This window comes from Akebia trifoliata, chromosome 11 (genome assembly GCF_017979445.1).
Source record: "Akebia trifoliata isolate Shusen 1 chromosome 11, ASM1797944v1, whole genome shotgun sequence".
NCBI lineage: Eukaryota > Viridiplantae > Streptophyta > Magnoliopsida > Ranunculales > Lardizabalaceae > Akebia > Akebia trifoliata.
In genome coordinates this window covers 45,997,701-46,069,087 of record NC_141385.1, presented here as the reverse complement: position 1 = coordinate 46,069,087, position 71,387 = coordinate 45,997,701, and the positions used below count along the sequence as shown (strand labels likewise).

Here is a 71,387-nt window from a genome sequence, read left to right as displayed (position 1 = left end):
TTTTATAAATAGAGACCTCTAGAATTATAAAACTTATGAGAAAATAGCTATTGTTCTATTATATGGACGTAGGCACACTGTCAAATCACATATATCCTTGTGTTTTGTGCTATTGTGTTATCTTTGTTACTTTGTTTTTTCACAATCTCGCCCCAAGTCGGGCTTATGGTCTATGGGCCTAAACATCCCATCATAAAAAACAATTTGAAATCTCATCGGTCTAATCCCTACCTTTATGTTATTATAATAATTTAATGTAAGTATCAAATCTTTTTCGCTCCATTTATATAATATTTCTATCTTTACAAATTTATTAATCTGTAGGGGTGTGTTTCTAGAGATTCATCACCTCTATTCCCATGATTCACAGGATGTCTTATTTATTTTGCTTTGTTACTTTATTGTAGCATTTCGGTTATCCCAACTCCTCCTTGTAAAACCTAAAAAATTTGACAAGCCAAAAGCCCAAAACTTTTAGAAACCGAATTTCGACAGTCCATCGCTGTTGAAATTTTTTATGTTCCTCAATTTGACTTCTTAAAGTCATCAAACTTCTCCCATCCTCTATTAATTTGATAGTTTCTAGAAAAAAATTGACAATGAAAAATTCGACACCTTGATCTATCAAATTTTATAAAATCCTATGGCCTTGTACCGTTAAATATAGGTTTTTTCACGTTGTGCTTTCTTGGTGCTGGAGATGAAATTAAATTCTCTTCAAGACTCCATTTGGTTGACAAATTGGGCTTCTATTATATGTTTATTCTGTATGAATAACAGTAATCTACACTGGTCATCATTGGTCGACTCAAGTCCGATATCTAAAACTTGTTCCAACCATCCAAATTAAGACGGGTTGAGATGGAAATAAAGATTTCCTAGGGATCAGTTTCCAAAGGAAATCCCTAATACTTGGAACTTTTCAAGAAAAGATGGCTTAAAAAAGTTGTGTGTCATGTGATCTTCCCAAAATTACCAAAACATGTGTAAAATACACGATTGAACATGTGATTGATCTAATACAATACTGAGTACAACAATATACTGTATCATCCTATCATCGTCGAAAGATCAATCAAATGATGAAACCATCAATTTTCTCATTGGAGTATGTATGTTTGACCGTATCTACAATGGAGTATGTACTTTTAAGAAGTATAAAGACAAGTGTATACAATACTACAAGAGTGAATAATATGCTATAGAGCTATACAGGACCTTCATTTTCTTTAGCTGAACATAGCGTGGGGACAAAACTGTCCAAAATAGAAAAAGGGTCCCACCCAAGTCCCTTTTTGTTTGGTAGATTGGGCTAAAGCTTAGGCATATATAATAGCGTATCTCAGTTCAGATCCAAATCATGTCTCCTCCTCCTCCTGACACCTTCCACTTCTGTCCTCGCCCTCTAAAAGTTCTGCCCTTCTCTTTCCTTCTTTGGTTCTCTTCTTTCTTTGAAACTCTCTCCTCTCTGTGGTCCCGTTTTGGCTTTTTTTATCTGAACAACTTTGACGAAATAAGCATTGAAAATGAAGTTAAGATCTTTTACCAATTTGCCCAAAAGTGGTTATGCTTTTACACAACTTGCATGAATTCAGGCCTAACTGTTACTCTTACTCTAGGTTTGTTGTGGAAAGCCCGGGGAACACTCTCACAGGAAGTAGTAATAAATTGACGAAAAACTCCTTATTTATTAACTATACTTTATTTCAAACTTGAGGGGCATTTATGACAATGTAAATAGAGTTATCACCATTTTAATTGGAGTTAGATCTTGTGTCTATATGACAAAGTTTCAATTTTCACCCTAATGGTTAGTGTGTGTAAAATTCAAGAAACAGAGAACCATGATTTTATGTTTCTTTCTTTCTGGATTTTTTTTCGGTTGTGTTATTATATATACCTTCCCAATTCGTTCAGGATGTCTGTGGAAACAAAAGTATCCCTCAATATGCTGTAGCACCTAATCCAGTTCTACTGTACCTAACAAAATTAGATTCAAGGGTGTTTCCGTAATTTGAATTAGGAACAAGGACTTTTTGGACAGTTTAGTCTCCTTTAAAAAAAAATAAAAAAAAAAACAGCACAGCTGGCCTGCCTAATGTGGGGACCACAACAGAGAGTTCCCCATCCTCGCATCCCAATCATTCATGCAGAGGCGCGATCGGATTCACAGAAATCGAAAATCCACCATGTCTGCCTATAACCAGCAAGAGGACTGCACGACACGTGTCAGATATAGCATATCAGAATCGTGTTGGACTGCTCGAAGATGCCTCCACGTCGTTTTTCTTAGCCGCCACACTTCGTATACCCGAAATCATCGGTCCTTGAACCACCCTATCTGAGTTTATAACTTCCTCGTACGGCCCAGATTCCCTCTCTCTCTCTCTTTCTCTCTTTCTCTTGTGGTCCCACCTCCACGTCAGATTTGAATTCCCACGCGTTCTTCTTATGTGATGCCACGTTTGGGGACCACAACTTTCCACTTACGGATCCGTCCAAACAATTATTTATATTTTTGGATCCGGATTCACCTATAGAAAACGACGGTTTTGCAGGGAAACAAAACTAACTTGTTTTTTTTTTTTTCCCATCTCAACCAAAAATCTAGAGCAGATTAAGAGGGAAAACGCATATCCAGATTGTCCACGTGTCTCATTATGATTGGTTTTAACTACTGAGCGTAGTATTTTATTTTCTTTGTCCAATCTTACCGACCCGGATCCACGCGAGTTGGGTTGGTCACGCCAATATAAAATCTGTACATATTTGTATTTTAGAATTTAAAATTTCTAAAGGGATGTTTGGTGGTAGGAATATATAAAGGGTTGTCATGGATGTTGCATGGGAGGAAAAAAAAAAATTAGGATGTTCTTGGATAAATCTTTTCATATCATAAGTACTAGTTGTTGTTGTTTCAAAACTCGTTTGAGAACAAGATATCGTCTAAGTCATCTCAATATCAAATATGGACAAGATAAATGGACAAGTCAATTTCTTGAACGAGATTTAAAATCTCACGTTCATTTTTCTCATTTTTTAATAAAATATCTCAAACATATTTGAAAACTCGTTATCTAGCATAGACGAGACATGAAATTGAGTTTAAAAACTGTGATAGTTCTCAGACTTTAAGTTGATCAGATCTAAACCCATAAGATATCAAATCAGTTCAAAATCTACCATGTTTTTTTTTTTTTTAATTTGCATTTAATAACTAATCTAATTATGCAATTCGATAAGATCTTGAAAATGGTCATTATTTTTTTGATTGGGTGTGGTTTGAGTAAATTTTCTATAAAATAGATTCATGGTTGATCTCAATTCCCAATTTGATCCAAACATGACCCATCAATGACAGTACTATGTTTTACAATGAAAATCCCCCTCTTAGTCGAAAAATTCTCTAAAATGACTATCAATCGTTTATCTTCTTTGTGGACTCCTTGCAATCATCAATTTAATAGAATTTGGATCATTTTTATTAAAAAATGCATTCATTATTCTTCATTTTTTAAAATTATTTATAGGCATTTATTCTTTTGGTCGAATTAGACTATTGCCTAACCATATTATTCTTCTTGGTTGGTTATGTTTGCCTAGTGTCATTTTAACTAGACACGTAAGTATTGATCGTAGAGTTTGCTGATCATGGGGGTGTGTGCAACCTTGTGTAGCTCAACAAAGTAAACATGTCAAGAGCAATTTTGATCCACGGTCAATGATTCACCTGCATCCAAACAAGCAAATCTCACTTATTTTCTTCTTCAGCTCTCTTAAGGGCAACCTTATGATTATTAAATATATTTTCCCCAATTTTTAAAATAGAGTAATTAAAGGACTTCTATTTTAACAAGCTACCACATTGATTCAGCTTTTTCTAATTGCCATAAAAAAGGTCTCGATAATTACTCTATATTGTAGGTGTGATTCACTTCTTCATACTAAATCGTAAGATCACAAGGATGCTTTACCAACTACACTTGAACTATAGTTCCAAACCAAACGAGACAATCACAACCGTCCGATTTATTTATATCCTGTAGATGATTTTTCTACTATAAATCAGGGGAAATGGACTCTGTAGACCAATGCGCCTATCTGCTTATAATAGCACTTTTAAGACAAATGGGGCCATTTCAGTCCCAACCTCGCCTACCAATATTAGTCCGTACGTTCAGGTTGGGATTATTGGAGATGGACACGTGGTTCCGTTGGGGACCACATGTAGTTCATCGTACACATACGGTTACATTGAGGCATATCTTCTGCGAATATATTAACTTTGAAATATTATCATGGAAATTGTAGTTATAAACCTGGGCGGACTCATCCCTAGGGTTTGTTTGACTGCAAGGAAATCGTTTTCTCACATAGTTGAATTCTTGAAAAATGATCATGGAAGTAATAGGACTACCACGAGGATTCCTTTCATCCATTTGAGGAAAATACAAAAAAAGTGATTTGATTTTCAAGTCAACTTCGAACTTTGTCAAGTTGACTTGATTGGATTTCAAGATGATTCAATCATAAAATTCTAAGAAATCTGGAATCAACTTGTGAATTATGTGTCAATTTGATCAAGTTAACTTGAAAATACATCTAGTTATGGAATTATTCAATTATACATAATATCTTTGCAGAGAACAAAAAAAAAATTATTATATTTAAAAAATAATTTTTTTTATTTAATATTAAAAAATATTTTCAAATGTTTATAAATTTAATCATTTTTATTTGACTCATTGAAGTCAACTCATGAGTTGTTAACTTCACTCAATGCAACCGACTTGCAAGGGAGGATTTATAGTGGCGGTAAGTCCACAACAATTGTCAAAGTCTATAGATTATTGAATTATTGCAATAGATATTAGCGATGGATAAAGAAATTCACCATTTTTTATCACAAAAAAAAAAAAAAAAAAAAATCACTCTTAATTACCCCCACAAACATATTTTTTTTCACCTGAGATACCCCTACAAAATCTTTTCTACTCTTAGTTGTCCCAAATGGTCAAAATCCTAGCTTCGTCCCTACGGGCTTGGGTGGAGGTTTTGAGTTAGAAGGAGTAATCATGTGGCGATATGATCCTATGTAGTAGATTTTCCTTGTAGTGATTTTTCTATCATCTTGATTTGGTCACTTTGAAAATCAATCACAGCCAAATCCTTTAATTGTTATAGTTTGGATTAGATTTTATTTTTAACTTAAAAAAAAAAAAAAATTTAGAAAAAAATTCTTTTAAAATCATTATCAAAGGTTTTGAAAACGAACGATCATTGAACTCTTAACTTAAATGGTATGGATTGAGTGCTTTTCTAATGTGACGATATCTTAGTCATCCAAAATCAGTTCATCAAGGAACTGTAGGAAAAATCTTCTATAGAGGATCCACTCCAAATCATATGTGTGGGTGGAAACATCATTTTTCGAGGGGTTGGAAAGAGAATCCATTTTTCTTTGAGGGTGAAAATTTTCATCAGGTGAGAATCTAAATTATAAGGGAAATACTCGAAGACAAATGTAAAAGGAAATTGTATTTTTTAAGGAAAATTCTTTTTCCACACAATGTCCATGCACAATGTCATAAAATCTTGAGAATAATCAGTTATGGATGAATCTACGGATGACGGTCCACCTAGACTGAGGAGTTACACTTTATAGCTCTATATAACAAACCTTGTGAAAACATGTCCTTCCAGCATTTAGCAGGGACGATTCCTGTTGTAGAGCTTCTCAGGCGCATTGCGCACCCTCTAACTTCTCTCTAAAACGGCAAACCTCTTCCCCATCTCTCTCTCTCTCTCTCTCTCTCTGTAACGAAGAAAGCTTTTCTGCTTTTTTAATGGTGGCTTCTCTTTTGCTCTGGAATTCATCCATGGAGAACAAAGTGGAAGAATCAAAGCGGATAACAGAGAACAAAGGTTTGGAAGAGAGGATTACGAAAGTAGAGACTACGAAGTCGAGAGGGAGAAAGGGCAGTAAAAATTCACAGAAGAAACTTCCCCAGAGAGGATTAGGTGTTGCTCAGCTGGAGCGATTAAGGTTACAAGAAAGGTTGAAGAAGATGCCAGAGGTCGATCAAGTTCAAGGTCAAGTTCAAACAGCTCAGAATCTCTATCCTCGGTTCCAGTTCTTCCCATTTTTAGATCCGAAGAACGAAGTTTTAGATTCGTTCGCAAGGTTCGCTCCTGTGAACTATGGTCAGCCAAGCTCGCATTCGCAGTCTTTTGGATTTCAGCCGTATAATGGATTTGCAGGTGGGGTTACCGGTTGCTCCGGTGGAAATTCGTTGTTTCCAGGTCAGTTTCAGGTGGATCGATTACGGATCACGTCTCAAGAGCTCTCTTCAACCCAAAATATCCATTGTTTGTCCGATCGTTGCGATATCTGTCTTAAGGTGAGAATTAGGGTTTCGGAACAAATCATTTTCTTTCTTTCTTTCAATCTTTCTGTTATTAATTTTTTTTTTTTGGTGATGTTTTCATGTATAGAAGAAGCATATCAATGGCGAGAATTCAGGTTTTAATGGAGGGAGAACCCAATATACGGAGAAGATGATGCCGATTGACTGTGATTTTCTCGGATTGAATCTTGGACGAAACAGCAACGTTGATGGATTTAAAGGTGTTAGGCGTGCTTGTCATTCTGGATCGACTGTTGATGAGGTAAAATTTCAATCTCTCTCTCTCTCTAAATTTCTGAGATTGCTAATGGAAATTAATGGCAGGAAGTGGAGGTAGTAGCGGTTCATAGAAAGGGAAAGTCTGTGGGTGGCAGTAGTGTTTTAATGGAGTACGAATTCTTCCCTCACAAAGGTGGCAGTAGCAGCTCTATTAACAATGAATCCTCCATTACAGAAGCAGGAGGAGCAGCAATCATGGGTGAAGCTTCTTCATCATCTAATACTAATTTGATTGATTTGTCTCTCAAGCTTTCTTGTTAGAAACTCAAGAGAGGTAGAAATTAAAGAAACTTACCTATATGCTTTCAGTTTTTTTTTTTTTTTGTTCTTGCTTGAGTTAATCCAACTGAACCAAATCCAAAACACACTTTTGTGTTTTTGCTTTTGTTGTGAAAGTTTAAGAGTGAAACAATTTTTGATTCTTTGGCATCATTTAGTAAATGTTATTAATTAATGGGCCTTATCTAGGATATATCTCATTGATTAAAATCAAGCTGATTGGATGACTTTGATCATCTGATTCATCATTCATGAGATCTATTTGGTTGGACCCACTTTCATAGGTGGGACCAAACGGATCAGCTTCTGCCACGCTTACTTCATACAATATATGTATTTTAGATTTAAAATTGTCCAAATTCTTCAACCATTATGTGGTCTGAAAAGTAATTATATTAAACATCTAGGATTGTCAATGATTTTTAGATTCACACCAACAAGGTTTTAATAGATGGGATTTAATCCTACCTATTAGGAGATAATAAACCAAGAACAAGTCGATTCAGATGATTGCATCCATTTGCAATGGAAGTCGACTAGCTTTCCATGGATGGGATTTAATCCGAATAGGAGATAAGAAATTAAACTAAGAAACTGAAAAGAGAGGGAAGCAAAAAAAAAAAAAAAAAAAAAAAAAATCCATCCCCGGAAGCAGCTCCAAACAATGCCTAGCCTTCATGTAATGAAGTTGTTGTTTTGCATCTTATACTAATTAATTCCATTAGAGTAACTTGTTTGATTTGTCTCTCAAGGTTAAGAGAGAAAATTAGGAAAAAATAATAAAAGATTAAAAATCTATCCTTCAAATTCATTCTTAAAATCTCCTACAGACACAGCATTTCCTATTTCTTTTGTCTTTCAATAAATGTGTTAGAAACACAAGGGGTTAGTATCTCTGCATTCTCCTTCGTGGGATACTTTTAAAATGATAAAAAAGAGAAAGAGGGGACCTTGATGAGGTGTTATTATGTTGGGCTTCTGAGTGGTACTCTCTCTTTCTAGTCTCTAACTCTCTGTGATCTCTAAGTGTAAAAAATTGAAGACTGTGAAGTCCCAGTCTTGATCAAATGCAGCTTTTTTTTTTAATTTTTAATTTTTACATTTTTCTTTATATATATTAGAACAGGAAGATCTGAGATGTCTTTCTTTCGCTTAAGAAATGGGTCTGTCTGAAAGAAAGAGGGCATTAACCTTACCCCAATAATATATACACGTGGCCCACCAACTCATTAAACCTGAGATGCGGTTATCCTTTAATTCAAAAAAAAAAAAAAGAAAAAGAAAAAAAAAAGAAGACTTATAGGTGATTCATAGCCGTTGGTTTTATGTATTTTTTTTTTCTTTTTCTATCTTAGGCATATAGTATAAAATATTGGAATTTATGGTGGAATAATCGGTATCATGGCTTCAAAATTTGGTTTGATGCCGCAATGAGGAGACCCTTTTAACTTGTTTTACAATTACTTACTCGTGTATATTTATAAGAAAATAATCATTATATTTTTATAGGATAATATTGATTAGAATATATTTAATCATAGATCATATTTTATTTAAATAATATATATTTAAATGTAAAAAATTAATTATTTTAATTAAAATATACAAAATCTCGATTGACTTGACTGAACCATCTTGCAATACTTTACACAATTGAGACTTCTTGTCTATTCGTCTCATTCATGGGGGTGACATCAAGATGTAGTCTTGGCGAGATTGAAAACTATGATTGTTATAGAGAGCAGTATGATACATTGAATGTTTTGGAAATATACCATATAAACGTGCATTAATTTTTTCATTAACTGAAATTTGAATTAAAACTTGTAGGGATGTGCCTTGAGACCATGAAAAGTGTAAATGATAATAAAGAAAATATTTTATTCAAAAAATCAATAATTTTGAAAATGATAAAGAAAAATGAATTTCTTTAGAAAAAGTTTACCTGACGTTTGATTGCAGCTAGGACAATGTCAAAAAGAAGTTGCTAAAACAAATTTTGGGATTTTTTTTTTTTTTTTTCGGGAAAATCAATTTTATTTTCTAAGGAGTTGGTAAAACAAAGAAGGAGATTTTTTTCATATAACATACACAACAAATTGTATCATTCCAAAAGAATATTTTCCCCAAATGTGTCAAACAAACCCTAAATATCCTCACAGTATCTTCACTTTCCGTTGAGGTGATAAGTCTAAAAAGAATAAACAAAATACTATTTTATTAAAAAATAGGTCCAATACTGTTTCTGTAAATTTACTGAAAAATGCTTTAAAATTTGAAAAACGTGGACGGCAGGATTCGAACCTGCGCGGGCAGAGCCCACATGATTTCTAGTCATGCCCGATAACCACTCCGGCACGTCCACAATATATTAGTGATTATCGTTTAAAAAGTATATACCTCTTATCTATTCTCATTAATCCACATAAAACCCAGCACTCCTGTTTCATGAAGTGTTGCATGAAACATAAATTTTTTTGAAGGCTGATATATGATCCAGAGTACAATGAAAAAGGTGATGGAATTTTTATGAGAGTTACTATTGCCACGCCAGCTTTTATTAATGCCACACTATTTCCTATATAAATCACCAAAAAATTGCACATAGTGGTGTGACGTAAGTAAAATTGGTGCGGTAATAACAACTCTCATTTTTATACCTAAAGTAAAAAAACTGCCAATCTATGGGGGCCATATCATCGTCCCGGGCCATGATATCACCATTCAGGTTTTTTATTCAAAGATGGATAGAAAATTTGAAATCTACCAATGAGAAATCAACAATTGGCCGGGTTATTTTTTGATCTAAAGAGTTGACTGAAACTCATGGATAAAAGTCCAAAATAGTGTCACATGGCATTCTACATGGAGACTGGTCACTAAATCATTTTCTAAGATGGAATAAAATGAAAACAAGCCCACTATATTTTGAGGATATGTTGAGGATGATCTCTATAATATATCGAAATAAACTGATTTTTGTAAAGAACCACTCTTTGACTCTAGTCCATGATTAGCTCACTGAGTGTCAATTTATTTTCTAGAAAGGTGTCTCATTCCATATGGTTATATATGAATTTAGATCCCAGTGACTAATGAAAATTCAAAATCCCAACCATTAAAACACACAATCCAATGATCAGAATAAAATATGTATCCTGTGAATATATCAAGTATCCTTAGGATAAATCTTGACCATTCGATTTCATATTTTAATGATTGGAATTTCAATTGAGATAAAATAAGTATCATATGGTTATGTTAAGTATCCTTTATCTTATAAAAAAAATTTCTTTAATTTTATCCAATTACATAATAAACTCTCCTCTATTTTATCCTCTAAACATTTATTTTATAGGTGACATCTTAGCTGATATTTCCATCTTTATTATGTAAAATTGAACCTAAATAATGAAAATAATTATTTATGATGATAATTTTTTTTTTTTTCCATCAATTTTAACCATTCCTTCATTTTTGAAAGTATTAAAACTAAAGTTGCTAATAGAAAAAAATATTTTTGAAATGAAATTATGATGGATCGGAACGTTTGAATAAAAATTTGATCGATACTTTAAAAGTATCGATATGTGACTTTCTTCGACCTGAGTAATATTTGTCTTCTGTATATATTAGGCAAAGGCATGGCTAGCACACCATGCCCATGCTATATCTGTGAATGTGCTTACATTTGCAGTGAAGCACTTGGAACCAATCCAAAAGAAGGCATATAAACTTCCATGTCCTGTAAAGAAATTTTCATGGAGACTCTTCAAATTGGGTACTTGTGACTATTGTGTGCAACCATGCATAAGAAAAACTAGAAAGGAAGTAATGATGAGCCAAGTAAACATGAAAGAAAAAGGCCATTGATGGTTTTCAGGTCTTCATTGATCTCACTTAGCCACAATCTCGAACCCACTCCCCCAAATTCTTAAAATCAGTTGCCTCCAGATGATTTCCACGGCTAGCAAAACTGATGCCTCACTTTTCTAAGCACACCAATTTCCTCTCTTTACATCCCTTGTTACAAACCAACCAAACCTTATCCATCGTTATAAGCCAAATAGACCATTGTGTGTCTTTTGTAGAGGTAGAAATTCTCTTTACCATAAGGTTTCAACGCTTTGCTAGGATCCCATTTCTTAGTTGTGCTTACACCACCACCTCTCTGAAATTGATATATTTTTAGGCAAAATACTTTTACCCTTAGTGGCGGATTTAGAGTGGGGGGCAAAGGAGGTAAGTATTTTCAAACCTACTAGGAAGTAATGGGCTATTGTGATAGATAATAGCGGTAGATAAAGAAATTTGCCGTTATTGTCTTCACAAAAAAAAATTTACACTCTTAGTTGCTCTCACAAAATTTTTTTCACTCTTACATTATTCCCACAAAATTCTTTTACACTCTTAGTGCCCCCTCCACAGAAAAATGTCCACTCTTATGTTGCCCCCACAGGGGTAAAATCCTGGCTCAGCCCCTTTTACCCTCATCCACAACCTTAAGATTTTGATCTCCTTCTACCTGTAAACTTGGATAATAAGATAGGATTTAAAAAAAAAAATAGAAAAATGAAAATTTGGATAGAAAAATCAAGAATTTTCTACACGACATCCATAGCTAACATTGAAGACAAGGTTGAATAGGTTAATAATAATTCACATAAGTCGTTTACAACCTGAAGATGACACATTTTTGGGTTGAAAATATTGGGTATCTGTTAGATATTGAAGACAAGAATGTTTATGTCATTTAAGTTAGTCTGTCAAAGAAAACCTAAGTCAAGGGGTATGTCATCAATTTGAAAACACAGGAGGGTCTATCTCTAACATGGGTAGGGATACAGAGGAGTTCTTACAGCGAAAAAAGTGGGTCTTTTCCCATTTGGACACCCCAAAGTCACAAAACCCCTTGCCCTAATTTTCGAAGTACCCTCTTCTCATCACTTCCCTCAATAGTCTCTCACCCTCTCTGCAGATTAATTCTCTCTCTCACTCACTCACTCACACACGACACCAGTTAACTAAGAAGGAGAAAGCAAGAGAAGAGGAATACTCGGAATGCTTCCTCAACAAACTCAGCCGGACACAAACCGTCCAGCACCCACCATCCAACCATCTTCCCCAAACTTCTCCCTCTCCACCTCCATCACCCCAACATCCGGGGCCCACCGTAAGATCGCCATAGCCGTTGATCTCAGCGACGAAAGTGCCTTCGCTGTCAAATGGGCTGTCCACAATTACCTCCGCCCTGGCGACACGGTCATCCTCCTCCACGTCAGACCCACCAGCGTCCTCTATGGAGCCGATTGGGGTTCCAATTCCATTGATCTCTCTGTCGACGCAAACAAAGAGTCCCAACAGAAGCTCGAAGATGACTTCGACGCCTTCACAACCACCAAAGCAACCAATCTCGCTCAACCCTTAGTAGAAGCTCAGATACCCTTTAAGATACACATAGTTAAGGACCACGACATGAAGGAGAGGCTCTGTTTGGAGGTCGAGAGATTGGGTTTGAGTGCTGTAATTATGGGTAGTAGAGGGTTTGGAGCATCAAAGAGGAACGTAAAAGGACGACTCGGGAGTGTTAGCGATTACTGTGTGCATCATTGTGTTTGTCCTGTTGTTGTTGTTAGGTATCCTGATGAGAAGGATGGGTGTGGTGGTGAAGCTGTTGGTGTGGCAGAGGAGGTGGAGCTTCATCCAGTACCAGAGGAGGAGCAGGAGTACCATGACGACGCCTCAGATGAACATAAAGGTTTATACTTTTTTGATTGTTCAGTCATTGATTGAGTTGGGCTTTGCATGTTTCTTAGGTTATTGGACCAAGAATTCTATTTTTAGTTTTTATTAGAGTTCTTTACTTTCGGTTACGTGAATTACTTTGTTGATTAGAATTTAGAATTGAGGGTGCTTTGGTTTTAGTTAGTGTTTACAAATTCATGCATTAATTTTTTTGTTCAACCCATAGATTTTTTATTTTTTTTTTAACTTCTACTTTTTTGGTTGTCACTGATTGAAGTTTGGGTTTGCGTGTTTCTTAGTTATTTGGACCAAAAATTCTATTTTTAGTTGTTATTGGAGTTCTTTACACTTGGGTTTGAGCAGCACTTTCTTGAATAGAATTGAGATTTGCATTGGTTTTAGTTAGTGTCTATGAATTCATGAATTGAATTTTTTTGTTTGAACCCATTGATTTGATTTGATTTTTTCAATTTTTGGTTCAGTCATTAATTGAGGTTTGGATTTACATGTTTTTTAGTTAATTAGCCAAATTTTCTCTTTTTAGTTGCTATTGGAGTTCTTTATACTTGGGTTTACGAATTACTTTTTTGAATAGGATTGAGATTGCACTGGTTTTAGTTTGTGTTTATGACTTCGTGAATTGATTTTTTTGTTGAACCCATTGATTTTATTTCATGTTTTCAATTTTTGGTTCAGTCATTGATCGAGTTTTGGATTTGCATGTTTCTTAGTTAATTGGACCAAAAATTCTATTTTTAGTTGTTATTAGAGTTCTTTACCTTTGGGTTTGTGAATTACTTTGTTTATTAAAATTGTGGTTGGCTTTTAGTTAGATTCTACAAATTCATGGTTTGGTTTTTTGGTTGAACCATAGATTTTTTACTTCTATTTTTGGTTCAGTCATTTATTAAGGCTGGGTTTCACTTGTTTCTTTGTTTCTAGTAGGTTTTGAACTTTGCTTTTGTAAGTTCCTGCCTTTGACACTGATTTTGTATTTGGGAATAAATTAATTATTATGTGTATTTACATAATAATAAAAATTATCATCAACCCCCATTGTTTGTATTTATCTTTCATTTCCCTCCTTAGCCTGTTTCAGTTTCAAATGATTTGAAGAATTTGTTGTTTGGAAATTGGTAAGAGAAACACGGCTGGTGCCTTTGCAATAAGTCATTTTCTTTGGAGAATGAAATTTCTTTTGTGACTGCTGAAAGTTTATTTTACTTCATATTTTTTTTTAAGGAAACATATTCTTTTCTTATTAGAATTGAGATGCTTCTGAAGAGTTTTTTTTTGGACGTTTATTGATCTGTTATTCATTTTTATCCTCGAACGGAAAATTTTCTACTTGGTAGTCATTCTGCTTTGAAAATTGTTCAAGTTATCTTGTGTAGTATGCTTTTGTGAATATGTGCATCCGTTGTAGGTTCTGTTTTTCTCTATGTTGAGTTTTTTAGTTGTGGCACGTGAAACAAGGTACACAAAGCTGGTCATAGTCTTGAGCATAATTTAGCATTGCTCAATTTGCGGGTAACTTGGTTACATTATTTTCCACCCCTACTTCATGTGTGTTATGCCAAAATGGAAACAATCTGCACCTCAAGTGATGCCATCTGTTGCAGTCTCTGCGCATAAGTGTCCTAACTGTTGTTTATGATGGTTTAAATGGCACTGATGTATTTCGATTCGACACGGGAAGAACAGGCTATCAATGAGCTTTTAAACTAGAAGTTCAAAATGTTCAAGGGCATTGATGTATTTTGATTCGACATGGGAAAAACAAGCGATCAATGGGCTTTTGGGAATTTTTCAGTGAGACATGGCACTTAAGGAGGGTGTGTATCATCGATGATGGAGACACTTGTGGAGTTTGCTTGGAAGAGATGAAAGTGGGTGTTGAGGCTATGAACATGGGGGTGTCCCCACATGTTTCACTCCAATTGTATCTTAGAGTGGTTGAAACAGAAGCCTACTTGTCCTCTTTGTAGGTTCACACTGCTCTTTTGTTGTGTAAATGTCTTGTATTTTTTTGCGCTACGTAGAGCTGTGTGGGTCCTGTTGACTGCTCAACGGGTTGGGGCAGAGCTCCTGTTCCAAATTTTTTTAACGAGTATGAAAAGGGTAATTGTGTAATATTTTCTTAAGGGGTTTTCTATTTTTGGGAATTTATGTTTTGGGGAGTTTTACATGTTTTGGTAACTCTCGGTTATATAGATAGAGATCTCTACGACTATAAAACTTATGAGAAAATAGTGATTGTTCTTGTTCTGTTTCATGGACGTAGGCACACTGTCATACGACGTAAATCCTAGTGTTTTGTGCGATTGTGTTATTTTTGCTATTTCAATTTTTTGCCCCTTCAATGGTGGAGCCAAGTGAAGAACACATCAGTGCCTTGAACTTGTGTCTAATCGAAATACATCAGTGCCCTTCAACCAATCATCATCAACATCAATTCATTCCCTGAAACATTTTGAATTTCTAGTCTACTATTCATCACCCTCTTTCTCTCAGTTAATGGGTTGTGGGCTCAAAAGGGTCTTGCAACACACAACTACATCAATCTCAACAATAAGTTTTGCCTTCTATGACGTGACATCCTAAAATAGAAAGTGAGTAGTCTACTACTCCGCATTAGAAATCGAGGCGGAATTGGAATCCGAGTTTGAGATGGAATCAAAAGGCTACCTCATAAGACACAACCCTTAATATAAATAAAATACTAGCATATTTCGCCTAATGGTCAAATGCATGGCTTGTGCTGTTTTGTTAACACTCTAATGGAGGAATTTCCTAACTTGTATTCGATCTCTACAAAGAAGGGTCTCCTAGTCTCTAGCTTCAGGCAGTGGTCGGATGGGTCTTGGAACTAGGATTTTGGGTTCCGTAGAGTGTTTAATGATTGGGAATTGGATGCGGTTGGGAGGCTAGTCAATGCCACCAATTCTTATCCTTTTGACTCAGATTGTGATGACTCTCGGGTATGGTAGGCGAGCAAGAATGGGCAGTTCTCAGTTAGATCCTTTTATCAGTCTATCGCTAATGTGGTGCCCTCCCTTTTTCCAGAGGTCACAATTTGGGGTCTTAGAGTTCCTTCCAAGGTGTGGTTTTTCACTTGGACAACAATGCTTAATAGGATTTAGACATTGGATTCCTTGAGGCATAGAGGATCTTGCGGGTTCGGCTGTTGCGCATTGTGTCTAAAAGATGCAAAATCCATGGATCATGTGTTGCTTTATTGCAGTGTGGCAGATGAGGTATGGGGCCATTTTCTTAGTCTATTCGGTTTCTCCAAGTACATTCCAGACTCTGTGCGGATTTTGTTTCAATCATGGCTGGCTGGTTGTTGGGAGCTCCTTCTCTGGAGTCAAGAGAGTGTTTTGGAGTCTCATACACTTCGCAATTTACTGGGGCTTGTGGATGGAGCGTAATAGGCACACGTTCGAGGATAAAATTTTGGACTCCTAGTCTGTCATCTTGTCAATCCTAGTCCTCTTATTTTTATGGTCGAATGTTTTCAAGGAACTTAGGGGTATTAGATTCGAAGATTTTGTAGTAAGATGGGAGGGTGTGTGTGTTGTATTTCACGAGATTAAATTATTTGTACTTGTTTTGCGTTTGGTTGGTCATCTCGGCCGACCTTGCTTTCTCTTAATGAAATCTTTGCTTATAAAAAGGTAAATAAATAAATAATAAGTATTAGGTTTTGTGTCTATTGTAGTACTATCTAGCAATTGTCTTCATCATAATCATTGTATGGGGTTAGCTTCACAAATTATTTCCATTTTCTCAATCCTACCTAAAAGCCATTCCTTCCATTAAAGAAATATTGGAAATGATGGATTGGAATATATGACAGGATATTGCAAAAATTTTCAGTGGTTTCTAACCACCTAACCCTCCTTTATTCGGGCATATTGATGTTATGATCCTAAGGATTGATTTGATGTTAGATGGATTGGCCTTTGTATGTTGGGATTTTTTTCATAGTTTCTTTGATGACTATCTTACTCTAAATCAAAGAAGGAAAAACTTATGAAGAGGGGTTCTCTCTTTTCGTTTATGCAAAGGGAATTTTCCTCCCTTCTTTCCTACAATCTTTTACACTTGAGGACTGTCGGTAAAGGTAAGCCTTGATCCTCAAATTAATATTCTCCACATCTTCTTGTGAATAAACGAAATAGCATAGACGACAAAAATCGCACAAAACACAAGGATTTATGTGGTTCGGTAGTGTGCCTACGTTCACGGATTAGATCAAGAACAAATGAACAATCACTATTTTCTCTTAAGTTTTACAGCTCTAGAGATCTCTATTTATAAAATCAGGAATTACTAAAACATGTAAATCTCCCCAAATAAGAAACCTGCAAAAATAGAAAACCCTTAAGAAAATATTGCACGATTACACTTTTCGTAATTCTATAAAATTTGGGCTAGAGGCTCTGTCCCCACACCCTTGGGAGGGGGCACTACCCCTTGGACCCCCACAACTCTGCCTAATGCATCAGAATACAAGACATCTCATACACAATACTTGAGATCGTGCTTTAAGGCTTTAGTGGCCGGAGGATAATTGAATGAAATGATCTACATCAGGTGCTAACACATTAGTAGATGCCTTCGGGGTATATGCCCCAGGGTTGACTTTCTTCCCGACCAAAAGAAAAAGCTCATTGTTCTTCTCTTTTCAAATGGCCTGACATATTAAAAAATTAAAGATTTAACTCTCCAGCCATCAAACAACTCCAACACACTTCAAGTATTTACCCAAACAAGGCCAAAAGGATCCAAAAAGGTAAATCGCACTTCTTTGGTTAGTGTATAGAAGAGGAGCAAATGGTTGATGGATTTGTTGCGTCTTTTGAAATTTTAATATCTATTACTTTTTTCAACAAATAAATCCACAAAGTCAAACTTGCTCAGGATTATTGTTTAGATTGACGTTCATTTAGGAACATCTGAGCTTTACTTGTTCTACTCCAAATATTCTTTTGGCATTGTCAATTTATCATCAATGGGTTCTGTGAGATATACTTTTATATTACTCATTCATGGCCAAAAATATTTAAATAATAATCCTTCTTTTGTGCTAAAAACATACTGAGGATGAGAATACAAATGACTTATTTGATGTTTCATAGATGGTCTAAAGCCATGAAGTCTCAAACACTGAAATACTTTATTATTTTCTTAGCATTTAATTGACTTCATTGCTTGTGTTTTAAAAATTTTTCTAATGTGTCTTCCTTTACAGCAGATACTTGACACAAGTACCTACCTGGTCGTGTTGTTGTCCTATTAATTCCAAGTAAGCTCCACATGCATTTTCTTGTTGGAAATTGTCCTTTTGAAATTTATTTTGCATTCTCTAAAATATTATATATTATTATTATTATTATATATATAATTTTTTATTTAATTTAAATATTTATTTTTTATTAATCTTAATATGATAATTGTCTTTCTTATTATATTATAAGGCACCTGTGGAGGTTGAACCCTCTGTAATCGATCAATGGGAACCTTGAAGCTGTCTGGGGCAGGAGCAAACTCAATGACCCCGGTTCATCCACACCTCATGAGAAAACATCTCTGTATCTGTGATCTATAATATAAAAAAATGTGTTGTTTAAATTGAGATCAAAAGTGAAAGTAAGCTACAGGAACTTGAGTTTATGCCCTTAAGAAAGCTTTAATGAGAGTGTCATGATGTGGGGAGGGGCACCTGCAACACGACTAAGCGAATCTGTAGTATTAACATACATAGGAAGACGACAACAAACTCGAACTCGCTCTTTAGATAGAGGTCTGCTCATGGCCATAGAGTCCCAGCCTTGAACTAGCTCGATCCGGATAAAGTTGGGCGGCATCTCAAGTCGCCCTTATTTGTTTGTGCATCTTTCTTTCTCCCATGCTTTTTGTTGGTCAACAACCAACCATCTATCTCGTTTAGTTCTTCACTACTCGTACAGGAAGGAGTTTCTTTCTGTCTGGAGCTGGAGGGAATCATTTATTCTCAATCAATAATGCCTCAACTGGATAAATTACTTTGAGTTCTTAAATGAAGAGTTTTCTTACCTTTGCGATTTCTGGGATATTTATTGGGGATTTCCTATCTCCTCCAAAACTTGGAACCACCAGCAACCATGGGTCTTCATTATTACTTGATTACATGCTAAGCTTCATCTTCATTTAAGGAAAGAGATGGCATCAAAATTTTCACACAGATTAATGCATGCATTAATAAACTTGCATCCACAAGCCATTTGGGGTCCATATGCGGTATTAAACTGGTTTTTGTTTTAGTTATGTTCAGTTTGTCATTTTATTTTATGACGATTAGCACTCAGTTCTGCATTTCACATGCAAGTTATTTACCTCTCTGTGTAGTTTTTTCCCCCATGTAGTGGCATCTTTCACTGGTTCAATGAAATCTGTTTTTATTTTTTGTTGTAGAAAATGAAGGCGGGATATGAGTTTAATGGAGGTTAGGAAAATTGGGATGTTTGAGATAAATGAGTTATTGTTGGTTGGATGGGTTCATGCATGTAAATAAAAGGTTGGTGGTGTTGCTTACGGTCACTCTCTCTCTCTCCTTACCAAAATTGTTGGATGAATGATGATGTTATTTATATGGTCGTCGATCAGTTCTGTCTTCAGAAACATTCATTTTCTTGTGAAAACTTTGTAAATTATCCTTATATTTTATAATCTTTGCTTCTTAAGAATTGTTTAATCACCTTGAGAATGCCTGTATGCAGCATGTTTTTTAGTTGTTTTTTTTGTGATTGTAGTTTCACTGTGATTGTAGTTCTAGTCAAGGTTTAAAATCTCGTTTTGAGGCAATGGTTTGGTTCTGAGAAAGTTTCAGATAAAATTGGATTGGAATGTTCATTTGAAGCATTCCAAAATGGCACAAGACTTTGAGCCACGTATAGATACCACTATAAGAGCAACACATGTTAGAAAAGATAAGCTGTCTGTGTTATGGGTTGTGTGACAGACTTTGGTTTTATATGCACTCTCAGCTTGGTTCAATTGCAGTCAAGAGCTTGGGCCTGAAACACTATTTGGAAAGCTCTTGCTGATCAATTAAAGTTGTGTCTTCTACAAAGAGACTAATCATATGGGTATTGGAACTTAATGTTTGTGTTTGTTGTTTTTTCCTGTCAAATTCATTGTTGGCTGAAGCACACGATGGGCTTAAAAAAATACAATAAAAGAAGGCCGTTTTAAGAGAATGGCGGAGTACTTTGCAAAATTTACTGAGCTGATCATTTTAATGGTTATAAGCTCAATTTCCTGATTTCCCAAAAGGTTGGGAAAACACTAATGGGTCAGCCACATTTAAATTAATTCCTTGCATGGGGAGAGATTTTTCAAGTTTGTATTTTGGGTTTAGATTTTGGTTCTAAGCCTAAGGTCCATGACATGATGTTCATTAGGACAATATACAAACCAATTTTGATAGCAATAGTAGATGGTGCTCGAAAATTAATTAGAAAACTAAATGATGCAACAAATGTTGAACTTGAGGCACATAATCGTTCTCTTTAAAGTGTCATTTGTTCCATACTTGTCCACAAGCCTAATCTTTTAAGCACAATTCATCTTCTTGAAAAGATGAAGAATTTCCTAGATAACCCAATCTAATGAAGTACAAAGAAACAAAAGTAATGAGGGATTTGTGATCTTTGTCTGTCACATTGCTAATATTGTATACCTGGAAGTGTGCCTATCGATATATATATATATATATTATTTAAATGTTGTTGCTTGGATTGATGAATAAACATGGAGTTCTTAGAAAAAAAAACATTAGGCTATAAAATCTTTGATTCATCCTGATTCTAGCAAAGTCATGAATACTGTGATGAAAAGTGATGTTTAGAATTGATGGCCATAGAGCTAGAGATGGAAATGGTATTACAAAGGATCTCTCATGTGTGTGTGTGTTTTGGGGTTTAGGGTACCAGTAAGAATTGAATTGAACCCGAACTCTATGGTATCAGCAACCTCATGTTAAAAAAAAAAAAAAAAAAAAAAAAAAAAACACAAGAGGTTCGTTTTAAATTAAAAACAAAAACGTCGACAGCAGGGTTCGAACCTGCGCGGGCGAAGCCCAACAGATTTCAAGTCTGTCTCCTTAACCACTCGGACATATCGACATTTGTTGTAATTATTTCAATCTTTTAATAGATATTTTATGACGTCCGACTATTTTTCCAATTTCTTAATATGATTTATATTTCAAAAGACTAAGGTCCACTACGGTGTCCCGTTCCTATAATAAAGGAAAGGTATCTATATGACATGTTTTTGTTGGAGTTTCAAGCACTAATGGCTCTTAATAGGGTTGGCAATGTGTCGGATGAAGCTATTTCCATATCCTTATCCAACATTATATCCGGTTATTCGTATCTGATTTTTTACCCACTTATGCTAAGGTTATCCTTATCCAACTAGTTATCCACTTTTTTAAAAGATATCCGTATCCGATTTGTACCTGAATTTCAAGTGATTATCCAAATTGAAATATATAATTCATTGTGAAGATGATGGAAAAACCTTAATTTTGAGTTATACATATATTTTATTGTGAATTACTGTACTAAACTCAGATAAATAGATATTCAGGTTAGATAAGATGCATATCCATATCCGATCCTAAACAAAATTGGATAAAAATAATTGCGGATAAATTTACCCGAATTCTTAATCGAATAAAAAATTTGCACCCATACCTGAATAACTCAGGTAAACGGATATTATCTGACCCATTGAGCAGCCTTAGCTCTTAAGTCTTAAACAAGGTGTGTTTGCTGTCGAATGTGTTTGAACTCCAACAAAAATGTGTCACGTAGACATCAAACGTTATTATAGGAACGAGAGAACATTCGAGATCACGACTCATTTCAAAATACGACGAAACCATTATCTGTATTTTCTATGGTAATTGTTTTTGTTTTGGGTACTTGGTTGCTAAAATAACCCCATTGGAAAGAATTAAGCAGTAAGTAAGCAAAGGAAAATTATTCCAGACAGTACTTATGAGGTCTTTCGTGATCTTTGACTCATGAGCGAAACCAGCAAATATATTTTCATTACTAATAATGATAACTTATATCGAAACATCACAATAAAATGCATTACAATCAAGTAATCTTTTTGCAGAATAACTAAAAACAGATAAAATTAGCTTTGTTTTTTGTTGTCTTGATCTTATCTGCATCTTCAACTTTCTTCGAATTCTATAGACATGAAAAGTCCATGAGTGATGAAGCTGAGCAAGTAAATAATCCATGAAAACTATAATATGCAGAAAAATTGGGAGTTGGAATAGAATAAAATAAAAATAACTTAAGTCGCGATAATTTTCAGTGTCTTCATATGTAATTTAGATAGATATGTATATTACAATTATGAGTGTTTTATTTGTTGGTTGCCTATAGAGTTGGGATCAACCCCTCTTGAGTAGTAGTTTCACTCTCACGGTATTTAGCCAACTAAAGAACTACCTAGACTATAGATGATATCCTCTCTTGAAGTGTCCCACACCCCTCGTGGTACTATACCACTCAAGGTATTTTAAATTAAATCGTCCTGGGACTTCTTGACCTCCGATCCTTAGACGGGATCGACCTACCCAAGATCAACTTCTCTAGAGGTAGCATCTACTCCTCACGATATTTAGCTAGGTAGGATTGTGTAAGAGTATGATTATTATTATTTCATGTTATTTGCCCATTTTTATATATCTATATATAATGACATAAAGTATGGTCCTAGGCTAAGTTCTTTCTAAAGAAATCACAAGTTTGCGATATGTAGGATATTCAGTTGGCATGGCCGACCATTTAGAAGTAGCAAATAATTTTAAGAAAAATTTAAAGGAAAGTTAGAGTCAAATAGTAGGTGACTTGGTCGATCATCAACATGTAATAAAATAATTCTAATAAAATCAAGATAAAGGAATTAGTGTAGTGTGTTAGTGCTTGAATATCTTAAAAGGAAAGAGTTTGAGGTAAGGAGTGGAATTTCGATTACTTCTATATATTTAGGAATCTCCTAACTTAACTTTTCGACGTACTATGGTTTTGATGGATCAATATTTGCCTTAAATCCTCATTGGACTCTATGCAATAACAAAATGTAGTAGCAAGCTTGAAACTAAATTTGAGAATAACATCCTGGGACTTGAGTCTTGGTGTCTTTTGAGAAAGATAGATCTCGAAATTAAATAGGTTTAGGGATGATTCATAAAAATCTGACATCGAATGGCCGAGTTGCACCAGTTTTAAGATAAGAAGTCAAACCGACTTTTCTACAAATATAATTAAGGTAGTGATCTTGCAACAAAAATTAGATAAAATCTAATGGGAATTGACTCTCAGTTTTGAAAAGTTGTCGTTTTGAAGAGATCTTCGATTTGATATATAATATATATATATATATATATTGGGTGAGAGAGTTATGGAATTCGCAACTTTAACACCTTCAATAGTGGTGCTTGAACTTGAAAGAGAAAAACCTACAAAAATGACAGTTTGGGAGAGGTTTGGAATGATGAAAATGGTTGAAAATTGAGATATTTATAGAATTTTAGATGTACCTTGTTCCATGTATCCTCTTTAGATGTATACATGTATCATAAAAATGATTAATCTCTTGGTACATTACTTAAATTGAATATAATATATCAATGTATGAACACAAAAATGTATTCACACTAACTATTAATATAATTCATCCTCACTTTCTTTGTGCATAAAAATTTGATGTTCAAAGTGGGTCCCACATAATTGGTTTGTCCAATAGTAAGATGTCACATGACATTCATAAATTGGGTGAGATAAAAATTTAATTACATCATTATAACATAATTTTTTATATCTACTAATTAATTGAGTAACCTATACTTAATTTAGTTTCTCCAAACTTTATATTCATGCTTTTAAAATAAGACATTGACATTTTATAATATTTTTATGTATAATAAAAATATGGGTCTTCACAAGGTAGACGTATTCGACACTCACTCCTATAGCCAAACAATTAGATGATAGCTTATGTTGGCATAAGTTACTCCTCCTCAGATCCTTAGAGGAATTTGTGAAGTACTGAGAGAACCAAATATTTTGTCGAAAACAGCATTTCCAAGAATGAATCCTTGAAATCTTTGAATAACTTGCACCAGAAAAATGCCATGACCCCAACAAACCATTAAGGAATAGACCCCATAGTCCCATGTGGGAAGTGCTATATGTTGTGCATTGTCTTCTAGGCAATTTTGCTGAACCATGTAAATTCTTAGTCTTGCTACTATTATCTTTGATTTGTTTTACTTTTATTGTTATCATTGCTTCTCGTGACTATTTTCTCTACCTAAAGAATGGAAGATAATTAATAGAATTTTATTGCATACCAAGCTACAAAGCCTGTGAATATCATGAAAATGTGTAGAAATCACAATTTTTGGGCTTGCCGTTGTCGACAATGGCAGCATAAGACAAGAAATATCACCATACGTTCAGTGTGTTTTATGGTGCTTGGCAACTCCAAACAATCAAGGTATCAACATTGAAGACTCAGAAGAAATGTCAACTATTGGTACATTTCAAATGCTATATAAAAAATATAGTTGAAAGTGTGGATCTTGCAGAAAATTTTCTTATTTTGGTAAATATTTATACCCAAATTAAGAAGAACAAGACTCATGAAACCCAATCGGTTATCGAGCTTCTAGTTCTGAAATGGTTACTTCATTAATGGAACAAGATTCTGGTTTACTTAAAGAAGCTGTGGTTGAGAGGCTACTCTGAATAACAAAAGCTAGTTGTTTAGGAGTTGGGAGAGAAACTATTTCACCGCCTAACATGAAAACTATGTCAGAAATCATTGGTTGATCATTTGCATCTTCTTGCACACACAAGAGCCCAACTTGCACACACTTCAGAACTTCAGAGGTCTTGCATGATTCACATAGTGACTGGTCCGTCATATCCAATACCTTCTCTTCTTTCCATAATTTCCATACCTTAGACAACAATGTATTACATGAGCTACATAAAGAAAATGATGATAGAAAAAAAAGAGGTTCAAGATATCTTATATTACTTACATAGACTATAAGGCTTAAAGTATGTTCTGCCAATTGATAAAAACCCGTGTTCTTCTTCCCACAGATGATCTCGAGTAGTACAATTCCAAAGCTAAAGACATCTGATTTATTTGAGAAAAGCCCATCTAACACATACTCAAGAGAGATATAACCACTGCAATTCACCATTCAGTAAATACTATTAGAAGCTTGTATATATGGGATATACTACAACAATTGCAAAATAATTAACTAGATTGCAAAATAATTAACTAGATGAAGAATTCTTATCTTACTATGTTCCAACCACTCTACTAGTATTGGCTTCAGTCTGTTTTTCTCTGAAAATCCTTGCCATACCAAAGTCAGAAATTTTGGGGTTCATCTCCTCATCTAGAAGAATGTTACTAGTTTTTAGATCTCTATGAATTATTCTCAATCTAGAATCTTGGTGAAGATAAAGAAGCCCTCGAGTGATTCCCATGATGATGTTGAAGTGCCTTTCCCAGTTTAGTAACAAACTTTGGGTTTGATCTAACAAGTATTTCCATTCAAATTAAGAACAGTACTTAATTGTCAGGTTGTCATCATGACGCACATTGTAATAAAGACTGAGTGTAATTACTACTAATTGTAATTACTCACATTTCCAAGAAGGTTGAAAGAATGCTCCGAGTGATAAAAGCTGGTGTTTTTCTTTCCGCTGACAATCTCAAGTAGCATTACACCAAAGCTGAAGACACCAGATTTCACTGAGAAGATCCCATCTAAGGCATAGTTGGGAGACATATACCTGCTAGAGAAGTTGAAAAATTGTAGCAAAGCAATCACTTTCATATAAGGTTGCTTAGGGCTATGGTACTTACTAAGTGCCCACTACTCTATTTGTATTCACCTGAGTTTGATTTCCTCCAAAAATCCTTGCCATTCCTAAGTTTGAAATTTTTGGGTTCCACTGCTCATATAAGACTAGAAGAATACTGCTAGTTTTTAAATCTCTATGAATGACTTGCAGCCTTGAGTCTTGATGGAGATAAAGAATCCCTCGGGCCATTCCGGAAATGATGGGCAATCCAGAAGGTTGGTAAATTTTGAATTCAGGTGAGAACACCATCTTTAAAATGTGGTATCATTACAACAGGAGTCGTGCTGGGGTGACAATGACTTGGTGGCGCGCACATAACCGCAAATGCTTTTCTGCGAGATACAAGTAAAAAGCATCTACGATTATGCACGCGCCACCATGTCATTTGTGTCACCCTTGTGCCTTTGTTTGTGTCATTCCAGCATTAGTCTTACAACAGGGGTTGGAACACCGACATTCCAGTTAGGAGTTGAAACACCACCTAATTTAAGTTTTAGGGGAAGTTCTACAAACTGATATTTCTTCAGATAATGCAATCTAAATTACGGGATTTGCTACATCAATTCCCTCAAACTTGGTTTTAAATCGCGTTCAAGAGCAAGTTAGATTTATAGAATTTGCTACATCAACCCCATTGCTACTTTACATTAACTTCCCATGTGATTAAATGACATTGAACACAAATTACAGCTTACATAAATGATAAATAATGGCAGTGAGTTTTAAAATAATAGTTCTTATTTAATTTGGAAAATCACTCTTTTAAAAAGAAAAAAGAAGAAAAAGATAAATAATACATCACATAATACACTAATGGTGAGTGATTATTTGCTCAAAGTACCCCAGCCGTTTAACATGTGGCTAAAAAAAAGACATGATCCTGCCCATAATGGAAAAAAAAGGAAAGTTTCTAATCATCTTGTGGCATTCAAAAACATGATATGATGCCTTTGGGTTTGTCGAGTACAAAATTCTATTAACTTAAAAAAGAAATTCACATTTGAATATTAATTTTAAATTCGGGTGCTTGGGAACGGTCCATTTTAAACACCTTGGATTAAACTCGATTTTTTCTATTTCTTTTTTTTATTATTATAAATTTTTAATGAATTCTAGAAGGCTGTGGCGTTGGATTGCCAGTGTGGGCCCAATTTCTGGGCAGAGGGCATGTGGGCAGGATTTACTGTGATTCCCACAATTCTGACGTGGAGATGCATACATAACTGAAGATGGGTTTTACTCGTATTGGGAGGAAACACATCTATGGTTATGTGCACATCCCACGTCAGACTTGTGAGAATCGCAGTAAATACCCTGTGTCATTCCAGCATTTTCCTTTTTCATTATATAGCACGTGTCAAATGGCTGGGGTGTTGTATTGTGAATAGTTAACTGAACCAATAAGAGAATATTACCAAGTATACCAAAGCTTGAAGTTACAACATTGTTTGAATTTTGAACTCCTTGGAACAGTTTAAAAAGAAGTAAAATCACTCATTAACTCACTTAAAATAGTCTTTAGGATTTCAAAAAACTGCAGAGCTATCGTCCTTGTAAGGTAGAAATCGTAATCTCATTCTTGGAGCATATTTCAGAGCCATGTGAAGAAGATTCAACAGCCGAGAGGCTCTTTGTTGTGAAGAAAGCTGGTTTGTTTGGTGTTGCAAGATTGTTAGATTCACCAACAAACATGGCCACAACAGAAGCCATCGTTGGTCGATCTGCTGCATCTTGTTGCACACATAAGAGACCCACATGAATGTATTTCAACACATCTTGAATGTTGCTTCCTTCATTTAATAACGGATCCATCAATTCCAATCCTCTGCCTTCCCTCCATAGCCTCCAAGTCTAAGACATTTCAAACTCAAATTAGTTTTTAAAACTCAGATTGAAAAAAAAAAATTCTTTTTAAAGAGTAAGATATATAATGATACTCACATTCCCAAGAAGGCTGAAAGAATGCTCAGAATGATAAAAGGTGGTGTTTTTCTTTCCACTTATGATCTCAAGTAGCATCACACCAAAGCTGAAGACATCAGATTTCTCCGAGTATGTTCCCTCTAAGGCATACTCCGGAGGCATATACCCACTGCATTCCACCATTAAAAAAAGGTTTGGCATTGCAATATTAGATTGCAAAATATAATGAGTTCTATTTATTGGGGAAGTTGAAAATTGCACCAAAACAATCTCTTCCACATGGGGTAGTGGTACTTACTAAGTGCCGATTACTCTATTTGTATTTGCTTGAGTTTGATTTTCTCCAAAAATCCTTGCCATCCCAAAGTCTGAAATTTTTGGGTTCCACAGCTCATCTAGAAGAATATTGCTAGGTTTTAAATCTCTATGGATGATTCTCAGTCTTGAGTCTTGATGGAGATAAAGAAGTCCTCGCGCGATTCCTGAAATGATGCTCAAGCGCTTTTCCCAGTCCAACGTATGTCGATTTTGATCTATCAAAGTTCACAAAGAAGTTTACATAATTAATGGATATGTAGTAATAATGTAAGATTGGGTATAGTACTATAATTAAATTAAGAAATTAATGTGAATTTCAGTATAAGCCAGTAGTTTTTGAAAGTGTAGGAACTAACCAAAAAGATAATAATCCAAACTTTTGTTGGGCATGTATTCGTAGAGTAGCATCTGCTCATCTCCTTGGACGCAATAGCCTAAAAGCCTAACAAGATTCCTATGTTGAAGTTTGGCAATTAGAATTACCTCAGTCTTGAACTCTTCTAATCCTTGTCCAGAACAGCGAGAAAGCCTTTTCACAGCTATTTCTTGCCCTCCTGGTAGGTTGCCCTGAAAACAATCGCTATATTTTTATTTTCATCCCCGGCAAAAATGTGAAATGTAAATATATTTATAAAAAATTATTTGTGCAATCATAGATGTACCTTATAAACTGGCCCAAAACCCCCTTGCCCAAGCTTATTTGAATCTGAAAAGTTATTGGTAGCAACTGCTATGCTTTGGAAATCAAAGAATGGTGTATCTAGGTCTTTCCTCTCATTTTTTCTGAACTTATCTACACCCAAGATGACTTTGGCCCTTTGGGCATCTGCAACCATACCATACTTAATGATCTTCTTCAGCATTTTCATTTCTCTTATTTTTTATAATAAAAAAATAAAAAAAAAGGCTTAAATACCTTTTCGTTTTAACGATTTCTTCCTCCACCAATAACCAATGATGCCTAAGAATATAATCACTGTAATAGAGGTCAAAGGGAATACTATCCCAAACAACGATCTTCTACTTGATCTTCTACTTGATGAGTTTCCTAAATAGTGTTTCATATAAAAATAAAGAAAAATAACATTTTCAATTAGCACAATAATTCCATGAGGGCCCTAAAATAGTGTTTCATATCTAAAATAATTTTTATGAAAAATGCTGGACATTTTCTCTCAAGGGAGACTGAAGAAAAGATATTGTTATACTCACCTTCAACACACCCAACCGATGGATTCCAAAGGAAATTCTCATTGCAAATGCACCTCATTTTATCCGCTTTGCATGTTGAATGTGGCCAACTTTGGCAGTCCTTTGAGAAATTACACGGTGGCTCAGAAGGTATCTTCCCACCACTCTCCACTCCGAGTGACTGATTTGCTATTGGTAACATCAAAGAAAGGATACGATCAACATCGTATCTAAGGAAAATATTGGAATCCACCGGAAAATAGAGAACTCATGAAATTTTTTTTATTGAATCAAGATATCTATGTATTGTGGTTACAATTCTATTTATAGAAAAGAATTCTATTCTTAAAAACACAAGAAAAAACTGTCAAAAGGAGATAAGAATAGAAATAGATAGTACTCAACTTCAGAAGTAAGGTAGACTTCTACAGTGTGTGATTCTTAACTTCTATAACTAATTTTATTAATAAACAAAACTTTCCTTAAACAACAAATTTACCTAGATAAAAGTGCAAATGAAAGAATGGGGCCTAAAAATAAAAAGTCCATAGCATAGCTTGGATATTGAAGATCTTGACGTTTCCACTCAAGAGTGGGTCTCGTCCTCTTGTTGCATGATTTTGACTCAAAGGTCTCATTTGTCACTTGTCCTATATCATTTGGGCTGCCATATCACCACACCATTGTATCATAATTATATTACCTAAAAATTATATTATAATGACTAGAGATCATCCTAAATCACACCATAGGTAAAATTATTATTTTCAAAGCTAATGACATTACTTTGGAAAACCCCTATGAGTTTTTGTGTAAAATGGATAGATTCCTTGTTTTTTTAAACTGACAATCATATACCCCTTGACTTTGGCCTTCGATGAATGTAGAATTACTGAATGGCCCTCATCTATAACCTTGCCAAGAGTACCCTTGATTTTTCCCCAAAATTCCTTCATAGAGATCCATCATCTTCAACTTTTAATGTAGATTTTTTTAACCTATATTCAACTTAAAGATTCTATATCCTTGACAATCAAACCTCAAGAGCAAGCTAGGGTCTTGCAGGAGTAAAAATGATTAATTTTTTGGGGAAGAAAATGAGGAGTCTTACCACAAGTCAAGAATAAGCTAGGATTTTGGAGATAAAAACAATTTAAGTTTTTGGGAAGAAATTAAGGGGTCTTTGCCAAGAGGTTGAATATGATGATGGATTGAAGAGGCTATTTTTTTGATCGGCAAGCCAGGGATTGTTAAGGGACCTTCACTCTTTATTAATTAAAGAAAATCCTACAAACGAGTATAAGCAATCATAAATAAAATATAATGCAACTCGTTTGGAAGATCTGAAATCATGGACCATAACCTCACTACAGTATCATAATTAATTCCCAATTTTGAAAATATTATTCTAAAAAAATAACCATATCAAAAGATTTTGAGAACTCAATCAATCTCCTCATAGGGATGTATGTATCTCCAAGGACTATGTCCAACTCCATTCAAGTAAAGCTTAAATAGACGGCAAACATTTCTACCAAATTTATATCATCATGAAACAAGAACCTTAGGACCATAAACACACTTTATCATTTCTTCCAAATCATCTCTAGCCATCTATCTGAATCCCAAATGCATATTGAAGAGGTTCATTACTTCATGGGGTTTAATTAAAAATAAAATAAAATTCTTAGAAGTCTAAGAAAATATGTTTTTGGGGAAAAAAATAATGAAGGGTATGCCATCCCATTTGAAAACAATTAGAAAAAGGTATGGTATTCCTAATTTTCACCTTTGAGTCATCAGCTTAATTGAAACATATTTTTGTCAACAACAAATCTCTGTTCCTCGTCGATGGTTCTTGATTTAGTGTTCTTTTTTTTCCTCCCTTGAAAGATATATATTTTTTTAAAGAGTGATGTATATGTAAGAGATGTATCATATTATGATGCGTGAGATGCATTGTATCATTGTCAATGTATCTTATAATAAAAGGAAGGTTGAGGTGGTGATTGAGAATAAAACATTTATTAAGATATTAGAAATTAGGAATTATAGATAATTAATATATCTATATTTGGTTAGTTTATAATATTTTGGTTGATATAATCTATATAAGTACCCTAATAGGATTAATGTAATATTTATCCAAGAATTCTCAATAAAATTCAGATTTCTACATGGTATCAAAACTCAAGTTTTACTGAGCACATCGATCTTAATGCGCTGTTTTTTAGTGATGGCACCACCGCCATCGCTGAACCTAAATCATTTTGTTCTATTTATTAGTTTTTTTTTTCAATAAAAATACCGCCTTTCTTTATGGGTCTACAAAGATTCCTACTTTACAAGTTAATTATTCACGATTTCAATTCTATAATCTCTTCAATAAGAGTTCTTATATTTAAATTGCACGATTCTTGTTTGTATGCTTATAGGAGGAACATGACAGACTTGATCTGATAGACCCCATTAGCTCTGACAGACTCAAAAAATGATGAACTTCACAGATAGACGGTGACCATCATCAAGCTTGATTGGACGTTTGTGGATATCCATCATCAAATATTTAATAAGTTCAAGAGGAGTTATTCAATTAAACCAATTGCATTATCTTTCTTCAGAAGACCATACGATTGCGAGAGGATGTAAGAGATGCATTATATTATGATGCATGAGATACATTGTATCATTGTCAATGTAACTCATAATAAAAGAAAGGTTGAGGTGGTGATTGAGAATAAAATATTTAATAATATTTGTTAAGATATTTTAAATTAGGAATTATAGATAATTAATATAGCTATATTAGGTTAATTTTTAATATGTTGATTGATGTAATCTCTATAAATACTTTAATAGGATTCATGTAATATTCATCATAGAATTCTCAATAAAATCATATTTCTACAGTATAGTTAATTGGTTAAAGTACTATGGAATGGTAATATAGCAGCTCAAAAATTGAAGAAAAAAAAAAAAACTAAGAGAGTAAATTATGAACCTGATTTTACAGCTGGCTGACGAAGCCAAAAATCTTGGCCCCCATGGTGCTCCTCTTGAGCATCCATCAAATCTTCCGACCAAATCCAGCAGTTAGGTCTTAAATTAATCCCCCTTCTCCATGTATCTTGAGTTTTATACATGTAAGCCATGCAGTTACAGTCATTAAGGCAACTCGTTTTACAATCCTCCTCTTTCCCATACTCAACCAACGCTATTGTGCTTCTGTTTGTGTCCGCCACTTTCACAATATTCAACTTCAAGAACGTATCATCTTTCTTGCACCCTTCCATCTTTCTTCGACACCCACCGGAAAATTCACTAGAATTCCAATCTTCCGGCGAAGATGAGTCATATCCTGGTAAGCAATTGCACACTGGAGTAGTATTATTGTTGCACTTGGAATTCGGACCACAAGCGTGATACACGCTGCAGTTATTGCTCGGTTCCCACCATGGTGAATCCCACTTACTAACATTTTTTTTCCAAATGAAATATTTAATTTGGCCAGAAGGGAGCATCAATAATCTCTCATCCTCACTGGGTTTTGAAATAGAAATATTCACGTACGTTGAGTTCTTTCCAGTTAGGCTGAATTTTGTTAATAAATCAGATACTGCGCCGGGCATGTAACCCAATTCATCAATACCAGTTGAGAATCTGCTTTTCCAATACATAGCTTTTTTGTTCCAAATGATGAACTCGTCAGCTCCATCCTTATCGATTCCAAATGTGAAAGTTCCCAGAGATGGGTCTTTCTCTGTTTTCCACGACGTGAGTCGTCGATTCTTGTCTAATTTCATACCAGATAAGAACGTATCGGATGGACAATCAAAGCTTTGCCAGATTATTTTTGATGAATTTCCTTCACTTAGTATGAGATTTCCAGAGTCCATGAGTTTAGCACTCGTGCTGTTCGAATCAAGGGAAGCCCCTGTAGACCAATAGATGTTTCGATTTGCATCTAAAACCATTAAGTTTCCATTGTCTCCAATGGTGAAAATGGGGGTTGAATTGGTAATTGGGCTGTCTCTATTAGCAACCCAGACAACTGTTTTTGGAACCAAATTGTAGTACCATATCCCAAGGTATTGAGTGTTTTTAAAATCTTGATCATTTGGGTTGAAGAAGCCTAACTCGAATTTTTCTCCAGCTGAAACAACGGTTTTTCCATGACTGATGGATTGATCTCTTGTTATCGTGTCCATTGCAGCGTAAAGTAGTAAGGGAGAGCAAGAGAAGTAGAAGTTGACGATGAAGATTAGAGACAATGAGGGACTAATTCTTCTGGGTCTTTGCCTTATTGATGTGTAATGCATCTCTCTCTCTCTCTCTCTCTAAATATGACTCTTTTACGAGTTGAACAAAAGTAGAGCAGGAAAAGGTAATAGAAGATGAAGCAATGAATACCAACTGAAGATTAGTGAAAACAGAAAGAAAGAAATTAGAACACCATTAGCTTCAAGATCTTATACCAAAAATTGGGGCCATCCAAAAAAAAGAGTAGTGCTATCCATAACCAATTTTTTTGTCTTATATGGATTAAGAGTTTTGGAATGATCTAATTTATGGTGAGGTTGATCTCTATGATTAGCAAAAATCAATCCATTCCGAGACTTCTAACCCCAATAAAAGTGATTTACAAAAACAAAATGGATGATTTACGATTCTTCTTCAACTTATTTTGATGGAATTAGATGTTTCGGAGTGGGCTGATTTTGTTGTGAATGTGAACACCCTTGTAAAGCTCACTTAGTAATTTGATCAAACATCTATTGAATACTTAACCAAACACCATATATGCTACACTTTTCAAGAACTTACTTTTCATGACAATATATGCTACACTTTTCATGACAATAAAGAGTAATCCAACTAATAGTAATAGATGCAAAAAAGATAAACAACCACACAAAGAAAAAAGTAAGAACACAGTATCCACAATACAAGATTTTACATGATTCACCCAAAGGCCACGTCTATGGAGGTATGAACATTTAGACACCCAATTTTTGCCTAAGCCGAATCTGAGAACACCAAAAACTTTTTGAAGAAGGACTTGACTCAAGATAATTTTTCAAAGGGTCTGAAAATCCTAATTTGCAAGCAACCAAGATTCGAGGACCATTTTCAACCAAGAGTTTTATTCATCCTCTCGGCTCGCATGTCTCTTTGGACATGCTCTCCGATTTCACTTCAATGCCTTGAATGCAATTATGAAGTCCTTGTTGGATAAGAATATTCCTCATCTTCCTTTGCCACAATTATGAAGTCCTTGTTGGACATACTCTCTTCTCTTGGGTTTCTTTCTTTCTCTACTCTTTTATCTAGAAAAGACTTAGATTTGAGTTAGACTTCTTACAACAAAAGAATAAAACCTTTTATAAAAACACTACATAAGTGAGCCACTTACATAACTTATAAGCTTAATCCAAATTACCTTGGACCGACCCAATAATACACACACTTGGAGCAGGCCTAATTGATTTTTGAGCCATACTTCAACAAATTTTTGGTGAGGATTGTAGACACCCCAATTTGAACGGGTCCTCACTCGAAAGGAATAAAAAATAATGATTTTTCTGATAAATTTGACCAACGGACTTCGAAGGCTCGAAGCATTAAAATCTGACATTTTCGCCAAAATCCAAGCCTCTAACACTTCTCAATGAGTTAGTAGGTCCACTGAAAGGATTCGGCACACTCCCATCTACCTCGGCTCATTTGAAATACCAATTTTCCAACAAAATAGGCCAACGGGCCTCAAGGGCCCAAAACGTTAAAAAATGGCAATTTTGAATAAATCAATGCCCTAAGACCTCCCAATGGTCTAAGGGGCCCACAAGAAGGGGTGTGACCCATCCCACATGTGTCCAACATCACCGCTCCACGCTCACATCCAAAAAAATCGATAAATTCCCCAACGGGCCCAAAAGGCCCAAATTGCCGAACACGTGGCATTTTTAATCAAATCAATAACTTCAAGAAAAATATAAAAAAAATTAAAAAGACGAGACTTAGAAGACCTACCCTTCATCTATCATCCACTACTCTGCCTCGAAATTCGCAAAAACTCTAAACCCACCTAAGGCCCACAAGGCCTTAACTCTTTCCTAAAACCCATTTCTCGACCCTATCCTTGACCCAAAATCAACTCCACACCACCTAAACCTAAAACTAACCTACCTTCAAAGTCCCAATCCAAAATAAGCCCTATCCAAACCCACAACCTCCTAAACCCAAGCCCAACACTTAAAATCCCATTAACTATTACCCATACCCAACTCATTATTTAACCCATAACCTTAACCCATTACCCATTACCCACATCAAGCAATCAACCCCTCAATATCAAAAGGTGACACATGTCATCACTACCTTTCACCTCCCTCATCTAATCACCTACCTCCATCATCATTCTCTAAAAAATCAACCAAACACATCACCATCCCTCCAAAATCAATTCAACCCATACCCTACCCTAACCTAACCTATCCCCATTCTCTAACATCATCAACCACCCACACCTCAACCCATACCCCCAATCCATCACCATTCCCTAATATCATCAACCACCCACATCACCACCCATATCTCTTACATATCAACCCATCACTTTTCCTTAAAACACTCCAATATAATCCCATCAACCCATACTTCCCTCATCATCAATTAACTATCCCACTTCCCTCTCTCTAATCAAACAACCCCTATCAACCAATCAACCAATCAACCAATTGATAAGGTCCCAATAACTTGACTTTGGGATCGTAATTTCTCGGATTCTATCACATTATAAATGCTAGTTCCTTTAAATAATTACAAAATTAAATTATTTATTCAAATTAATAGAGCTAATGAGATTTTATTGTTAATTGTAGATAAATAAAGCGCACGTGGAAGTTATCAAATTGCGAAACAATTACGGTTACAATACGCAAGCTGAAAGGAAGTTTCCAGAAAAATCTCGATCGATTTGGGTGCCACGTCACCGCGCCACGGCTAGCCAAGACCGCACCGTAGTCATTTTGAGGAATTTGTCCTCGAGATTTTCACAGAAGCTTCCAATTGCTTCGGTGGTTGTAACTGAATGGGTCGTTCGAAGCGAATCATCCGAAAAGTTGACCCGATTACCCGAATATGAACATTATAAATTTGAGGGTTGATTTCAAAGAAGGGATCCCCTCTTGGGTCCCTCTTAGGCTCTTCTCTTCTATAATTTTCTTTAGTTTCTTCTTTTAATTCTCTGTAATTTTCCTTTGGGTGAGCTTTTGAGAGGAGTGAGAACATCAAGAGTAATCCATTAGCTTTATTGTAACTCTTTTGAAAGATTATCAAGGAAGGAATCAAGTTGCAACACTATTCTACCTTCTCTTCTCCATCTATCATCTTCTTGCTTTTATTATTGTTGCAATATGATCCTTGCGATGATCAGCTAAATCCTCTTTAGAGAGATTAAGGATGCCGGAGCAAGTTCATTCTACTCATGTTATTTCAATTCTATATTTCTGTGTTTAATGTTAAATCTATGAATCTCTTCATGATAAGATCATTTAACTCATGCTTCTAATTCAAGCTTTGATGAGTATTACTTAGATAAGTTCAAGAACACTCATGCTCTGTGATGAATGGAAGCATAAGTCGGATAATCTTGTCTAAATCAGAGATCTTCATTGATACTTTTGGGTTCCAATCAATGGATACATCGAATCATCTTCCGATCCACGAACAATGACTTGCTACCTGGATTGAGTCATATTTAGAATTAATTAGCATTTTGGATGACTTGCAATGGTAGACTTGAGCTCTCTAAGCCCTTTCTCACTAGTTTCAATTTCTCTTTTCTATTGTTAATTTTCATTTTCTAATTTGCAACAAATCTGTTTTGTTTTTAAATGAATCTGTTTTGGCCCTTTTATCCGAATGAGATTTTGAATCCAAATTGTCCCTGTGGAACGAATTCGACTTGCCCAAAGTCTTAATTCACATCTTTATCCCTGTATTTATTTAGCAAGATTTACAATCGATCATCAATCTCATCACCTCACCCTCTCATCATGATTGCCACATGGCATCATCTCCTTTCTCCTCCCAAAAACCAACTTAACAACCTCTTACACAACCCGTTCTCCTAAATCTACACACCTCACCTCATCAACCAACCTAACACTCATTCTCTAAACCACCCCCTTACACCCCCACTCCACCACGAACCATCACTCATGCCAATCCATCAAACACTCTACCAAAATGGATTTGGGTAGGATCCAACCCATTTTGATCTAAACCTCACCCATTTTCACTCATTACACATTTACCCTCCATTTCACCTTAAATTTCACACCTTTTACTCCTAAAATCTATGCCATTACCCCTCCTCTCACATTTTAACCCCATTATGCCCCCAAACCTTCTCTCAACTCTTATAAATACCCCCTTCCTTCCTTCCAAAAAGAGGGTTACAAAAAATATCATCAAGTTATACCAAGTCTCCCTAAGAAAAAATATACTCTATCCACTCCTCCTCACTACATTCTTATAACATATTCTAAAAAAGGAAAGTTTCACACTCAACTCACTAAGGACTCAAGAGAATTCAAAAGAGAAGAAGAAGAAGAAAAAGGAAAAAAAGAGAAGATCAAGAGTACAAGGTGGGTTCGAAGTACACCCCCCCTCTCTCTAATCCTCTCCTTCTCCCCCTTCTAAAATCCCCTCTTTCTCACTTATTTTTGCTTTAAGTGGATGAACTCCAAGGCTTAGATCTACAAGGATCATCCCCATCAATGAGATGATCCTATGATTGAGCCGAAATTAAAACCCTACTTAGGGAACAAATGCACCCACGTGTTACTTTTTTTTATTACTTATTCTAAATCAAAATGACCGAGTAATTTGAGGTTACCGTCACATGGCGGGGAGAAAAGGGTGCCTAACACCTTCCCTTTTCTCCAATCGAGCCGCTTACCCGAATCTCTAAGTTTGATCACCCCTTATCCATCACGAGTCACTAATGCCAAAATGTTACATTTTTGGAAAATGTACCTCGGGTGACCATTCACACCCACTTATAACATGAATGGTGGTGACTCCAATATTCAGTAGTTGTGGCCGTTGTAATGACGAAAACCATGTAACTACAAGGATGATCTTCTCACAAAAAATCAACTCATTCTAAAACTGTTAACCCATATAAGACAACAAAAAAAAAAGGCTATGGTGTTGGATGGCCTTGGTAATAATTGGAGTGCCTTTGACACTACTCCATCCAAAAAGCATGTTCATTCATTCTATTTTACTTATAATCGACTTTCATGGCACACCTGAGCCATCACAATCAATGTTCTCTTAGTTTATCATCTTATTTTTCTTATTATAATTTTTTTTTTCTGAATATGTTTATTATTTTTACTCATCTAATTATAGTATCACATCTTAACTACACTTGAGCTATATATATTTTGTTTCTTGATTATCCAATATTCATCTTTGTATTGCATAAATGATTTTATTCTCATCTTATATAGTTTTTTCTTTCAACTAAAATAGGATGCTTTGGCCACAAAGCACTTTAGAAAAAATTATCCACTTTAACCATCCATTTCTAATCTTTACACCATATCGCAAACTATATAGGAAGGGTTTCATTTGCTCAATTAATGTTAGAATATTGGTAATTGGTCGAATCATTGGCAAATAATTTATGACGATAGAAAAAAAAATTTAATTCTTCAATTATGCACCCAACAACACTTAATAATTAATCTCTGAATTGAATAATAAACTAAAGAACATTGCTAGATTGACTGTGCAGGAAACTACAATCAAGATTGACCTGATGTGGGAGGTGCGCTCAGGACCATATGCTTTTCACTCATATCTCTAGGAAAAACATCTATGATTCTAAGCACCCCTCCACGTTAGGGTAGTGTCTTGTGCAATCATTATAGCATTGTTCTAAGCTAAAGAATGTTCTTGTGACATGCAGTATACTTGGCAACTAATGTAAGCATGTCGATCTAACATAATGATATATTTGCTTGCAAGAATTGCATTAATTTATGGAAAACACACGCATTACTGTAACATCCTAAACCTACAATATTATCTGCTTTGGGTTGGAGTCCGCATGACTTTAAAATGCCATATACTATGTAGGATCTGGATTGTCCTTATAGTTCAGATTTTGAATGTTCTCCTATTTGATGTGAGATTAATTATACTCTTCTCTGCCATTCCAACCCGCAACGTGACAGCTTCACTTCAACACCTTGATTTTTATAGTCATTTCCATTTCCGACCAATGATACATTGAATAGGCCGTGATAACCTCTCCACCAAATAGGAAGAGTCGTCCACGACTTTGATATCATTTGTAATGTCCTAGATGTACAATAGTACAACAGTACAGCATTGTATGCTATGAACTGCAGTCTACATGACTTTAAACCAACAAGATTGTAATTTCGAAAAATCTGCTATATGAGTTTTCATGTTTTGAAAATTAAAATGAACAGTAAGTTGGAAATGAAATCTTGTTGTATCCAGCTCACAAAATGATTATTAGGAAAGAAAAAACATTTAAATGAGCTGGAGCGCAATTATTGTTTTAGTGGGGACCTAAAAATTATTGAAAGGTTGATGAAGACATGAAGTCAAGGTCGTCTGCTGTTGTTGTTTATTCGTTCCTGGACGGACGAGTGGACTTGCTTTTCCCCTGATAAAGATATTTCCTTCTCATGCAGACCTGAGAAGATCATGTGCTATAGTCCAGCTCAGCTAGACATAATTAGTCCAGCTTCTTTGAAAAGAACTGCCATCCTAATTCCTAAACACGTGGTGTTTACATATGAAGAACATCATACTATATTACAGTTAATCATACTGTATCATCGCTCTAAAGCAGCAAGCATGCAAGAGATGCGACAACAATTGAGTACCTATCTTCTACTCCGGAAGTTGATTAACGTTATCAGTTCCATTTCTACTTCTGTTACGTGTCACTCTTCTTTTAAAGCCTCAGACTCATGATTGGATGGAATGGATCAAGTTTACCGATCAGACCAACTTTTGGTTTGTAGCTCTATCATAGAGTACCAAGCATTTATGAAAACAGTGGAGTCTGGACTGCAGTAGTACATGATCAAAGCTCGTGACTTTTTCCTCTTACCTTGGGTGGCAAATAGAAAGCAAAGACCGTGTGTTGTGACCGTGTTGCTACTTGTTTCAGCCAGAGTCCCATATTGTGGAATGGGTTCCTTCAAAATTTGTGTGTTAGGAAAAAAAAAAAAAGGAGGAGAAATTTATCCAATAATAATAATGGACAAGGGGGACCAATTTATGTACCCATATATAATCAGGGTGACTGACCATATTAATATCTTATTGTGGACCCTACCTTACAGTACATTTAGTATTGGCGTTGTCCTCTCATAGGATGAGAACAGAGCACTGATCATCACCTTGTGTGGTGGAGAAGGTTTGGCATGGGGTAGCAAACAAATTAGATATAAAGTTGATGCAACGTAGGAATGATCATTTTCATTCTCTTGGGATTGAACACCCTGTCTATGGCTTCAGGGTTCATACTTGGTCATATGAAGCCCTAGAGAATCTTTTTTTCCTTTCGATCATAAGCTGATGATGTTTGGTGGTTCTGATTGGAGACCAACTTGGATGTTCATAGGGCACCTAGCATTTTTCGGTCCTGGGCCTCTTGGCCTAGGTTAGAATACCATTAATTGTTCTTATACTTGATAAGAATCACCTTGGGGTCCTCAATTACCTATCAATATCTGGTTCAAACTCACCGTAGGAGTCCTAATGGTTACTAAATGAGAGAGAATCCCTATTGAACATTAACCTTCATTAAATTGATGACATTCGTAAAATAATTATTTTGATAAATATTAGAGAAATAGTCATTCATATTTATTTAATAAGGAAAATGTTGTACTGACTTCTCATAACACTGCACCTAACATGGTAGTGTGCAAAGAATCATGATGAAAAAAGAGAATCATACTGGAGTGACTGTACAAGACACTACGTTTCATACTGCACTAACATGAAGATGTGCACAGAGCAAATGCTTAGCATTTATGGTTTCATGCACACATCCATATCAGCGCAGTGTAAAATGCAATGTCTTACGTAGTCACTTCAGCATTTTCTTGAAAAAAATATCAATGGTTCTTTGCACACTGCCATGCAAGTGCAGTGTCATAGGAAGGCAGTTTAGAATGACTCATTTAATAATGGATCCCTTACTTATTTTATTGATGGAAAATGCTAAAGTGACTGTACAAGACATTGCATTTCACACTAAGCTGATGTGGATGTGTGCATGGACCATAGATGCTTTTTCTTGAGATTTGAGTGAAAAGCATTTATGGTATGTGTGCAACTCCACATCACAACCACTATGTGAAAATTGAAATTTTTTATAAGAAAATTTGACGGGCCAAAGCCCACAAATTTTCGAAAGTGAATTTTGACGATCTATGGGTGTTGAAATTTTTTATTATCCCCAATTCGACGGTTTAGAGCCATCGAATATCTCTCATCCTCCATTAATTTAATGGTTTCGGTCAGTCGAAAAGAAAAAATTGACAATGAAAAATTTGACACCTTGGTCCATCAAATTTTATGAAATTCGACAGCCTTGGGCCTTCAAATATAAGTTTTTTTTCACATTGTGAACTTCACGTCAGTGCAGTGTGAAATGCAGTGTTTTGTGTATTCACACCATCACGGCTTTTAGTTGATAGATGATGTAGTGGTAGTTGAGGAGATTAGTATACGTAATCAACAAAAAATTAGATCATTGTTCTAGAATTTGTAGGCTCAAGACATGCTTGGGATGAATCACTAAAAAAGTTCATACAAAGCTATGGGAGTGTTGGATACTAGGAGTCATTAGTGAATGGAGATTTGTGAATGCTCAAATTCCTCAATTTATGCTAGAAATCATGGAATGCAAGTGACACACGTGTCTCGTAATGGAAATGGAATGAATAATCCTATAAATACAAGATAATATTTAGGAGTGTGATTTTTTTGCTATTTCTTGTATGCGAAACTTAGAAGAATTTTTAGCATTGGAGACTCTTTAGCAAGTATCACACTGGTGGTTAGAGTAGTTAATTAGAAATTACAATTAACTCCCCCAATTCCTCTTTTACATATTTTTTTTTCCTTTTTACAAGACTATTACAACATACCCGTTGACACTCAAAACTTACAATTATCCCCCAAAAATATTAAAAATTACAAATCAACCCCAAATATATACAAATATGATGAGTGCATTTTTTACCTTACAATACAAAGTAAGATACTAAATGCAATATTAACGATATAAAAGTAGACTTGTGGCCAAATATTTCACTTAAAAAGTAGGCATTGATTAAAGAGATACATGCCCGCTATTATCTAAGAATGACTAATTCAGAATCATAATTTTATAGGATAAGGTTGTTCAAAATTATTTTTTTAATGGGAATTCAAAAAGGAAAATTCTGTATTGAGCAACCTTTGGAGCTTCTCAAATTATAAAAGAAACACTTAGTATAAAATCTTAAAAAGTCTATATATAGTCCTAAAAAAACTTGTCAATAGCTTAACCTTAAACATAATGACACCATAGTCTCTTTTAGATATAAGGAAAATATTATTAATCAGTGTTTATATCTAAAAACCAGTGACAGTAAATATATTTCGATCAAGAAGATAACTTGCTTGTCGGTAATGATTTAAGTTTATTGCACAGGACTGGATATTTTCAGTAGAAACTTTATAATAAAAGATATGGGTCAGCTAACTATAAAGATTAAATAATTTGAAACCAATCTTGATGAATGGTAGAGTTTGTCTCAAAAGATATATATCAATTGATTTCTAAAGAAATTCAATATGTGAAACTGTTTAGCCATTGATATTCCAATTGTAAGAGGTGATGATGATGTAATTGATATATAACATTATGTACATCTCCATTGCGGGAAGTTAGATATATGATCTAACATCAGTGTTACAAAATGATCCTTGTGAAAAAATTGCAATAGCAAAGATAACACAATAGCACAAAACACAAAGATTTACGTGATTCGACAGTGTGCCTACGTCCATGGAACAAAATAAGAACAATCACTATTTTCTTTCTTAAGTTTTACAGTCCTAGAGATCTCTATTTATATAACCGAGAGTTATCAAAACAAGTAATCAACAAGGTCTTGCTAGTATCCTTGGAGATATCTAGCTAAAAATTGTTTGATGGTTGATCTTGACACGACCATAAAGTAGCATACATTATGCAGATGACCATATCAACCTAGAAAAAAAATACGAGCACAATTGGCTGATAACTTCACCATGTATAAAACCAAAAACTCATGCATTTGATATCCCTTCCTCGCAAGTGCTAGGATATCCAAAAAAAAGAGAAGGATCATCATGGGCTCTGGTTGTGGCGGGTTGTTTAGTGGCAAAAACCTTTATAGTTTTCTCACTTTCAAGAATTTTCATTACTTCAGACATTGTAGGCCTAAGTGAGGGGGACTGATTAGTGCACAACATTACTAATTGTAAAACCGTGCTTATTTGTTCGGCTGAATAGTCTTGTTCATATATAACAGTTTCATCGACCAAATCTATAAGTGTTTGGGATAGATTATCAATAAAAATAAAATATAACAAAATAAATAAAAACCTTGGCAAGTAAAGGTCGATCCACAGAGACAACATTGATCCAACAATTTTTTACTATTGACTAACCATTAACTTATTATGACTATTGACTAACCACATTGTCATTGACATATGTCATGGCTTGGTGACATGTGATGAATATGAGACCTCCATATATTCAACATGTAGTCGGCTTCTTCTCCATAAGTTGAATTGCATGTAGCATCCTTGACACTGTTGTGATATATGTAGTTTGCCTCCTCCCCGGTGATCATACCTTATACACAATATTCTCTTGGACTACTTAAGGCCATTGAGTGGTAATCATGAATGTTTTGAGTCGAAAAATAAAATTCATAAAGAAGCAATATCAATCCATTATCCTCCTTATAAGAATCCCCAACATTCTTAAAGATTTCCACATACCATTGGCAAATATTACAGAGCAGGCTGCAGAGCTATCGTCCATCTAACAAGGAAATCGTTCTCTCATTCTTGGAAGATATTTCTGGGTCACTTGAAGAAGATTCAACAGCCGAGGGGATTCTTCTTATGAAGAATGCTGGTTTTTTTGGTCTTGCAAGATTGTTGGATTCACTAACAAGCATGATCACGACAGAGGCCATAGTTGGTCGATCTGCAGCATCTTGCTGCACACATGAATGCGCTTTTATGCATTTTGAATGTTGCTTCCTTCATTTAACAATGGATCCATTTATTCCAATCCTCTTTCTTCCCTCCATAGTCTCCAAGCCTGAGACATTTCAAACTCAAATTGGTTATGGAAAAGAAAATTCCCACTAATTGTAATTACTCACATTTCCAAGAAGGTTGAAAGAATGCTCTGAGTGATAAAAGCTGGTGTTTTTCTTTCCGCTGACAATCTCAAGTAGCATCACACCAAAGCTGAAGACATCAGATTTCACTGAGAAGATCCCATCTAAGGCATAGTCGGGAGACATATACCCTCTAGAGAAGTTGAAAAATTGTAGCAAAGCAATCACTTTCATATAAGGTTACTTAGGGCTGTGGTACTTACTAAGTGCCCACTACTCTATTTGTATTCGCCTGAGTTTGATTTCCTACGAAAATCCTTGCCATTCCTAAGTTTGAAATTTTGGGTTCCACTGCTCATATAAGACTAGAAGAATATTGCTAGTTTTTAAGTCTCTGTGGATGATTTGCAGCCTTGAGTCTTGATGGAGATAAAGAATCCCTCAGGCCATTCTCGAAATGATGGGCAAACCAGAGGATTGGTAAATTTTGAAGTCAGGTGGGAACACCATCTTTAAAATGTGGTATCATTACAACAGGAGTCGTGCTGGGGTGACACAATGACTTGGTCGAGCGCACATAACCGTAGATGCTTTTCTGCAAGATACAAGTAAAAAGCATCTACAGTTATGCGCGCGCCACCACATCATTTGTGTCACCCTTGTGCCTCTGTGTCATTCCAGCATTAGTCTTACAACAGGGGTTGGAACACCGACATTTCAGTTAAGAGTTGAAGCACCACCTAATTTAGAATTTAGGGGAAGTTCTACAAACTGATAATTCTTCAGATAATGCGACCTAAATTACGGGATTTGCTACATCAATTCCAGCAAACATGGTTTTAAATCGCGTTCAAGAGCAAGTTAGATTTATAGAATTTGCTACGTCAACCCCATTGCTACTTTGCATCAACTTCCATGAGATTAAATGACATTGAACACAAATTACAGCATACATAAATGATAAATAATGGCAGTGAGTTTTAAAATAATAGTTATAATTTAATTTGGAAAATCAGTTTTTTAAAAAAGAAAAAAGAAGACAAAGTTAAACAGCTAAATAATACATCACATAATACACTAATGGCGAGTGATTATTTGCTCACAGTCAGCAGTTTAAAATGTGGCTAAAAAAATGACATGATCTTGCCCATAATGGAAAAAAAAAAAAAAAAAGGTTTCTCACCATCTTGTGGCATTCAAAAACATGACACGATGCCTCTGGTTTTGTAGAGGACAAAATTCTATTAAGTTAAAAAAAAAAAAATCACCTTTGAATTTTAATTTTAAATTCGGGTGCTTGGGAACCGTTCATTTTAAACACCTTGGATTAAGATCGATTTTTCTATTTCTTTTTTTTTTGTTTAATTAATTTATTTTCACTTGAAATCTTAGCTCTTTCATGAAATCTAAAACGATGTGACATTAGATTGCCAATGTGGGCCCAACGACCCTTTTCAAGATTTGAAATCATAAAATTAAAATTTTTGGGTAGAGGGCGTGTGGGCTGGAGAGAAAAACTTCTCATATATTGGTTTTTTCTTTATATAGCATGTGCCAATTGTTGGGAAAAATAATGTGAACATAATAGACATAGATCTAGGATTTGATCTTGAACAAACAATAGAATAATCGAATTGAAAATAATAATAATTGTAAAATACCTGAATTCGTTTTTTCGATTATCTGTGAAGAATACGTTGATCTTGATCTACGAAGAATAGGTGCACTACGCTAACTTTGCCTACACCTTTGGTAATGGGAACCTCTATCTCAATAATAGAATAATCTCTGTGTGTATAGAGAGGGGGGGACGACCACCTATTTATAAAAGAAAATACTAGATTTCCTACCCATCGTAGAATTCTAGTATTAGGTGAATACCACTTAAATTTTGATAGGATGTTCATTAACCCATCATATTTGATGCTGGTAACCAATGCTAGACCACTAGTATGGTTTCCAATTTTATCCTTAATGTTTTGAACAAATTACAATCTAGTAATTATATAAAATTTTTATATATGAAAAGGTCACAAAATAATTTTAATAATGAAAATAATAATAATAATAATTCCAACAATCTCCCACTTGGCCTTCACATATATCTTTTGTTTAAAACGACTCCCTGGATTATTACCTTTCGAATAATTGAATGCACTCTTTTGAAAAATAATTGGTCAAAACAATTTAAATAATCTTTAACTATCACCTTCATTCAAAGACACCACTAATGATGGATCATAGATGTAACAAAATGCTTATTTGTCGGTCTTAAGACAATTCCATGGTCTCAAAACTAATGCCATCAATGAATTTAAGAGTTCACCTTTATGTGAACTTTTTTTGTGGTATTAAGACAATGTACACTCTTCAATGTAGTCTGTATGTACATTCCCTAGGTGTCCAACTTCATACTCATCATATGTCATCATGATATTTTATTAGCAACCAGTTATGTGATATTCCATCACCTTTCTATCTAGAATGAAGACTTTATCAACGTGATGCCAAGTCACATCTAATCCAAGTATTTCTTCAATACTTTACGAGTACATCTACTTACTGGCAAAAATAACATATGTACATAATAATGCATAAATAATGACTAGTCATAATCAATTTCTTTAAGTAGCAATGAATAGTTTATCAAGAGTATAAATAAATCAAAACAAGCATAAAATAAACTCAACACTTAAATAACATAAATAAATGACATGATAACTTTAATACAAGTTACATGTTCTTTGAAAATCTTTATCGGAAGTCATTTTGTGAGAGAGTCAGCTATCATATTGCTAGAATCTATCTTGATAAGCTCAATCAATCTTTCACGAATCTTTTCACATACTAAAAGGTATTTTATTTCGATGTGTTTATTTCTTTTGGAAACTCTTTCATTCTTCACAAAATCAGTAGTAGCCTTGTTATTATATAAGAGATGAGCAGCATTGCTTACCAGCAATATATCATCAACATAAAGCACAAAAATGATAAATCGACTCCCACTCATCTTGAGATATATGCACTTGTTGATGACATTTTCTTTAAATCCGTATCCGGTCACCACTTGATCAAATTTCAAGTACCATTGTCTTGATGCTTGTTTCAACCTATAAACTAATCTTTTCAACTTGTAGATAACTGGGGAATAAGTCTTATTGAAAACAATACTTGACTTTTGTATGAAACCCTTTGCTACAAGCCTTACTTTAAAGCTCTTGATCTTATCTTTTGAATCTCTTTTAGTTTTGAAAACTCATTTGCATTCTATTATCTTACAACCTTCTAGAAGCGTCGTTAGTTCTCATACTTCATTCTTTTCATAGATCTCAATTCTTCTTGCATTGCTTCCTATCAGAATTGAGATTTTTTTGAGTCCATTACTTATTTAAATGTAGAAGAATCATCTACATTGCATTTGATAATATCTTCTTCCTGAAAGTACACCTCATAATCATTTATAATAGCGAGTTTGCGTTCTCCGGTAGATCTCCTAATGAGAATAATTGGTTATGGAACTAGAACTACTACCGCTTGAGGATTGGGTTCTAGTTGGATTGATATATCTTCTACAACGATTGTACGAAAAGGTGAAGCCATTAAATGAGGTAAAGGTTGCGGAATAAAACATATTGGTGGATCACTATGTTTCTCTTCAAATATAACCTTTCTTCACTTTTAACTCCCATTATTTTGACCATATTCAAGAAATCTAGCAAATCAGTAACTTTAGTAACTCCAAGCTTTTGTTGCTTAATCATCTTACTTTTAAGGTAATCTACACAAACATCAAAATCTGAAAAATTTAGAGGACCTAAAATTCTTTTCTTAACTTGGATTCTAGTATTCATTATAAATGTAATCTAATTTCAAATGTCATAACATAGAAGAGTTTTCTAACGAACTAGGACACTAAGACCCCATAACATGCGAATCAATAAATAAACATAAAGAGGAGAAGCAAACAAACTATCCAAAGATAATTGATAAAGACCGTTTAATAAAAAAATATATGTCCAACAATGTCATATGATAAAGAACGTGCATCTTACTATCGAAAAGTAAAAGCATAACCAACAATATCCAATTTAGAAATTGAAATAATATTCCGTCTAATAGACTGGATGTAAAAAAAATCTCATCTAAAATCAAAGAATGTCCTATATCGAGAATCAAACGATAAGCTCCAACAACCTCAACCTGCAATGCCTCTGCATTCGTAAGAAAAAGTCTATCCTCTAATTTGGGGTTTTTCTTGCTGTGGAACCTCTTGGATTTTTTTGCAATCAGTTCTTATATACAAAGCAATCCATCTTCATGTGTCTTTTCTTTTTGCAGAACCAACAATCTTCACTATCTATTTTTTCAGCCTCTATTTTTTCCTTGATTATTTTCTGATTCTTGGAATCTTTGAACTATTTTTCTTGTTTGAAGTTATTGTTGCCGCCTTTCTTGAAACCCTTATTCTTGAAATTTTTCTTGCTACTTGCATGAACTGCTAAGTGTGCTGATTCAACTTTCGAATCTCTCAATCTTTCCTCATCAGTAATACAAAGAGAAATCAACTGATTCGAATCCCATTTAGTTTTTTGTGCACTGTAATTTACCTTAAAAGTATCAAAAGATTTAGGCAGAGATAAAACTGCCATGTGAACAAAAGGTCATCTTCAAAAATAATCTCTTACTCACGGAGACCAATGACGAGCTTTGATATCTTCAGAATATGTTCCCGCATATTTTCGTTACCATCATACTTCAGATTATTAATTGACCCAAATACTCATATTGAATAGATCTCTTTTTTCCCACAAATTGTTTCTTGATGATCTGCAATAGTTCCTTAGTTGTATCTGTGGTCTGAATGCCACCTCAAAAAGTCTCACTAATAGATGTTCAAATGATCATCATAGACAATCTATTAACTTTTTCTCATTTAACAAAATGGGTCCTCACTAACTTTGTAGAATCTAGAAGTGGAGCCGGTGGCATCTCTTCAAAGAGAACACAATCAAAATCTATGCATCTTAATAAAATGTCAATATTTATCCTCCAAGATAAGTAATTAGAGTCATTAAGAGGCTCAATCCCTACCAGACTCTTTTGAATCAATAACCCATCCATAGATGTAATAAGATATGGTGAAACATTAATATATACTGTGGGATTCAATTCTTTCAATTCGTACCAGGGGTTTTGGTCGAATCGTTTCAGAGTGTTTTATTAAGGGTGAAACTTTCCACTCTCTAGGTACAAACAAGTCGCCTCATCAAGACTCGCCTTTGAACTGAGATCTCAATATGCTATATGTTCCTTAAAATTGCATTGGAGTACATATATAGACCTAGTCACTTATATTCCAATTCAATCCAGACACTATCCACACCTTTAGGCAAGAGGGTAATCATTCTCTTCCTTTTACGCTTGTGACTATTCTATTCACTCGATCTACACAAACATCTCTAAATTACTTTTAGGCAGAAGTTAGTGATTTCATGCAAAAAAGTGTCACAAAGTTATCTTAGTGAGATACTAAGTCTCAGAATTCAAGAACCCGTAACTTCTATAAAACAGTCACTTTTAAGCAGACTACTATTCTATTTTCATCACGTTCCTTGAACGATCACTCAAAGTGTCTTCCTAAATCCTTATAAGCAAGACCTATACCCTAATATATCTAAATTTGCTTTCTAATTATTTTTATTTGCATGTGGGTACATTAAAAAATAACAACTAAATTTTCAATATAAAATAAAGCAATTATAGATATATTCTCCAAAAGGGTATAACTTAATCTGAACTTTACTGTTATATGTTGCTATTAACGAATTATTTTTAACATTTATATTGAATAGATCTCGAAAAAATATTCAAAATGGACTCTTGTTTTGTTTAAATCGAATTTAAAACGAATTAGTTATGATTTTTCAAAGTTTTATAGGAAAAAATGGTTTTCTATGGTCTGGTTAACGTTTGAACCAGTTTGGTTGGACCGGTTTGACTCGAACTGGGTCAGGGGTTGACCAAAATGAGTCGGATAAGCGGGTCAATTCGAGTCTGAAACGGGTTTAACCCAACAAACCTTTAAAACATTGGTTTAATATGAATCGGGCTTAGCCCAATCATTACAGTCAAACGGGCTTGGTCCAAATAGAATATAAAACGGGCCTGGTCCAAATAGAATATAAAATGGGCTTAACCCAAAACGAAAAACTAAATCGGGCGTTAGCCCAACAGATCATGTGAATAGGCTTGAACCCAATCGAATAAAGAGTTGGGCTTGGTCCGACTGAAAATAAAAGCCCAACCGAAAACCCGAACTGGGTTGGCCAAAAATAATCGTCTTCTTCGTCAAGAAGACAGACTTGCTGTAAAACCCTAGCCGCGCCGCCACCCCAACTGCAACCACCCAATCGTCGACCGGCAAGGCTGATCGCTGACGTCGGACGACTAGTAAGGTCATCGAATAACATCCGATAACTACCGATTAAAACCCCATGACTAATTTATTGATAATCGAAGAGTTTTTCTTTTATTTTAAATCAACAATGACATAAACGATTTGGATCTTTCCTATCGTTTCAATGGATACACCCCATAATGGTTTTTTTGCCAATCCAATCATCGCAAAGATATGAACTAAAATAGTAAATTATTTGTTTGGTTATTGACTGAGCAAGATTACAATATCTTTGATAATCTTCTTTGAAGAAGTAAAGAAAACGACATATTTTTTATTTTCGGATAAATCGACTTTAAATAATAAAAAATATATTTATTCCAAAATAAATCTAGATTCATATAAGACTTAATCAATATAAACTAGTTTAACTCATATTTAATTAGGGTTTTGCATAAGAATAAATCCAGAATGGCTCTGTTACCAATTGTTGGGAAAAATACTGTGAACATAATAGACATGGATCTAGGATTTGATCTTGAACAAACAATAGAATAATCGAATCGAAAAAAATAATAATTATAAAATACCTGAATTCGCTTTTTCAATTATCCGCGAAGAATTCGTTGATCTTGATCTACGAAGAATAGGTGCACTACCCCAACTCTGCCTACACCTTTGGTGATGGGAACCTCTATCTCAATAATAGAATAATCTCTGTATGTGTAGAGAGGGGGGGATGACCACCTATTTATAAAAGAAGATACTAGATTTCCTACCTATCGTAGAATTCTAGTATTAGGTGAATAACACTTAAATTTTGATAGGATGTTCATTAACCCATCATATTTGATGTTGGTAACAAATGCTAGACCACTAGTATGGTTTCCAATTTTATCCTTAATGTTTTGAACAAATTATAATCTAGTATTTATATAAAATTTGTATATGTGAAAAGGTCACAAAATAATTTTAATAATGAAAATAATAATAATAATAATAATTCCAACATCAAATGGCTGGGGTTTTGTATCGTGAATAGTAAACTGAACCAATAAGAGAATATTACAAGTACACCAAAGCTTGAAGTTACAACATTGTTTGAATTTTGAACTCCTTGGAACAGTTTAAAAAGAAGTAAAATCACTCATTACTCACTTAAAATTGTCTTAGGATTTCAAAAAACTGCTGAGCTATCGTCCATCTAAAGTTGAAATCGTAACCTCGTTCTTGGAGCATATTTCAGGGCCATGTGAAGAAGATTCAACAGCCGAGAGGCTTCTTGTTGTGAAGAAAGCTGGTTTGTTTGGCGTTGCAAGATTGTTAGATTCACCAACAAACATGGCCACAACAGAAGCTATCGTTGGTCGATCTGCTGCATCTTCTTTCACACATAAGAGGCCCACATGAATGTATTTCAACACATCTTGAATGTTGCTTCCTTCATTTAATAACGGATCCATCAATTCCAATGCTCTGCCTTCCCTCCATAGCCTCCAAGCCTAAGACATTTCAAACTCAAATTAGTTTTCAAAACTAAGATTGAAAAAAAAAAGATCCTTTTAAAGAGTAAGATATATGATGATACTCACGTTCCCAAGAAGGCTGAAAGAATGCTCAGAGTGATAAAAGGTAGTGTTTTTCTTTCCACTTACGATCTCAAGTAGCATCACACCAAAGCTGAAGACATCAGATTTCTCCGAGTACGTTCCCTCTAAGGCATACTCCGGAGGCATATACCCACTGCATTCCGCCATTAAAAAAAAGGTTAGGAATTGCAATATTGGATTGCAAAATGTAATGAGTTCTATTTATTGCGGAAGTTGAAAATTGCACCAAAACAATCTCTTCTACATGGGGTAGTGGTACTTACTAAGTGCCGACTACTCTACTTGTATTTGCTTGAGTTTGATTATCTCCGACAATCCTCGCCATTCCAAAGTCTGAAATTTTTGGGTTCCACAGCTCATCTAGAAGAATATTGCTTGGTTTTAAATCTCTATGGATGATTCTCAGTCTTGAGTCTTGATGGAGATAAAGAAGTCCTCGGGCGATTCCTGAAATGATGCCCAAGCGCTTTTCCCAATCCAACGTAGGTCGATTTTGATCTATCAAAGTTCACAAAGAAGTTTACATAATTAATGGATATGTAGTAACAATGCGAGATTGGGTATAGTACTATAATTAAATTAAGAAATTAATGTGAATTTCAATATAAACCAGTAGTTTTTGAAAGTGTAGGAACTAACCAAAAAGATAATAATCCAAGCTTTTGTTGGGCATGTATTCGTAGAGTAGCATCTGCTCATCTCCTTGGACGCAAAAGCCTAAAAGCCTAACAAGATTCCTATGTTGAAGTTTGGCAATTAGAATTACCTCAGTCTTGAACTCTTCTAATCCTTGTCCAGAACAGCGAGAAAGCCTTTTCACAGCTATTTTTTGCCCTCCTGGTAGGCTGCCCTGAAAACAATCACTATATTTTTATTTTCATCCCCAAAAAAAATGTAAAATGTAAATATATTTATAAAAGATTGTTTGTGCAATCATAGATGTACCTTATAAACTGGCCCAAAACCCCCTTGCCCAAGCTTATTCGAATTTGAAAAGTTATTGGTAGCAACTGCTATGCTTTGGAAATCAAAGAATGGTATATCTAGGTCTTTCCTCCCATTTTTTCTGAACTTATCTGCACCCAAGATGACTTTGGCCCTTTGGGCATCTGCAACCATACCATACTTAATGATCTTCTTCAGCATTTTCATTTCTCTTATTCTTTATAAAAAAAAAAAAAGGCTTAAATACCTTTTCGTTTTAACGATTTCTTCCTCCACCAATAGCCAATGGTGCCTAAGAAAAGAATCACTGTAATAGAGGTCAAAGGGAATACTATCCCAAACAACGATCTTCTACTTGGTCTTCTACTTGATGAGGGTCGTAAATAGTGTGTCATATCTAAAATAAAGAAAAATAACATTTTCAATTAGCTCAATAATTGCTTAAGGGCCCTAAATGGTGTTTCATATCTAAAATAATTTTTATGCGAAATGCTGGACATTTTCTCTCGAGTGAGACTGAAGAAAAGATATTGTTATACTCACCTTCAACACAGTACCCAACCGATGGATTCCAAAGGAAATTCTCATTGCAAATGCACCTCATTTTAGCCTCTGTCTTATCCGCCCTGCATGTTGAATGTGGCCAGCTTTGGCAGTCCTTTGAAAAATCACACTGTGGCTCAGAAGGTATCTTCCACCCAATCTCCACTCCAAGTGACCGATTTGCTATCAGTAACATCAAATTATCTTTAAGTGTGCTTGTATAGGTCTTGCAGCCAGTAGTCAGAACACCAATAGAATGTGATGTTGAGGATGAATTTCCAGCAATGTAACTGCAACAGTTCGTGGAAGAAGAAATACAACCATTTTTCTGTAATTTTTGGCATAAGCTTGAATTGCAAATGGAATTTGAAAGCAGTGAGGAGTTCAGGAGAGTAGGACAATCAAACATCACGATGATATTATGGGTGGTCAAGTAAAAGGGTAGGGAAGGACTCAATCCTATATCGTAGGCATTTAGTCCCCAACATGGTTTATCATCAGAAATAATTTTAACAGTCTGGATCACCATCGTCTGGGTTTCTGGACTAATCTTGTTAACTCGGTAAGAGTGGCCATCAAATGTGTTGAAGAAAAGACCTCCTGTTGCATTGCAGCAGTAATAACTACGGTAAGCTGGATCCCCACAATTTGTTCCTGTGCTCAAAGGATAGGGGATGGTATGGTTGCCGCAATTCTCACATCTTTGAGTATGTTCTGAAGAGAGTGAGGGAAATACTACTTAAAAGTTATGGGAGATTCAACAAATGGATGAACTCAAACTGATAACATCAATATATACAAAGACACAATAAGAGAGGACAAGAATTTATTTGAAGTTTAAGACACGTAACCCCCCCAAGCCATGGGTGGATCCCTTGCTTGGACTTGAATTGAACCAAAAACTTATTTCATATGTGTAATTTTTTTTTTTTCCTCTTTAACAATTTTTTTTTTTGTTATTTGTTTCCTCCAAACCGCATATCCACTTGTAAGAAATTACTTCGTCATTTCATATGGTAAAAGACAATATAGGGTGGTAACAAGAGTCCCTTGCTTCGACATCAAAACAAAGCAAAGGGCAGATAGGGGAAACATATTACAAGGGAAGAAGTATCTGGGGTTGTCAATTGGTGTGAACTGATTACTTGCAGTTAGGGATTTTGGGTGGTTAGTATATGTTATTTTTTGTCGAAAATTTTGCCCCCTAACCTAAGCTTGGAGAAGAAAAGTCGGGTTGAATGGATGAGCATTTTTACCCCTAACCTAAGCTTCGAGATTCATTGACAGAATTGAAAAAGGTGGGATCATTCACTTTATCACTACAACAGTTAAAAGTGTATTGTACAGAGCACCTAATCTCTATCAGATTTTTAGTCAGTTGTTTGTAAACTTAATCCTGACTAATTAAGAGTATTATCTATCATTATTGTAGATTTAAATGATCCAAACTTACCAATTTCTAAAGCAGCCATGCGTATGAATAGCTCTTCAACTTCTTGGACATAATAATAATTCACTAGCTGAACATGTCTTAAATCCCCATCCCAGATTTTGCAAGTTGTAGCGCCGACATATTTCCCAATAGTGTAAGCATAAGCACTACAATTACAGTTATGGAGGCAATCCGATCGACAATTCTCTGCTGTTTCAACTTGGTATGATGATATTGTCGTGTTTTCTATATGCACGAGGTTGTATGAAATGAATCCATCCTCTTCGTTGTTGTCACAACGGAGTGGTGTTCTTCTCTTGCACCCACCAGACCAATCCCCTGCCTCCCAATTCTTCTGTGATGTGGGCTCAAAACCCGGTAAACATTCACAAAGAGCGTAATCTCTCTGATAACCAAATCCGTTAAACAAATTAATATCAGTGTAATAACATCGGCCGAAAGACCCACAGCTAACATAATCACATGGTGCCTTTGGTAGCCACCAATCGATTAACCATGAGTCCAAGTCCAAGATATAGAATTCCAGGACGCCGTTAACATTCATTACTAACCTCGTCTTGTTAAGGGTGAGGAATACGTGAAGTAAACCTCGTTTCCCTCGATAACTTTAGTCAAGTTAAATAGAGAAGATTGGGCATATTCTGGGGGAACCATTTCAAACATACTCCCATTCCAAGCACCACTTGTCCAGTACGTAATCGATCCGTGCCAGAGGGACAACTTGTTTGATTCATAACCAAATTTGAAAATTCCAACTTCCGGGTTGATAGGGCTTCTCCATGAACTAAGAAATCGGTTTTGTTTGCTTGATATCATCAGCTTCATACCTGGAAGGAACGTATCGGTTGGATGATCGAAGCTCTGCCATATAAATATGTTTGAATTGGGTTCTTTCAGGATTAGATTTCCAGAATCTTGGAGCATTGCAATAGAATCAGTTGCTAATAATGAAGCATTTGTGGACCAGATGGATGTTCCATTTCCATCCAAAACCAACATATTTCTATCTTGGCCTATTGTAACAACTCCTCCCTTGGAATATTCAGTGAGTGGGTGTTCTCTGTTAGCAACCCAAACGATTGTTTGTGGCTTACGCTTATGATACCATATCCCCACATATCGATTCTTGGAGCCCTCTGGAGTGAAGAATCCAAACTCAAAGCTTTCAGATAAAGAAACTATGGTTTGCCCATCTCTGAGGGGCTGATTTTGTGTTATAGTACTGTCGGCTGCATTGCAACATAGTGCACACAAGAAGGAAATTAGCAAGTAGAAACAACAAAACAAGGAGAAACACTTCATTATTTAGTTTCTTTCAATCTCTAGTAAGAACTAGAAGAGGGTGCGGTACTGAAGACTACAAATTTCTCGCTAGTAATTGATTGTATGTTTTCTTGAAGGTGAATCAATCACTTATATAATGCAAGTTTCCCATCAGAATTTAACAGTTGTTCCAATCAACTCAGCTACAAAGTCCAACCAGCCAAGATGGGAATTCAATACTTTGACTGGAGAATAAAGAGCCCTACATATCAACCACTATCATTCATTCGTTTTTCCTCCCATCTGATTCACTGAGATTCTGAGAGACATGTGCGACAAAAAAAATACTTTTAATTATCACAGCCCAATTTGTTCACTTATTTATCACACCCCCAATTGAAGACTAAAAAATTACTTTTTAGACATTACGAACGTACAAAATATTATAGTTGCTTACTAGTATAATTCTGCTCATATAAAATCCTAAAACTTAAAAAAAAAAAAAAAAAAAACACCAATTGAGAGATGTCATTGGCACCCCAATTTTTATTTATTCACAACCGTTCACTTAATTTTTTTGGAAGTTTTCATTTTAATCCCCAAAACATGTATTTTGAGTGAATTCATAGATATTAAAAGTGCCGAACTCACAAGTTCGTAGGTTATAAAAATGACAAATGCATGTTTTGGAATTAAAATGAACAGTGTACTCTCGGAATTTCGTCATATTCAACACACAAAATGGAGGTTCACCCGATATGAATCCGAGAATACCATCTTAATTTACTAATCACCTCTACCATTGGATTTATTTTCAAGAACATTAATCGATTTATATTTCAATCCACAAACAATGATTTGTTGTATAGATTGAGATCAAATTAGGATTGTTTAGACTATCAAGTGGGCTTGCGAAGGTTAAATTGATCTCTGTACTCTTTTATATTGCTTTAATTTTAATTTCTATTTCAGTTCTATTCTACACTTAGCTACAAATTTTCAAATTCTGTTTTGGTTTCAAATCGAAGGAAACATTGAATCACGATTGTCCATGTGGAACAAATCTTACTCACTAAGTTTATTTTAAATATTTGTTCACTTTTATACCTACAAAAGCATCGATCATAAAGAAAACTCAATTTCTCTCCATTATGTTTGGATGGACAGGAAAGAACTTGGGACAACTTTGAAATTTTAAAATATCTTAAAAGAGATTTAGGGGCAAAGTTGGAATTATAAAATATTTTAAAAGATTTCTCTTCATTTCTCTCCTCTTCTCTCTCCACTTTTGGAGAGAAAGAAAACTCACATTTTTTTTCTCTCCTCTTCCCTCTATTTATTTGCTTCTCTCTTCACTTAACAATCCAAACAAGAGAAATGGAAAGAAACTCATTTATTTTCTCTTCTCTTCTGTTATCTCCATTTCTCTCAATCCAAACATAACCTAAGATACAGATGTAGTAGAGAGACTAACAAAGGGAAAGGAAAAGAAAATCCTAAAAGAAGATTACTTAGGGGGACAAGTTCTAAGAACCATTCATATGAGAGAGAGAGAGAGAGAGAGAGAGAGAGAGAGAGATGACACCAAGAAGAAAGAAAAATGTAAGAAATGTATAAAAAAAAACATGAAGGGCAACTAAAGAGGGTAAAAATAAGTGGGAGGAAAGAGCAATAGAGAGAGGAAGAATGATTTTTGAAGAGAAAAGGAGAGGAACCTGATTGTTTTTTCCTTTTTGTGAGTCCACCCAAGGGATCTAATCATTCATAAATTTGTGGGCGTGGAAAAAAGCAATAGTCCATTGAAAATGCTTTGGGTTGAAAGAATAAGTTACATGCAAAACGTTACAGGGCATTGTACTATATTTTAGGTCTTGCTAGTAGAACACATTTTGTGTGCTCCACTGACCCATGGCTATGGTGGTGCTGACTAAACTACCATATGACAAAAAAATAAAGAATAAGGGGAGTAATTGAAATTCCATTTTCCCCCGAAATCTTAATCGAAGGTGGTGGGATCAAAATCTATTTAAAGATCTATATTTTCATCAAGAGCCATCATTATGTGAAAAAAGGGGCAAATTCGATGTCAAGTTACGTAGTATTTAGAAGGGTAGCGTTGAGTTTACATTTTTTTTTTTTTCACATAATGCATTCTATACTGATTTCCTTGGACACTGCCTTTAACATTGTGCTGATGTGCCAATGTGTACAAGACCGTTGATTTTTCACTCGTATCTTAAAGAAAAACATCTATGATTTTGTACATAATACCACATCAGCGTAATGTTGAACCCAGTGTCCAAAGAAGTACAGTTCAACATTTTCCTTAATCAACTATATAAATTAAGTCTATTTATCCTTTTTTACATTCCTGTCTCGTGAGCAAGTGTTTCCATTGGACAAAGAAGACAAGTAGAAGTCCTTCCTAATCAGGGGCGGATTTACAGGGGGCTGTGGGGGCACTTGGCCCCACAAGAATTTTCAAAGTTTATGGATTAGACTTTGAAAATAAAAAAGACTTTATTGCAACAGATTTTAGCGCCAAATTAAAGACCAAGATGAATCGTACGAGTGAACTTGGTATCATCCACCAACAAGACGAATTGACAAGTCATCTCAAAGGCAAGGGTTATTCCGACTCTTAAGGCATTTATTTAAAACTTGTTCGAGATGACTCAAATAAATCGGAAATGGCCCAGTAATCAATACCAAGTGCTTAGCGATTGCCTTCGTCAGATTTTGGCAAAATTCCATCATTTAAGCCCTCAAATTAGTATATTTACTATTTAGGAAAGTTTTATTTTGGTTATAACTTTCTTTAGGAAAATCCATTTTTAATTCCATTTATTGCTTTAGATTTGTCTCGATTAGTAGTTTCCGTTTTTTGTAATGCTTCTTACTTCCATTAATTAGAAATCCCTGCTTTATAAAGGGATTGGCTTCCTATGTAACAGGGGTTTTTTTTTTTAGAGTTAAAAATTTTCATATTTTATCAGTTGGCATAGTAGACAATGTGCGGTATGATTCACGTTGGATGGATATCTATATATTTTCTTGAACAAGATTGAATTTATGTTTGTTTGGTCAATTATGTATCACACCCTTCTTTTATTGAGAATTAGATTTAGTCAGTAATCCCATGTTTTATCATTTGAGGTAGAGATGATTGTTGGACTGAGAATTTAACAATTTACAAGGTTTCTGATAATCTTAATCCTGCTAATAACTTCCAATCAAGAATTGAGAAAAGGGTGTGAAATACAGAAATGGTTAGGGAGGCTGATATTTAGATATGTAGGCCTTTTTATTTGTTTGTCTTTGTTTATACAACACATGTGCCATGATAACTTAATTTAGTTTCACTCTTTCTGTTCTCAAAGAAATTAAACTGAACTCTACAGCAAAAATAAAATAAAATTGTACCTTGGTTTTTTTTTTTTTTGATAGATAAATTGTAGCTTGTTTCAAGAGGACACTAGACACCTTTACTATGAAAGCAGCATTTTATTAAATTGACTGTTCATACAACTTCACTCTTTGTTTGGTGGTGAGCTTATGTTGATGTAAATTGGGAAAGTGAATTTTGTCTTTTGTTGTTTATCTCATAAAGAGACGTAGGATTCTATTGATTCTCTTAGTTTTCAATGAATTACAATCAATCCCAACAGAGGATTTATATAGAAAATCCAACAATCCTACATAGAAATAAAATCTAGATAATCGTATATATTCTAATCAATCTCTAGAGAGATAATTAAAACGTAGTTTCAATGGGCCTTATTACCCACTTTGAGAATGTTGCGTATGATGGGCCATGTAAATGGGCTGGAGGAAAACCAATGTGCCTGAATATGAGAAAGAGTATGGGTTTTAGTACAGGGATGAAGAGAATTATTGGGCTGAATTTCAAGGTAGTCATTAACTTGTTATGTAGAGAAAGTGTGGGCCTTGGCATATTGATTGGGCTTTAAGAACTCAGCCCAATGATTTGAAATTACAACTACCACGTTAGGAGTTGCATCCCAAACACGTGCAATCACTGTTTTCAAACATTCCTTTTATAACCCCTCACCCTTCTCACTCCTCAATCAGTCTCTTCTTCAATTCAAATATGCTCTCCTTTTCAATCAATCACTCTCATTTGGTTCACTTAGTTGGAGTAATGGAAACACCATCATCATCTTCAAAAATCTCACCCAATTAAGATTACTTTAATGAACCAAACATCAATTTCATGTACTTTAATGAATACCCACATTTTGATTTCACATGCTCACTTTTGTACCTAATGCAGGGAATTGAGGGCACATCCCGATGTCTCAAAATTCCAAAGCGGATCGATTGAATTTGGTACAATATCTCTAATGATTCCCCCATTGTGGGTCTTGCAGTTGGAACACCAAGATCAAGATTCAACCCCATTTCTCCCATGAAATGTTGGAGAACACCCGAATCTGGTAATGCATTGCTTTGTTGCCAAGTCAAGTCTCTTGCAAAGGATCAAGGAACAATCCGAGCATCCAAGAGTACCTCTTGACAAATCTTTTGACGAAATTTCGGTTTCTCCATCTACTCTTGGCACACAAGCTAATTCACCTAATAACTTAGCCAACCATTTGATTGAGAATGCTATGGGTATTGGCTAACTGAATTGGGTCTTACTTCCCTTACATCCACTAAGGCTTCCTTTCATCAAGAGGTGAGTTTGATCAAATCCTTCATATTATAATTCCCCTGAAATAGATCAAAATCTGAAGAAGAGAATCACCAACTGATACATCAATCAGATCGATCTTTTGGTGGACCATCAATAGTGGTATGGCTTAGCTAAAAATCAGACCAATTAAACAATGAATTTGGTCAGTCTGGATCAATAATTTGATGGGTCACAAGTATGGTATTTGTGATAGGATCATTGATCTTACTAGTTTGACATGTGATTGTTCCCGAGTTGCTCTTAAATATTTGTGTATTTTATTTTAATGGGTATTGAGTTTAACTAATTTCCTTTATTTAGGTAGTTAGTACTGATATTTTGAAGGAGATGGTGAAGTTAAATGAGAACGTAATCACTAGATCGTTATTGTATGATTGCCTCGATAACTTCTACTTAGATTCAGAGGCAGTTTTCTCAAACCAAAATTATTTTCACAATCAAGACAAATCAGACGTCGGGGTGGTCTATTGAGGTCAACATAAGCTCACCACCAAACAAAGGTTGTTTGTTTGATATGTTAGATTTGATTAGGTGTAGTTCACCTACACCAAGAGGGGAGTGCCTTTATTTTCATTAAAGCCATTCAACTAGCCCAATATAAAGAGCCCGGCCGGTATCAAATACGAAGTTGGTACGGAAGGGAAAACTTTGGAAAAAAATGTTAAAAATGAGAAAAAAAACAATGAGAATAAAAGATGAAAAATATATATTAAAAAATATGACAAAATATATATCTAATGAAAATTCATAAAATCAAGTTATTATCATCAAATTCCAAATTTGTACATTTATGAATTACTTAATTATATTATTTATCAAATCCCATATGTAAGAGAGAGAGAGAGAGAGTTTATTTTTTTACAGTTTTAATCATCATGGATGCAAGTTGCGTTTTTTTTTCAGAAAAAAATGCCATTTTTTGTGACTATGCGGTTAAGCCCGTTAAAACAAAAACTAAAAAACAATAATAAATTATTATTGTGCATGAGCCCCACACATTCATCTTCATCAATCTGTGAGTTGTATCCATCTATAAAAAAAAATTGATTTCACCATGTGAGCAATCAATCACCAAGGCCATGGAGTCTCCGAAGGTTTGGATGGTTCGATTTTCTCAATGACCAATGAACAAGACCACAATGTTCCCTATGTTATTGATTCTCTTTTAAGGCCCAAAACATTGAAAAAATGGCACCCTGTTCATTTTAATCTGAAATCGTAATTTACCATTTTCAAAATTAAAATATTTTTGTTTAATTGGAGAAAAAATTCATTGTTTTATAAAACATAACTTTTTCTAACTGTTTTACTGAAATTAAACAAGGAAAGTATTTCGAAAATGCCCTAACCATTCGAAATCACAATTTTGGTTTAAAAAAATTGGATTTCTAGCATCCTAATCAAGTTTCGAAGACTCTATTCTAATGGAAAGGATTTGAAAAGGAAGAAGAAGCCATTTTCAAGTATTTTTCCAAGCATTTTGAAGATGTATGTAAAAAAGTTGAGATTTTTTTTCAATTTTTTTTGTTTTTTACTTTATTTTTGGATGAAAATCGATCAAGGATAGTTCTTTTGGTTTGAAATCATTTACACAAGTCATTATGTCAAGTTTTTAGTCAAACTTTATATGTATATTAGTCAAAAAAATTTGAAAAATGAAAACAGGTGGGTTTTACCTACGTCGAGATCACCAATTTTTTTTTTTTTTGGTTCAACATTTTTATTGTTGAATTCAACATTAAAAAAAAAAAAAAAAAAAAAAAAAAAAAAAAAAAAAAAAAAAAAAAAAAAAAAAAAAAAAAAATTGTAGTCAAACTCAATAATAAAAAGTGGTGAGCTCGACAATAAATAAAATTGTTGAGTTCAACAATAAATAAAAATTGGTGAGATTGACAATAAAAAAATGGTGAGCTCGACAATTAATAAAACTGTAAGCTCAAAAATAAATAAAAAATGGTGAGCATGGCACTGTATTTTTTTTTTATTTTTTGAATCTAGACATCTTTCTTCATTTTTTATTTAAAATCATTGAAATGGATCAAAAAAATATATCTAAATGTTCAAAATTAGTAGTATACTATTTTCATTCATCAGTCATGATAAAAAATCGTCACAAATGATTGGAATCGTAGTTGGAAAATCTAAGTATGTAAAGAAGATGAAAAATGAGTAGTTTAAGCATTTCAAAAATATTATAATCTGAGATGAGGATGAGGACCATTAAATAAAAAAAGTTTTACTAAATGGACTATCATGCAACTGCCCAAAACTCTGGGATTAATTAGAAGAACTCCCTTCACCAGGGTCCTTTAAAGAAATTTCCCTTTAAATTTTAAAAGTATCTTCAGACTTGGAATTCCCATGAAACCTCACTCTCTGAATTTCAGCATGGTTGCTTGTCTCCCTTTGCGTTAGTGATGTACATTCGAGTACCCAGACCCGTACCTGACCCGATTTTTCTGGTACGGGTCGGGTAGTCATGGGAACCAGGATCGTACGTACCCGTAGATTTTGTGTATGGGTAAGTAGCCAAAAGGTATATCCATACCTGATTTTTCGGATATTTTTCAAGTACGGGTAAGTAGCCAAAAGGTATATCCATACCCGATTTTTTGGATATTTTTCAAGTACGGGTTGGGTATGGTAAATTTAATTTTTTTAAATATTATAATTTATATAAATACTTTAAAGTTTTAGTTTACTACTTTACTCTAAATTTAAATTTTTATTTAAATACTAAACGATACGTATATAATTTACTTTTTAATTATATATGTATATAAATACTTATATTTCTAAAGTATGGGTAAAATTCGGGTTGGATACAGGCCGTTTCTTGTCACTCGAAATGGTACCTAGACCGAACCAAGATGGATTGGGTACGGTCCGGGTAATGTTCGTGTACAGGTACTTTTCAGACCGGATTCAGGCGGATAACGGGTATTTTGTACATCCCAGCATTACCTACTTAGTCACTATTTACCATCTTTTAATAAAATAAGGCCGGAGAAGAATGACTTATGAGAAAACACATGATTTCAATGTAAACATGAAATCCAACAGTTGGGATTTGTACAAAAATGACACAAATATCGAGGATAAATCTCATCAGTTGAATTTTGTAATTAAAAGTATGGTTGGAATCATGTGTTTTTTTCCCAGGTCATTTTTCACGAGTCACCTCATTTTGACCTTTAATAAAATAACATAAACTGCTCTTCTACAACTTCAAATTGATAATATCACTAAAAATGTAAATCAAGATTATTAATATAACCATGTCTTTGAGAAGAAAATCAAGACTCCAGTCCTTGTGAATTTTTCTTTCATCCTACGTCTACAGCTTGGTTGCATTTTGTCTCACTCTTTTGCTAATTGAAGAGTAGGGATAGGGATTCAGAATGGTGTCCCGTACTTAACCAAGGTCAGGTGGCTCCCTATTTAATGTCACGAGGTATTTTTGGGATCCATTGATGGTATGGATATGTGGTCCATCCCCCAACGTACCAAAAATCATAGTGTTTGATAACGTGTATCCATTAAATCTAAGCTTTGAAAACGAGTTTAAATCCAACCATTAGAAATCATTCTTAAGACAATACTATTATCAATAGATGAACATCATCAATCAAACTGATATTTTGTGTGTAGATTTTATCAAGGGATGGACCACATATCCATACGGTCATGGGTCCCCAAAAATTCCACGTGCCATAAAATGGGGGTACCACCTGACCTTGGTTATGTACGGGGCATCGTTCTAGATCCCTACTCTTAATTGAAGGGTTTTGTGGGCGTTCGAGCACACATAAGTTAACAAGACCCTTAATTGAATAGTATCATTAGTATTAGCACTCTTCTCACAACCTCCAATTTTTCTACAACCAAAACCAATGATCATTAATGAAAAACTTTCTACTTGAAAAGTATAATTTCGTTAACATTTTAATTATTCTACCATTTGTGCCTCCTCATGAAAAATTTATCAATATTTCTTTACATTCATTACTTTTGTGTATTAAAAGATCAAAAAACAAAACAAAACAAACAAAAATTAAAAGAAAAATATATTTATTCACATAAATAAATATCCTAATCAAACATAAAGTAAGGAATTAAATTAGATACTAATTTACAAAAGCTTCTTCCAACAACCTTCTTGAGCCACTCATTAAACCAGGACTCAATCTAAACATGAGAATGCAAAATTCCATCTGATTCAAAGCCCCATCTCCATCCAAATCTCCTTCTCTCAACATGCACATAACTTCATCATCTCTCATGTCTTGCAATCCCAAAACCACCAAGTTTCTTTTCAAGCTTTCGAATGTGATCAAACGCTTTTGACCATCCATCAACATTCGAAATCCATTGCATAGCTCTCCTATAAATCCTTCAGCACCTAGTCTTTCCACCATTGATGGAAAGAAATCTTGGAATAAAAATGCATTTTGTTCTGCCATTGTTATACAAATGTAAACCGAGAGATGATAAATAGATTGCTGAGAGAGAGATGGAGAATTAGAGAGTAAAGGGTGTTGTTATATAAGGGAGGAAAAAAAAACAGAAGGAGTGGAAGGAGTGGCCATTGATGCCAACTAAGGTACAGATAGGAAGATTTTTATGGTTGAAGCGGGCTTCTTGCCTCTTTACATTCGTGGCTCCTTGTATGGGAAAAGGAAGTTCTCTTCTCTTTCCTCGAAGTTGCATGAGATCTAACATGTGTTGCGCAGTCCCATAAAAGTGGACAAAATTTATTAAAATAAGAGAGATGTTATGGCACCCCAACTTTTACCTATTACACTCCAATTAAAAATAAAGAAAATAGGACCATTTCATGTGCTAAATAGGATGAAATTCCAAGTCTGGTATACTGTTCATTTTAATTCTCAATACATGTTTTCAAGTGAGTTCACTATTAGGTATTCTAATTTAAAGTGATGGTCTAGCAAATAAAAACGTGACGAACTTGCTAATTATTTTCAGCAATCTTGCTGTTAAAAACTAATGATATTTGTCTTTAAATATACCATCGAGATTGTCATTTCAAAATCAATGATATTTGTTCTTTAAATTCACTAGCGAGTTCATCATATGTTTATTAGGGAGACCGTCACTATAAGTTAGAATGCCTACCAGTGACATTATGTGAAAACTAGAGAATTCGACAGGCCAAGGCCCACGAATTTTAGAATCTGATTTTTGACGGTCTAGGACCATCGAAATTCTTGATGTTCCCCAAATTCGATGGCTTAAAGTCATCGAATTACTCTTCATCATTCATTAATTTGACGGTTTCGACCCGTCAAAAAAAAAATTGACAATGAAAAATCCAACATCAATTCAACGGCCCTTGGGCCATTAAATTTGGACTTTTTTCACATTGTGTGAACCGGCTCGAAACATGTTTTGAAAATAAAAATGAATAGTGAATTAGAATTGGAATTTTTGCAAAAGATTCACATGTTTTAGGAAAAAACTCAAGAAAGTAAAAGTTGGGGTGCCAATAGAAGTTTTTTTTTTTCTTTCTTTCTTTTTTTTTTTATCATTTTTTGCTAGATTTATATTTTTTTTATATGAACCTAATCATAATCATAAACAACTACTGAAATTATATGAATGAGAGTTATAATGTTTTGTAAATTTGAGATTATAATTTGTGGGAAGCCTTTATTATGTTTTAAGACTGTTTTAATCTTTAATTGGGGGTATGGTAAATAATTTAAGAAAATAGGGTGTAATAAGAAAAAGTTGGAGTGTCAATACTAATTCTTTAAAACAATTGAATAATGCTGAAGTGACCTCCAAATTGATCTCATTTCATACTGTTTTTAACCTCAAAGTGTGCAGGAAACATGGATGCTTTTCATTGAGATACAAATGAAAAGCATATCTACGGTTCTATGAGCACCACCATGTCTGAAAAGTGTGAAATGAGGTCAATCTTAAGGTCACTTGGCACAAATCAAAATAATTACAGAAATAAATAACGACTTTTGACTCAAATGATACAACTTAAGGCTGATATGAAATGATGGTCTTGGTATTTTAAAGGGTGATTTATGCATTTTTGTGAATATTTTGATATAAAAACCTCCCGTGTTTTCAAAGTAATGACAAGCCCTATGTGAAACTGTTGACACACTTATCTTCAAATTGAAGCCAAAAGTCTTTGAATTATAATACTGAAAAGGAAGGAGGGGGGAGGGGAATATAAATATTTTATGTTTGATCCAAGATTTTATAAACGGTAGGCTACTGAAGTCCAAAATTTTAAATTAAAATACAATGATTAAAAATAATTTTTTGAAAGTTCTTAAACAAATTCATTTACATCCTTGTCGCTTTCTCTCATGTTTTTGGATACCATGAGGTGATACAACCAGAAGAATTTTTCTTTACCAACTTAGTAAGTAAAGTATTTTTCTATTTTTTTTTAATGTCAACCTTCATTTTTTTGCAAGGTATTAAATTTTGATTTCGGTGTCTATTTCGATTAGTCTGGAAATAAAAATATTTTGAGAAAATATTTTGATGAATGTGAAAATGAACATAATTTTTAAAAATTATAAAAATGATAAAAGTATTGATAAAATTTTCATTAACCCTATACAAAACGATAAAATAGACATTAAAATACACGCATTAAGTCATCAATTAAAATACAATAAACTATCATATGGAGTGAGAAATTGAATATCAACAATATTTTGTTACACATACGCACATGTATTGAGAGACTAATAATGGAAATAACAATAAAAATGTTGCACAAACTACATGCAACTTTTTACGCAAGACATTAAAATGAAGAGACTATTAAGTATTGCACTCATGTGTAATTATATTTTTTTTATTTTTTGAATAAGTATAAATAAATTGCTATTGTATCCAACTAATTGAAACATGTTTGATTCTATGCATGCTTATACAAACATACTAATATGCTTAGAATACATTAAAATAAAATGATATATATAACTAACTAATCATAATTCATTTATACTAATGGATGGATGTTCTGTGCAATTTTTATTAGTAAATACAATATGTAATTTACAAGTTTTTCCTAAAAGTATTTATAAGTTTTCTTCAAAAAAGAAAATATTTGGGTCGAAATTTACTATTCATCGAAATATTTCCACCATAATATTATATTTTTATACTTAAAAAATGATAATTTCGACCGAAATTCATAATTCATCAAAATATTTCACGAATGAATAGTGATTTTCATCGAAATATATGCAAAAAGAAATTGTTAATTAAATTTCATGTCGAAACTTATAAAAATGCAAATATTTTGGTATGTTTCATAAAAAGATGTTGAAATTTAATACTATGCCTTTCTATGTAATTCAACCTTCAAACATCAAAGCAAGATAAGATTGTTCGAGAAATGGAAGAAGATGGAGTTTTGGATAGAAATTAAGACCAAATGATTTCTACAAGTAGCTAAGGGGAGGTTGGACACAATGGATTGTTTACAAGATTAAATAGTTTAAAAATAGCTTATCATCCCCAATTAATCTAAAGATTAAATTAACATCTTTTCCACTTGTGTGAGGGTGTTTTAAGAATGTGTTAGCATTAGCTTACTATACATAAAAAAGGGTTATAGATGGCTGTTATGGTCCATTAGGAGGGGTATTTTAGGTTATAGATAGTCGTGAAAACACATCGAGTCTCTCTACTAGGTTCATCTTCATCTCCTATGAAAAACCTGGAAGCTCAACGTTGTTGAGACTAATCAGCACATTATTTTTACGGGTTTGTGATAACGGGGGTCACAAATTTTTTAGATTTCCAATAACCTAAAAGGTAAACCAACATCCTTTGTATTGCTAAAAGAATTCAACCAAAAAAGTAAATTAGAAATTCCACACTTATAGAAGTTTTACCTCCCACAGTAGCACAGATATTCGCCCGGAAGTGTGACAATGATACTTATGTCCCATTAATCCTACATCTACAAAAATTCCACACTAATAGCACAGATATTCGTCCGGAAGCTTTACCTCCAATAATAGCACAGAAGTCCCACACTAATAGAAGCTTAACCTCAATCCATATTAATTAAAAAAAAAAAAAATTTACAAAATAGTTCTTGCATCTTATCATATGTCTCATTTTAAATCATTAATAACTAAAATGGCCTTATGTCTTAATATAACAAAATTCCTTTACACTTACGCTGTGTTTCGATTGAGAGAAATGGAGAGGAGATGAGAAGAGAAGAGAAAATAAATGAGTTTCTCACTTTCTCTCCATTTCTCTTGTTGGGATCGTTAGGTGGGGAGAGAAGAAAAAATGTAAGTTTTCTTTCTCTCCAAAAGTAGAGAGAAAAAGGAGAAAAATCATTTTAAAATATTTGATAATTTTAATTCTACCCCTCGATTTCTTCTAAAATATTTTAAAATTTTGAAATTGTCCTAAGTTCTCTTTTGTCAATCCAAACATAGTGGAGAAAAATTGAGCTTCTCTTCCCTTAATGAGCTTCTTCTCTCCACTTCTCTCAATCCAAATATAATCTTTAAGGATTTATATATATAACTATCTCTATTATATATATAATAGAGATAGTTAAGTCCTATTTAAGATTTTCTAAAATATATTTCTTTCTCTGTTGTTCTTTCTTTCTTTTTATTTATCATCTCTCTTATGTTAAACTCCTATTCCCTTCCATCTTTCTTCTATTTTCAATTCATTAAGCATATTAACTATCGTTTTCTCATTACCAATAACATGTGTATATGAGTGATTTCATCAAATCAACCATGATGAATCTTAAGATTCATCAAAGTTTTTAACTTTCAGTTGCATTTTAATTTTGATTTAACACTCACGTACATCACCCATGCATTAAATTTTGTTAATTAAATTGAATTTGATTTGATTTGACCACATTCTTATTTTATTTGAATCCAAAAGCACTGAGATTCAATAAGAATACAATCTAATAATTTGTTGAAGAATATCCCAACTATATCCAACTCTTCTAATCGTCGTTCCAAATAACCCCTTATCCAATTTGAATCCAATCAATTGATGGTATGAAAGTCATTTTTCTTTGAAGAAAGCCTTGTTTCATTGGACACCTTTTATTGACTTATGGTATTATTAATGTGTGTACTATAGGCACACGTTAAAGTGTAATAAATACACGTTGGAAATAATCATAAGGTGGTATTTTTATTTTAAAAAACGTTTTTAGAGGGTATTTTCAGTACAAATTTTAGTTTCCCAACCCAAGTGTATTTATTGGACTTTAAGGTGTGCCCTTATGGTACACGTTAACAAAACACCCTTTTAAGTATTTTGGAACATAGGAAAACTATTCTATGTATGTTAGTATAAAAGATATTTGTATTTATTTCCTTTATCAGGGAATTGCCAATAAAACAAAATTTGTGAGAAAAGAGTGGTAGGTCTTTTTGAAAAGTAGGTAACCTCATTAAAAGCCATGGTTACTGGTTATCCACCATATGACTTTGATAAATTTTTCTATTTCCACAATTAAATCAACTCTTTAAAAAATAAAAAAAAATTGAAATATGCCCTTTGAACAGGTGATGGTAGTACTGAAAAAAAGAAAAATCGAAGTCATAAATCCCTCATTGTAGTATGTAGTCCTCTTAGGTCTATTCTTCAAGGTCCTAAAGTCCAACATCCAGATGATCCTCTAAAGTCATGTGAGCATCTAAATCTGTTGCATCATAAGCAACAGTAGTTATGACCTCAGGTTGGAATCTCATATCGTATTTCTTGATGTGAAAGTGTATGAAATTATAGATATTTTTTATCGAGATAGGAGTGAAAAAGTATCTATGGTTCCTATCCACTTTCATGACAAGAAGTGCGATATGAGATTTCAACTTGAGGTCACTC

General features: G+C 34.4%; 6 protein-coding genes, 2 non-coding genes and 1 pseudogene across 11 annotated transcripts; 2 read left to right on the top strand and 7 right to left on the bottom strand.

The window, feature by feature from the left end:
• Positions 1–5,666: 5,666 nt before the first annotated feature.
• Positions 5,667–7,116, top strand: SPL (sporocyteless (SPL)). 2 transcript variants are annotated; one of them, XM_086459472.1, is made up of 3 exons: positions 5,667–6,401; positions 6,499–6,669; positions 6,732–7,116. In XM_086459472.1, the coding sequence occupies exons 1-3, from the start codon at positions 5,847–5,849 to the stop codon at positions 6,945–6,947; spliced, it is 942 nt and encodes a 313-aa protein (XP_086315598.1). In that variant the 5' UTR covers positions 5,667–5,846; the 3' UTR covers positions 6,948–7,116. The 2 variants fall into 2 exon arrangements, with proteins under 2 accessions (XP_086315598.1, XP_086315597.1); XM_086459471.1 differs by having other exon boundaries at positions 5,677–6,401; positions 6,496–6,669.
• A 2,132-nt stretch (positions 7,117–9,248) lies between these two features.
• Positions 9,249–9,330, bottom strand: TRNAS-AGA (transfer RNA serine (anticodon AGA)). Its single transcript has one exon. It is a non-coding gene; the product is annotated as a tRNA-Ser (tRNA).
• A 2,514-nt stretch (positions 9,331–11,844) lies between these two features.
• On the top strand, positions 11,845–19,452 carry LOC147392095 (universal stress protein PHOS32-like). Of its 3 annotated transcripts, none has more exons than XM_086458166.1 (3): positions 11,846–12,723; positions 17,971–18,021; positions 19,170–19,452. In XM_086458166.1, exons 1-2 carry the CDS (start codon positions 12,027–12,029, stop codon positions 17,976–17,978), a joined length of 705 nt encoding a protein of 234 aa, XP_086314292.1. In that variant the 5' UTR covers positions 11,846–12,026; the 3' UTR covers positions 17,979–18,021; positions 19,170–19,452. The 3 variants fall into 3 exon arrangements, with proteins under 3 accessions (XP_086314290.1, XP_086314292.1, XP_086314291.1); XM_086458165.1 differs by having other exon boundaries at positions 11,847–12,723; positions 17,968–18,021; XM_086458164.1 differs by lacking the exon at positions 17,971–18,021 and having other exon boundaries at positions 11,845–12,723.
• Positions 19,453–20,799: 1,347 nt separating this feature from the next.
• Positions 20,800–20,881, bottom strand: TRNAS-UGA (transfer RNA serine (anticodon UGA)). The gene has a single exon. It is a non-coding gene; the product is annotated as a tRNA-Ser (tRNA).
• Positions 20,882–24,309: 3,428 nt separating this feature from the next.
• Positions 24,310–26,119, bottom strand: LOC147392093 (G-type lectin S-receptor-like serine/threonine-protein kinase At4g03230). Its single transcript, XM_086458048.1, has 4 exons — positions 25,459–26,119; positions 25,110–25,347; positions 24,835–24,988; positions 24,310–24,750 (listed from the first exon to the last, which is right to left on the bottom strand). Exons 2-4 carry the CDS (start codon positions 25,295–25,297, stop codon positions 24,445–24,447), a joined length of 648 nt encoding a protein of 215 aa, XP_086314174.1. The 5' UTR covers positions 25,298–25,347; positions 25,459–26,119; the 3' UTR covers positions 24,310–24,444.
• A 932-nt stretch (positions 26,120–27,051) lies between these two features.
• LOC147392092 (G-type lectin S-receptor-like serine/threonine-protein kinase At4g03230) lies at positions 27,052–33,603 on the bottom strand. Its single transcript, XM_086458045.1, has 8 exons — positions 32,112–33,603; positions 29,132–29,299; positions 28,836–28,967; positions 28,582–28,745; positions 28,276–28,486; positions 27,900–28,134; positions 27,620–27,770; positions 27,052–27,529 (listed from the first exon to the last, which is right to left on the bottom strand). Exons 1-8 carry the CDS (start codon positions 33,427–33,429, stop codon positions 27,221–27,223), a joined length of 2,688 nt encoding a protein of 895 aa, XP_086314171.1. The 5' UTR covers positions 33,430–33,603; the 3' UTR covers positions 27,052–27,220.
• An 18,316-nt stretch (positions 33,604–51,919) lies between these two features.
• Positions 51,920–56,063, bottom strand: LOC147392091 (cysteine-rich receptor-like protein kinase 41). The gene is made up of 8 exons (XM_086458046.1): positions 55,520–56,063; positions 54,067–54,780; positions 53,771–53,920; positions 53,524–53,687; positions 53,218–53,428; positions 52,842–53,076; positions 52,561–52,711; positions 51,920–52,470 (listed from the first exon to the last, which is right to left on the bottom strand). The coding sequence occupies exons 1-8, from the start codon at positions 56,061–56,063 to the stop codon at positions 52,162–52,164; spliced, it is 2,478 nt and encodes an 825-aa protein (XP_086314172.1). The 3' UTR covers positions 51,920–52,161.
• Positions 56,064–56,065: 2 nt separating this feature from the next.
• LOC147392090 (putative G-type lectin S-receptor-like serine/threonine-protein kinase At1g61610) lies at positions 56,066–56,976 on the bottom strand. The gene has a single exon (XM_086458047.1). The coding sequence runs from the start codon at positions 56,819–56,821 to the stop codon at positions 56,066–56,068; it is 756 nt and encodes a 251-aa protein (XP_086314173.1). The 5' UTR covers positions 56,822–56,976.
• Positions 56,977–65,626: 8,650 nt separating this feature from the next.
• LOC147392089 (calcium-binding protein KRP1 pseudogene) lies at positions 65,627–65,962 on the bottom strand (annotated as a pseudogene).
• Between the last annotated feature and the right edge of the window lie 5,425 nt (positions 65,963–71,387).

Coding starts and splice junctions, on each gene's coding strand:
- LOC147392093 (XM_086458048.1), bottom strand. CDS start 25,297: ATGGGAATCACTCGAGGGCTTCTTTATCTTCACCAAGATTCTAGATTG. Junction 24,989..25,109: donor AGTAGAGTGGTTGGAACATA/GTAAGATAAGAA, acceptor GGTGAATTGCAG/TGGTTATATCTCTCTTGAGT. Junction 24,751..24,834: donor CTTTAAGCCTTATAGTCTAT/GTAAGTAATATA, acceptor TTGTTGTCTAAG/GTATGGAAATTATGGAAAGA.
- LOC147392095 (XM_086458164.1), top strand. CDS start 12,027: ATGCTTCCTCAACAAACTCAGCCGGACACAAACCGTCCAGCACCCACC. Junction 12,724..19,169: donor CGCCTCAGATGAACATAAAG/GTTTATACTTTT, acceptor TTTTTGTTGTAG/AAAATGAAGGCGGGATATGA.
- LOC147392090 (XM_086458047.1), bottom strand. CDS start 56,821: ATGAAGTGTTTCTCCTTGTTTTGTTGTTTCTACTTGCTAATTTCCTTC.
- LOC147392092 (XM_086458045.1), bottom strand. CDS start 33,429: ATGCATTACACATCAATAAGGCAAAGACCCAGAAGAATTAGTCCCTCA. Junction 28,746..28,835: donor GAAATCGTTAAAACGAAAAG/GTATTTAAGCCT, acceptor GTATGGTTGCAG/ATGCCCAAAGGGCCAAAGTC. Junction 27,771..27,899: donor AATAGAGTAATCGGCACTTA/GTAAGTACCACT, acceptor GGTGGAATGCAG/TGGGTATATGCCTCCGGAGT.
- LOC147392091 (XM_086458046.1), bottom strand. CDS start 56,063: ATGAATGTTAACGGCGTCCTGGAATTCTATATCTTGGACTTGGACTCA. Junction 53,429..53,523: donor GTTTTGGGCCAGTTTATAAG/GTACATCTATGA, acceptor GATTGTTTTCAG/GGCAGCCTACCAGGAGGGCA. Junction 53,077..53,217: donor CTTGGATTATTATCTTTTTG/GTTAGTTCCTAC, acceptor GAACTTTGATAG/ATCAAAATCGACCTACGTTG.
- SPL (XM_086459471.1), top strand. CDS start 5,847: ATGGTGGCTTCTCTTTTGCTCTGGAATTCATCCATGGAGAACAAAGTG. Junction 6,402..6,495: donor GTTGCGATATCTGTCTTAAG/GTGAGAATTAGG, acceptor TTTCATGTATAG/AAGAAGCATATCAATGGCGA. Junction 6,670..6,731: donor CTGGATCGACTGTTGATGAG/GTAAAATTTCAA, acceptor AATTAATGGCAG/GAAGTGGAGGTAGTAGCGGT.